We start from the raw sequence: 72,089 nt of genomic DNA, 5'->3' as shown, positions 1-72,089 counted from the left end.
TCTAAGACTGGACTCAAAGGAGCGGTTCAAATCATAGAAAGTTAGAGTGTCAGTCCTCTCGTACTTATGATGGCATTGTGCCTTTTGTATTAAATTATGATGCAATTTCTGTGTTTCATCGTCAATAAGAAGGTCCTAGGTATACAGTAAACCTGAAGTGAAGCATCGGAATCTAAAACTAGACTCACAGGAGAGGTTCAAATCATGGAGAGTTAGAGTGTCACTCCTCTTGTACTTAAGTCGGTAGTGCGACTTTTGTATTAAATTCGGATGCAATTTCTGTGTTTCATCGTCGATAAGTGGGTCCAAGGGATACAGCAAACCTGAAGTGAAGCATCGGAATCTAAAACTGGACTCACATGGCGGTTCAAATCAAAGAAAGTCAGAGTGTCAGTCCTCTTGTACTTAAGTCGTCATTGTGCCTTTTGTATTACATTTGGATGCAATATCTGTGTTTCATGGTCAACTCGTAGGTGCAAGGTATACAGTAAACCTGAAGTGAAGCTGGAATCTAAAACTGGACTCACAGGAGAGGTTCAAATCATAGAAACTTAGAGTGTCAGTCCTCTTGTACGTATGTCGGCATTATGCCTTTTGTATTAAATTCGGATGCAAATTTTGTGTTTCATCGTCAATAAGAAGATCCAAGGGATACAGTAAACCTGAAGTGAAGCATCGGAATCTAAAACTGGACTCACTGGACAGGTTCCAATCATAGAAAGTTAGAGTGTCAATCCTCTTGTACTTAAGTCGGCAATGTGCCTTTTGTATTAAATTCGGATGCAATTTCTGTGTTTCATCGTCAATAAGAAGGTCCAAGGGATACAGTAAACCTGAAGTGAAGCATCGGAATCTAAAACTAGACTCACAGGAGAGGTTCAAATCATGGAGAGTTAGAGTGTCACTCCTCTTGTACTTAAGTCGGTAGTGTGCCTTTTGTATTTAATTCGGATATAATTTCTGTGTTTCATCGTCGATAAGTGGGTCCAAGGGATACAGTAAGCCTGAAGTGAAGCATCGGAAACTAAAACTGGACTCACAGGAGAGGTTCAAGTCATATAAAGATAGAGTGTCGGTCCTCTTGTACTTAAGTCGGCATTGTGCCTTTTGTATTAAATTCGGATGCAAACTCTGTGTTTCATCGTCAATAAGAAGGTCCAAGGGATACAGTAAACCTGAAGTGAAGCATCGGAATCTAAAACTGGACTCACAGGAGAGGTTTAAATCATTGAAAGTTAGAGTGTGAGTCATTTCGTACTTAAGTCGGCATTGTGCCTTTTGTGTTAAATTCGGATGCAATTTATGTGTTTCATCGTCAATACGAAGGTCCAAGGCATACAGTAAATCTGAAGTGAAGCATTGGGATCTAAAACTGGACTCACAGGAGAGGTTCAAATCATAGAAAGTTAGAGTGTCAGTCCCCTTGAACTTAAATCGGCATTGTGAATTTTGTATTAAATTCGGATGCAATCTCTGTGTTTCATCGTCAATAAGAAGGTCCAAGGTATACAGTAAACCTGAAGTGAAGCATCGGAATATAAAGCTGGACTCACAGGAGAGGTTCAAATCATAGAAAGTTAGAGTGTCAGTCGTCTTGTACTTAAGTCGGCATTGTGAATTTTGTATTAAATTACTATACAATTCTGTTTTTCATCGTCAATTGGAAGGTCCAAGGGATACAGTAAACATGAAGTGAAGCATCGGAAACTAAAACTGGACTCACAGGAGAGGTTCAAATCATAGAAAGTTAGAGTGTCAGTCCTCTTGTACTTAAGTCGGCATTGTGCCTTTTGTATTAACTTCGGATGCAATATCTGTGTTTTATCGTCAATTAGAACGTGCAAGGTATGCAGTAAACCTGAAGTAAAGCTTCGGAATCTAAACTGAACTCACAGGAGAGGTTCAAATCATAAAAAGTGAGAATGTCAGTCCTCTTGTACTTAAGTCGGCATTGTGCCTGTTGTATTAAATTTCGGATGCAATTTCTGTGTTTCATTGTCAATAAGAAGGTCCAAGGTATACAGTATACCTGAAGTGAAGCATTGGAATCTAAGACTGGACTCACAGGAGCGGTTCAAATCATAGAAAGTTAGAGTGTCAGTCCTCTCGTACTTATGTCGGCATTGTGCCTTTTGTATTAAATTCGGATGCAATTTCTGTGTTTCATCGTCAATAAGAAGGTCCTAGGGATACTGTAAACCTAAAGTGAAGCATCGGAATCTAAAACTAGACTCACAGGAGAGGTTCAAATCATGGAGAGTTAGAGTGTCACTCCTCTTGTACTTAAGTCGGTAGTGTGCCTTTTGTATTAAATTCCGATGCAATTTCTGTGTTTCATCGTCGATAAGTGGGTCCAAGGGATACAGCAAACCTGAAGTGAAGCATCGGATTTTAAAACTGGACTCACATGGCGGTTCAAATCAAAGAAAGTCAGAGTGTCATTCCTCTTGTACTTAAGTCGTCATTGTGCCTTTTGTATTACATTTGGATGCAATATCTGTGTTTCATGGTCAACACGTAGGTGCAAGGTATACAGTAAACCTGAAGTGAAGCTGGAATCTAAAACTGGACTCACAGGAGAGGTTCAAGTCATATAACGTTAGAGTGTCAGTCCTCTTGTACTTATGTCGGCATTCTGCCTTTTGTATTAATCTCGGATGCAATTTCTGTACTTCATCGTCAATAAGAATGTCCAAAGTATACAGTAAGCCTGCAGTGAAGCATCGGAATCTAAAACTGGACTCACAGGAGAGGTTTAAATCATAGAAAGTTAGAGTGTGAGTCATCTTGTACTTAAGTTGGCATTGTGCCTTTTGTATTAAAGTCGGATGCAATTTCTGTGTTTCATCGTCAATAAGAAGGTCGAAGGTATAGAGTAAACCTGAAGGGAAGCATCGGAATCTAAAACTGGACTCACAGGAGAGGTTCAAATCATAGAAAGTTAGACTGTCAGTCCTCTTGTACTTATGTCAGCATTGTGCCTTTTGCATTAAATTATGATGCAATTTCTGTGTTTCATGGTCAACACGTAGGTGCAAGGTATACAGTAAACCTGAAGTGAAGCTGGAATCTAAAACTGGACTCACAGGAGAGGTTCAAATCATAAAAAGTGAGACTGTCAGTCCTCTCGTACTTATGTCGGCATTGTGCCTTTTGTAATAAATTCGGATGCAATTTCTGTGTTTCATCGTCAATAAGAAGGTCCTAGGTATACAGTAAACATGAAGTGAAGCATCGGAATCTAAAACTGGACTCACATGGCGGTTCAAATCAAAGAAAGTCAGAGTGTCAGTCCTCTTGTACTTAAGTCATCATTGTGCCTTTTGTATTACATTTGGATGCAATATCTGTGTTTCATGGTCAACACGTAGGTGCAAGGTATACAGTAAACCTGAAGTGAAGCTGGAATCTAAAACTGGACTCACAGGAGAGGTTCAAATCATAGAAACTTAGAGTGTCACTCCTCTTGTACTTAAGTCGGTAGTGCGACTTTTGTATTAAATTCGGATGCAATTTCTGTGTTTCATCGTCGATAAGTGGGTCCAAGGGATACAGCAAACCTGAAGTGAAGCATCGGAATCTAAAACTGGACTCACATGGCGGTTCAAATCAAAGAAAGTCAGAGTGTCAGTCCTCTTGTACTTAAGTCATCATTGTGCCTTTTGTATTACATTTGGATGCAATATCTGTGTTTCATGGTCAACACGTAGGTGCAAGGTATACAGTAAACCTGAAGTGAAGCTGGAATCTAAAACTGGACTCACAGGAGAGGTTCAAATCATAGAAACTTAGAGTGTCAGTCCTCTTGTACGTATGTCGGCATTGTGCCTTTTGTATTAAATTCGGATGCAATTTTTGTGTTTCATCGTCAATAAGAAGGTCCAAGGGATACAGTAAACCTGAAGTGAAGCATCGGAATCTAAGACTGGACTCACAGGAGCGGTTCAAATCATAGAAAGTTAGAGTGTCAGTCCTCTCGTACTTATGTCGGCATTGTGCCTTTTGGATTAAATTCGGATGCAATTTCTGTGTTTCATCGTCAATAAGAAGGTCCTAGGTATACAGTAAACCTGACGTGATGCATCGGAATCTAAAACTAGACTCACAGGAGAGGATCAAATCATGGAGAGTTAGAGTGTCACTCCTCTTGTACTTACGTCGGTAGTGCGACTTTTGTATTAAATTCGGATGCAATTTCTGTGTTTCATCGTCGATAAGTGGGTCCAAGGGATACAGCAAACCTGAAGTGAAACATCGGAATCTAAAACTGGACTCACATGGCGGTTCAAATCAAAGAAAGTCAGAGTGTCAGTCCTCTTGTACTTAAGTCGTCATTGTGCCTTTTGTATTACATTTGGATGCAATATCTGTGTTTCATGGTCAACACGTAGGTGCAAGGTATACAGTAAACCTGAAGTGAAGCTGGAATCTAAAACTGGACTCACAGGAGAGGTTCAAGTCATATAACGTTAGAGTGTCAGTCCTCTTGTACTTATGTCGGCATTGTGCCTTTTGTATTAATCTCGGATGCAATGTCTGTGCTTCATCGTCAATAAGAATGTCCAAAGTATACAGTAAGCCTGCAGTGAAGCATCGGAATCTAAAACTGGACTCACAGGAGAGGTTTAAATCATAGAAAGTTTAGGTGTGAGTCCTCTTGTACTTACGCCGGCATTGTGCCTTTTGTGTTAGATTCAGATGCAATTTCTGTGTTTCATCGTCAATAAGAAGGTCCAAGGGATACAGTAAACCTGAAGTGAAGCATCGGAATCTAAAACTGGACTCACAGGAGAGGTTCAAATCATAGAAAGTTAGAGTGTCAGTCCTCTTGTACTTAAGTTGGCATTGATCCATTTGTATTAACTTCGGATGCAATTTCTGTGTTTCATCGTCAATAAGAAGGTCCAAGGGATACAGTAAACCTGAAGTGAAGCATCGGAATCTAAAACTGGACTCACAGGAGAGGTTCAAATGATAGAAAGATAGAGTGTCAGTCCTCTTGTACTTAAGTCGGCATTGTGCCTTTTGTATTAAATTCGGATGCAAAGTCTGTGTTTCATCGACAATAAGAGGGTGCAAGGGATACAGTAAACCTGAAGTGAAGCATCGGAATCTAAAACTGGACTCACTGGAGAGGTTCAAATCATGGAAAGTGAGAGTGTCAGTCCTCTTGTACTTAAGTCGGCATTGTGCCATTTGTATTAAATTATGATGCAATTTCTGTTTTTCATCGTCAATAAGAAGGTCCGAGGGATACAGTAAAAATGAAGTGATGCATTGGAATCCATAACTGGACTCGCAGGACAGGTTCAAGTCATATAAAGTTAGAGTGTCAGTCCTCTTGTACTTAAGTCGGCATTGTGCCTTTTCTATTAACTTCGGATGCAATATCTGTGTTTCATCGTCAATTAGAACGTGCAAGGTATACAGTAAACCTGAAGTAAAGCTTCGGAATCTAAACTGAACTCACAGGAGAGGTTCAAATCACAAAAAGTGAGACTGTCAGTCCTCTTGTACTTAAGTCGGCATTGTGCCTGTTGTATTAAAATTCGGATGCAATTTATGTGTTTCATTGTCAATAAGAAGGTCCAAGGTATACAGTATACCTGAAGTGAAGCATCGGAATCTAAGACTGGACTCACAGGAGCGGTTCAAATCATAGAAAGTTAGAGTGTCAGTCCTCTCGTACTTATGTCGGCATTGTGCCTTTTGTATTAAATTCGGATGCAATTTCTGTGTTTCATCGTCAATAAGAAGGTCCTAGGGATACAGCAAACCTGAAGTGAAGCATCGGAATCTAAAACTGGACTCACATGGCGGTTCAAATCAAAGAAAGTCAGAGTGACAGTGCTCTTGTACTTAAGTCGTCATTGTGCCTTTTGTATTACATTTGGATGCAATATCTGTGTTTCATGGTCAACACGTAGGTGCAAGGTATACAGTAAACCTGAAGTGAAGCTGGAATCTAAAACTGGACTCACAGGAGAGGTTCAAGTCATATAACGTTAGAGTGTCAGTCCTCTTGTACTTATGTCGGCATTGTGCCTTTTGTATTAATCTCGGATGCAATTTCTGTGCTTCATCGTCAATAAGAATGTCCAAAGTATACAGTAAGCCTGCAGTGAAGCATCGGAATCTAAAACTGGACTCACAGGAGAGGTTTAAATCATAGAAAGTTTAGGTGTGAGTCCTCTTGTACTTAAGCCGGCATTGTGCCTTTTGTGTTAAATTCAGATGCAATTTCTGTGTTTCATCGTCAATAAGAAGGTCCAAGGGATACAGTAAACCTGAAGTGAAGCATCGGAATCTAAAACTGGACTCACAGGAGAGGTTCAAATCATAGAAAGTTAGAGTGTCAGTCCTCTTGTACTAATGTCGGCATTGTGCCTTTTGCATTTAATTATGATGCAATTTCTGTTTTTCATCGTCCATGAGAACGTGCAAGGTATACAGTATACCTGAAGTAAAGCTTCGGAATCTAAACTGAACTCACAGGAGAGGTTGAAATCATAAAAAGTGAGACTGTCAGTCCTCTTGTACTTAAGTCGGCATTGTGCCTGTTGTATTAAAATTCGGATGCAATTTCTGTGTTTCATTGTCAATAAGAAGGTCCAAGGTATACAGTATACCTGAAGTGAAGCATCGGAATCTAAGACTGGACTCACAGGTGCGGTTCAAATCATAGAAAGTTAGAGTGTCAGTCCTCTCGTACTTATGTCGGCATTGTGCCTTTTGTATTAAATTCGGATGCAATTTCTGTGTTTCATCGTCAATAAGAAGGTCCTAGGGATACAGTAAACATGAAGTGAAGCATCGGAATCTAAAACTAGACTCACAGGAGAGGTTCAAATCATGGAGAGTTAGAGTGTCACTCCTCTTGTACCTAAGTCGGTAGTGCGCCTTTTGTATTAAAATCGGATGCAATTTCTGTGTTTCATCGTCGATAAGTGGGTCCAAGGGATACAGCAAACCTGAAGTGAAGCATCGGAATCTAAAACTGGACTCACATGGCGGTTCAAATCAAAGAAAGTCAGAGTGTCAGTCCTCTTGTACTTAAGTCGTCATTGTGCCTTTTGTATTACATTTGGATGCAATATCTGTGTTTCATGGTCAACACGTAGGTGCAAGGTATACAGTAAACCTGAAGTGAAGCTGGAATCTAAAACTGGACTCACAGGAGATGTTCAAATCATAGAAAGTAAGAGTGTCAGTCCTCTTGTACTTAAGTTGGCATTGATCCATTTGTATTAACTTCGGATGCAATTTCTGTGTTTCATCGTCAATAAGAAGGTCCAAGGGATACAGTAAACCTGAAGTGAAGCATCGGAATCTAAAACTGGACTCACAGGAGAGGTTCAAATGATAGAAAGATAGAGTGTCAGTCCTCTTGTACTTAAGTCGGAATTGTGCCTTTTGTATTAAATTCAGATGCGATGTCTGTCTTTCATCGACAATAAGAAGGTGCAAGGGATACAGTAAACCTGAAGTGAAGCATCGGAATCGAAAACTGGACTCACTGGAGAGGTTCAAATCATAGAAAGTGAGAGTGTCAGTCCTCTTGTACTTAAGTCGGCATTGTGCCCTTTGTAATTAATTATGATGCAATTTCTGTTTTTCATCGTCAATAAGAAGGTCCAAGGGATACAGTAAATCTGAAGTGATGCATCGGAATCCATAACTGGACTCGCAGGACAGGTTCAAGTCATATAAAGTTAGAGTGTCAGTCCTCTTGTACTTAAGTCGGCATTGTGCCTTTTGTATTAACTTCGGATGCAATATCTGTGTTTCATCGTCAATGAGAACGTGCAAGGTATACAGTAATCCTGAAGTAAAGCTTCGGAATCTAAACTGAACTCACAGGAGAGGTTCAAATCATAAAAAGTGAGACTGTCAGTCCTCCTGTACTTAAGTTGGCATTGTGCCTGTTGTATTAAAATTCGGATGCAATTTCTGTGTTTCATTGTCAATAAGAAGGTCCAAGGTATACAGTATACCTGAAGTGAAGCATCGGAATCTAAGACTGGACTCACAGGAGCGGTTCAAATCATAGAAAGTTAGAGTGTCAGTCCTCTTGTACTTATGTCGGCATTGTGCCTTTTGTATTAAATTCGGATGCAATTTCTGTGCTTCATCGTCAATAAGAATGTACAAGGTATACAGTAAACCTGAAGTGAACCATCGGAATCTAAAACCGGACTCACAGGAGAGGTTCAAATCATAGAAAGTTAGGGTGTGAGTCCTCTTGTACTTAAGTCGGCATTGTCCCTTTTGTATTAAATTCGGATGCAATTTCTGTGGTTCATCGTCAATAAGAAGGTCCAAATGATACAGTAAACCTGACGTGAAGCATCGGAATCTAAAACTGGACTCACTGGAGAGGTTCCAATCATAGAAAGTTACAGTGTCAGTCCTCTTGTACTTAAGTCGGCAATGTGCCTTTTGTATTAAATTCGGATGCAATTTCTGTGTTTCATCGTCAATAAGAAGGTCCAAGGGATACAGTAAACCTGAAGTGAAGCATCGGAATCTAAAACTAGACTCACAGGAGAGGTGAGTATTAAAATTCGGATGCAATATCTGTGTTTCATCGTCAATAAGAAGGTCCAAGGGATACAGTAGACCTGAAGTGAAGCATCGGAATCTAAAACTAGACTCACAGGAGAGGTTCAAATCATGCAGAGTTAGAGTGTCACTCCTCTTGTACTTAAGTCGGTAGTGTGCCTTTAGTATAAAATTCGGATACAATTTCTGTGTTTCATCGTCAATAAGAAGGTCCAAGGGATACAGTAACCCTGAAGTGAAACATCGGAATCTAAAACTGGACTCACAGGAGAGGTTCAAATGATAGAAAGTTAGAGTGTCTGTCCTCTTGTACTTATGTCGGCATTGTGCCTTTGTATTAAATTCGGATGAAATTTCTGTGCCTCATCTTCAATAAGAAGGTCCAAGGTATACAGTAAACCTGAAGTGAAGCATTGGAATCTGAAACTGGACTCACAGGAGAGGTTTAAATAGTAGAAAGTTATGGTGTGAGTCCTCTTGTACTTACGTCGGCATTTTGCCTTTTGTATTAAATTCGGATGCAATTTCTGTGTTTCATCGTCAATAAGAAGGTCCACGGTATAAAGTAAACCTGAAGTGAAGCATCGGAATCTAAAACAGGAATCAAAGGAGAGGTTTAAATCATTGAAAGTTAGAGTGTGAGTCATTTCGTACTTAAGTCGGCATTGTGCCTTTTGTATTAAATTCGGATGCAATTTCTGTGTTTCATCGTCAATACGAAGGTCCAAGGGATACAGTAAACCTGAAGTGAAGCTTCGGGATCTAAAACTGGACTCACAGGAGAGGTTCAAATCATAGAAAGTTAGAGTGTCAGTCCCCTTGAACTTAAGTCGGCATTGTGACTTTTGTATTAAATTCGGATGCAATTTCTGTGCTTCATCGTCAATAAGAACGTGCAAGGTATACAGTAAACCTGAAGTGAAGCATAGGAATTTAAAACTGGACTCACAGGAGAGGTTAAAATCATAGAAAATGAGACTGTCAGTCCTCTTGTACTTAAGTCGGCATTGTGCCTTTTGTATTAAATTCCGCTGCAATTTCTGTGCTTCATCGTCAATAAGAAGGTCCCAGGTATTCAGTAAACCTGAAGTGATGCATCGGAATCTAAAACTGGACTCCCAGGAGAGGTTCAAAACAGAGAAAATTAGAGTGTAAGTCCTCTTGTACTTATGTCGTCATTGTGCTTTTGTATTAAATTCGGAAGGAATTTCTGAGTTTCATCATCAATAATAAGGTCCAAGGTATACTGTACACCTGAATTGAAGCATCGGAATCTAAAACTGGACTCACAGGAGTGGTTTAAATCATAGAAAGTTAGGGTGTGAGTCCTCATGTACTTAAGTCGGCATTGTGCCTTTTGTAATAAATTCGGATGCAATATCTGTGTTTCATCGTCAATATAAAGGTCCAAGGGATACAGTAAACCTGAAGTGAAGCGTCGGAATCTAAATCTAGACTCACAGGAGAGGTTCAAATCATGGAGAGTTAGAGTGTCACTCCTCTTGTACTTAAGTCGGTAGTGTGCCCTTTGTATTAAATTCGGATGCAATTTCTGTGTTTCATCGTCAATAAGAAAGTCCAAGGGATACAGTAAGCCTGATGTGAAGTATCGGAATCTAAAACTGGACTCACAGGAGAGGTTTAAGTCATTTAAAGTTAGAGTGTCAGTCCACTTGTACTTAAGTCCGCATTTTGCCTTTTGTATTAAATTCGGATGAAAGCTCTGTGTTTCGTCGTCAATAAATAGGTCTAAGGGATACAGTAAACCTGAAGTTATGCATCGGAATCTAAAACTGGACTCACAGGAGAGGTTCAAATCATAGATAATTAGAGTGTCAGTCCTCTTGTACTTAATTTGCATTGTGCCTTTTGTATTAAATTCGTATGCAATTTCTGTGTTTCATCGTCAATAAGAAGGTCCAAAGGATACAGTAAACCTGAAGTGAAGCATCGGAATCTAAAACTGGACTCACCGGAGAGGTTCAAATCATAGAGAGTTAGGGTGTAACTCCTCATGTACTTAAGTCGGTACTGTGCTTTTGGTATTAAATTCGGATGCAATTTCTGTGTTTCATCGACAATATGAAGGTCCAAGGGATACAGTAAACCTGAAGTGAAGCTTCGGAATTTAAAACTGAACTCACAGGAGAGGTTCAAATCATAGAAAGTTCGAGTGTCAGTCCTCTTGTACTTAAGTCGGCATTGTGCCTTTTGTATTAAATTCCGGTGCAATTTCTGTCTTTCATCGTCAATAAGAAGGTGCAAGGCATACAGTAAACCTGAAGTGAAGCATTGGAATCTAAAACTGGACTCACACGAAAGGTTCAAATCATAGAAAGTGAGAGTGTCAGTCCTCTTGTACTTAAGGCGGCATTGTGCCATTTGTATTAAATTCGGATGCAATTTCTGTGTTTCATCGTCAATAAGAAGGTCCAAAGTATACAGTAAACCTGAAGTGAAACATCGGAATCTAAAACTGGACTCGCAGGAGAGGTTCAAATCATAGAGAGTTACGGTGTCACTCCTCTTGTACTTAAGTCGGTACTGTGCTTTTTCTATTAAATTCGGATGCAATTTCGGTGTTTCATCGTCAATAAGAAGGTCCAAGGGATACAGTAAACCTGAAGTGAAGCTTCGGAATTTAAAACTGGACTCACAGGAGCGGTTCAAATCATAGAAAGTTAGAGTGTCAGTGCTCTTGTACTTAAGTCGGTATTGTGCCCTTTGTATTAAATTCCAATGCTATTTCTGTCTTTCACCGTCAATAAGAAGGTGCAAGAATACAGTAAACATGAAGTGAAGCATCGGAATCTAAAACTGGACTCACACGAAAGGTTCAAATAATAGAAAGTGAGAGTGTCAGTCCTCTTGTACTTAAGGCGGCATTGTGCCATTTGTATTGAATTCCGATGCAATTTCTGTGTTTCATCGTCAATAAGAAGGTCCAAAGGATACAGTAAACCTGAAGTGAAGCTTCGGAATTTAAAACTGGACTCACAGGTGCGGTTCAAATCATAGAAAGTTAGAGTGTCAGTGCTCTTGTACTTAAGTCGGGATTGTGCCTTTTGTATTAAATTCCAATGCATATTCTGTGATTCATCGTCAATAAGAAGTTCCAAGGGATACAGTAAACCTGAAGTGAAGCATCGGAATATAAAACTGGACACACATGAGCGGTTCATATCATAGAATGTGAGAGTGTCAGTTCTCTTTTACTTAAGACGGCATTGTGCCTTTTGTATTAAATTCCGATGCAATTTCTGTGTTTCATCGTCAATATGAAGGTGGAAGGTATAGAGTAAACCTGAAGTGAAGCATCGGAATCTAAAACTGGACTCACAGGGGAGGTTCAATTCATAGAAAGTGAGAGTGTCAGTCCTCTAGTACGTAAGTCGGCATTGTACCTTTTGTATTAAATTCGGATGCAATTTCTGTGTTTCATCGTCAATAAGAAGGTCCAAGGGATACAGTAACCCTGAAGTGATGCATCGGAATCTACAACTGGACTCACAGGAGAGGTTCAAATCATAGGAAGTTAGAGTGTCAGCCCTCTTGTACTTAAGTCGGCATTGTGCCTTTTGTATTAATTTCGGATGCAAACTCTGTGTTTCATCGTCAATAACAAGGTGCAAGGTATACAGTAAACCTGAAGTGAAGCATCGGAATCTAAAACTGGACTCACAGGAGAGGTCCAAATCATTGAGTGTTAGAGTGTCACTCCTCATGTACTTAAGTTGGTTGTGTGCCTTTTGAAGTAAATTCGGATGCAATATCTGTGTTTCATCGTCAATAAGAAGGTCCATGGGATGCAGTAAACCTGAAGTGAAGCTTTGGAATCTGAAACTGGACTCACAGGAGAGGTTCAAAACATAGAAATGTAGAGTGTCAGTCCTCTTGTACTTAAGTCGGCATTGTGCCTTTTGTATTAAATTCCGATGCAATTTTTGTGTTTCATCGTAAATAAGAAGGTGCGAGGTATACAGTAAACCTGAAGTGAAGCATCGGAATCTAAAACTGGACTCACAGGAGAGGTCCAAATCATAGAAAGTGAGAGTGTCAGTCCTCTAGTACTTAAGCCGGCATTGTACCTTTTGTATTAAATTCGGATGCAATTTCTGTGTTTCATCGTCAATAAGAAGGTCCAAGGGATACAGTAAACCTGAAGTGAAGCAGCGGAATCTAAAACTGGACTCACAGGAGAGGTTGAAATCATAGGAAGTTAGACTGTCAGTCCTCTTGTACTTATTTGGCATTGTGCCTTTTGTATTAAATTCGGATGCAAACTCTGTGTTTCATCGTCAATAACAAGGTGCAAGGTATACAGTAAACCTGAAGTGAAGCATCGGAATCTAAAACTGGACTCACAGGAGAGTTCCAATCATTGAGAGTTAGAGTGTCACTCCTCTTTTACTTAAGTCGGTTGTGTGCCTTTTGTATTAAATTCGGATGCAATTTCTGTGTTTCATCGTCAATAAGAAGGTCCATGGGATGCAGTAAACCTGAAGTGAATCTTCGGAATCTAATACTGGACTCACAGGAGAGGTTCAAAACATAGAAAAGTAGAGTGTCAGTCCTCTTGTACTTAAGTGGGCATTGTGCCTTTTGTATTAAATTCCGATGCAATTTCTGTGTTTCATCGTCAATAAGAAGGTCCAAAGGATACAGTAAACCTGAAGTGAAGCATCGGAATCTAAAACTGGACTCACAGGAGAGGTTCAAATCATAGAGAGTTAGGGTGTCACTCCTCTTGTACTTAAGTCGGTACTGTGCTTTTTGTATTAAATTCTGATGCAATTTCTGTGTTTCATCGTCAATAAGGAGGTCCAAGGGATACACTAAACCTGAAGTGAAGCTTCGGAATTTAAAACTGGACTCACAGGTGCGGTTCAAATCATAGAAAGTTAGAGTGTCAGTCCTCTTGTACTTAAGTCGGCATTGTGCCTTTTGTATTAAATTCCGATGCAATTTCTGTCTTTCATCGTCAGTAAGAAGGTGCAAGGTATACAGTAAACCTGATGTGAAGCATCGGAATCTAAAACTGGACTCACACGAAAGGTTCAAATCATAGAAAGTCCCCTTGTACTTAAGGCGGCATTGTGCCTTTTGTATTAAATTTGGATGCAATTTCTGTGTTTCATCGTCAATAACAAGGTGCAAGGTATACAGTAAACCTGAAGTGAAGCATCGGAATCTGAAACTGGACTCAAAGGAGAGGTTCAAATCATAGAAAGTTAGAGTGTCAGTCCTCTTGTACTTAAGTCGGGATTGTGCCTTTTGTATTAAATTCCAATGCAAATTCTGTGATTCATCGTCAATAAGAAGTTCCAAGGGATACAGTAAACCTGAAGTGAAGCAACGGAATCTAAAACTGGACACACATGAGCGGTTCATATCATAGAATGTGAGTGTGTCAGTTCTCTTGTACTTAAGACGGCATTGTGCCTTTTGTATTAAATTCCGATGCAATTTCTGTGTTTCATCGTCAATATGAAGGTGCAAGGTATAGAGTAAACCTGAAGTGAAGAATCGGAATCTAAAACTGGACTCACAGGGGAGGTTCAAATCATAGAAAGTGAGAGTGTCAGTCCTCTAGTACTTAAGTCGGCATTGTACCTTTTGTATTAAATTCGAATGCAATTTCTGTGTTTCATCGTCAATAAGAAGGTCCAAGGGATACAGTAAACCAGAAGTGAGGCATCGGAATCTACAACTGGACTCACAGGAGAGGTTCAAATCATAGGAAGTTAGAGTGTCAGTCCTCTTGTACTTAAGTCGGCATTGTGCCTTTTGTATTAAATTCGGATGCAAACTATGTGTTTCATCGTCAATAACAAGGTGCAAGGTATACAGTAAACCTGAAGTGAAGCATCGGAATCTAAAACTGGACTCACAGGAGAGGTCCAAATCATTGAGAGTTAGAGTGTCACGCCTCTTGTACTTAAGTCGGTTGTGTGCCTTTCGTATTAAATTCGGATGCAATTTCTGTGTTTCATCGTCAATAAGAAGGTCCATGGGATGCAGTAAACCTGAAGTGAAGCTTCGGAATCTAAAACTGGACTCACAGGAGAGGTTCAAAACATAGAAAGGTAGAGTGTCAGTCCTCTTGTACTTAAGTCTGCATTGTGCCTTTTGTATTAAATTCCGATGCAATTTCTGTGATTCATCGTAAATAAGAAGGTGCGAGGTATACAGTAAACCTGAAGTGAAGCATCGGAATCTAAAACTGGACTCACAGGAGAGGTTCAAATCATAGGAAGTGAGAGTGTCAGTCCACTTGTACTTAAGTCGGCATTGTGCCTTTTGTATTAATTTCGGATGCAAACTCTGTGTTTCATCGTCAATAAGAAGGTCTAAGGGATACAGTAAACCTGAAGTTATGCATCGGAATCTAAAACTGGACACACAGGAGTGGTTCAAATCATAGATAGTTAGAGTATCAGTCCTCTTGTACTTAATTTGCATTGTGCCTTTTGTATTAAATTCGTATGCAATTTCTGTGTTTCATCGTCAATAAGAAGGTCCAAAGGATACAGTAAACCTGAAGTGAAGCATCGGAATCTAAAACTGGACTCACAGGAGAGGTTCAAATCATAGAGAGTTAGGGTGTCACTCCTCTTGTACTTAAGTTGGTACTGTGCTTTTTGTATTAAATTCTGATGCAATTTCTTTGTTTCATCGTCAATAAGAAGGTCCAAGGGATACAGTAAACCTGAAGTGAAGCTTCGGAATTTAAAACTGGACTCACAGGTGCGGTTCAAATCATAGAAAGTTAGAGTGTCAGTCCTCTTGTACTTAAGTCGGCTTTGTGCCTTTTGTATTAAATTCCGATGTAATTTCTGTCTTTCATCGTCAGTAAGAAGGTGCAAGGTATACAGTAAACCTGATGTGAAACATCGGAATCTAAAACTGGACTCACACGAAAGGTTCAAATCATAGAAAGTCCTCTTGTACTTAAGGCGGCATTGTGCCTTTTGTATTAAATTTGGATGCAATTTCTGTGTTTCATCGTCAATAACAAGGTGCAAGGTATACAGTAAACCTGAAGTGAAGCATCGGAATCTGAAACTGGACTCAAAGGAGAGGTTCAAATCATAGAAAGTTAGAGTGTCAGTCCTCTTGAACTTAAGTCGGGATTGTGCCTTTTGTATTATATTCCAATGCAAATTCTGTGATTCATCGTCAATAAGAAGTTCCAAGGGATACAGTAACCCTGAAGTGAAGCATCGGAATATAAAACTGGACACACATGTGCGGTTCATATCATAGAATGTGAGAGTGTCAGTTCTCTTGTACTTAAGACGACATTGTGCCTTTTGTATTAAATTCGGATGCAATTTCTGTGTTTCATCGTCAATATGAAGGTGGAAGGTATAGAGTAAACCTGAAGTGAAGCATCGGAATCTAAAACTGAACTCACAGGGGAGGTTCAAATCATAGAAAGTGAGAGTGTCAGTCCTCTATTACTTAAATCGGCATTGTACCTCTTGTATTAAATTCGGATGCAATTTCTGTGTTTCATCGTCAATAAGAAGGTCCAAGGGATACAGTAACCCTGAAGTGAAGCATCGGAATCTACAACTGGACTCACAGGAGAGGTTCAAATCATAGGAAGTTAGAGTGTCAGTCCTCTTGTACTTAAGTCGGCATTGTGCCTTTTGTATTAATTTCGGATGCAAACTCTGTGTTTCATCGTCAATAACAAGGTGCAAGATATACAGTAAACCTGAAGTGAAGCATCGGAATCTAAAACTGGACTCTCAGGAGAGGTCCAAATCATTGAGAGTTAGAGTGTCACTCCTCTTGTACTTAAGTTGGTTGTGTGCCTTTTGAATTAAATTCGGATGCAATTTCTGTGTTTCATCGTCAAAAAGAAGGTCCATGGGATGCAGTAAACCTGAAGTGAAGCTTTGGAATCTAAAACTGGACTCACAGGAGAGGTTCAAAACATAGAAATGTAGAGTGTCAGTCCTCTTGTACTTAAGTCGGCGTTGTGCCTTTTGTATTAAATTCCGATGCAATTTTTGTGTTTCATCGTAAATAAGAAGGTGCGAGGTATACAGTAAACCTGAAGTGAAGCATCGGAATCTAAAACTGGACTCACACGAAAGGTTCAATTCATAGAAAGTGAGAGTGTCAGTCCTCTTGTACTTAAGGCGGCATTGTGCCTTTTGTATTGAATTCGGATGCAATTTCTGTGTTTCATCGTCAATAAGAAGGTCCAAGGGATACAGTAACCCTGAAGTGAAGCATCGGAATCTACAACTGGACTCACAGGAGAGGTTCAAATCATAGGAAGTTAGAGTGTCAGTCCTCTTGTACTTAAGTCGGCATTGTGCCTTTTGTATTAATTTCGGATGCAAACTCTGTGTTTCATCGTCAATAACATAGTGCAAGATATACAGTAAACCTGAAGTGAAGCATCGGAATCTAAAACTGGACTCACAGGAGAGGTCCAAATCATTGAGAGTTAGAGTGTCACTCATCTTGTACTTAAGTTGGTTGTGTGCCTTTTGAATTAAATTCGGATGCAATTTCTGTGTTTCATCGTCAAAAAGAAGGTCCATGGGATGCAGTAAACCTGAAGTGAAGCTTTGGAATCTAAAACTGGACTCACAGGAGAGGTTCAAAACATAGAAATGTAGAGTGTCAGTCCTCTTGTACTTAAGTCGGCGTTGTGCCTTTTGTATTAAATTCCGATGCAATTTTTGTGTTTCATCGTAAATAAGAAGGTGCGAGGTATACAGTAAACCTGAAGTGAAGCATCGGAATCTAAAACTGGACTCACACGAAAGGTTCAAATCATAGAAGGTGAGAGTGTCAGTCCTCTTGTACTTAAGGCGGCATTGTGCCTTTTGTATTGAATTCGGATGCAATTTCTGTGTTTCATCGTCAATAAGAAGGTCCAAAGGATACAGTAAACCTGAAGTGAAGCTTCGGAATTTAAAACTGGACTCACAGGTGCGGTTCAAATCATAGAAAGTTAGAGTGTCAGTCCTCTTGTACTTAAGTCGGCATTGTGCCTTTTGTATTAAATTCCGATGCAATTTCTGTCTTTCATCGTCAATAAGAAGGTGCAAGAATACAGTAATGCTGAAGTGAAGCATCATAATCTAAAACTGGACTCACAGGAGAGGTTCAAATCATAGAAAGTGAGAGTGTCAGTCCTCTTGTACTTATGTCGGCATTGTGCCTTTTGTATTAAATTCGGATGCAATTTCTGTGTTTCATCGTCAATAAGAAGGTCCAAGAGATGCTATAAACTTGAAGTGATGCATCGGAATCTAAAACTGGACTCACAGGAGAGGTTCAAATCATAGAGAGTTAGAGTAACACTATTCTTGTACTTAAGTCTTTATTGTGCCTTGTGTATTAAATTCGGATGCAATTTCTGTGTTTCATCGTCAATAAGAATGTCCAAGGTATACAGTAAACCTGAAGTGAAGCATTGGAATCTAAAACTGGCCTCACAGGAGAGGTTGAAATCATAGAAAGTTAGAGTGTCAGTCGTCTTGTACTTATGTCGGCATTGTGCCTTTTGTATTAAATTCGGGTGCAAACTCTGTGTTTCATCGTCAATAAGAAGGTCTAAGGGATACAGTAAACCTGAAGTTATGCATCGGAATCTAAAACTGGACTCACAGGAGAGGTTCAAATCATAGATAGTTAGAGTATCAGTCCACTTGTACTTACTTTGCATTGTGCCTTTTGTATTAAATTCGTATGCTATTTCTGTGTTTCATCGTCAATAAGAAGGTCCAAAGGATACAGTAAACCTGAAGTGAAGCATCGGAATCTAAAACTGGACTCACAGGAGAGGACAAATCATAGAGCGTTAGGGTGTCACTCCTCTTGTACTTAAGTCGGTACTGTGCTTTTTGTATTAAATTCGGATGCAATTTCTGTGTTTCATCGTCAATTAGAAGGTCCAAGGGATACAGTAAACCTGAAGTGAAGCTTCGGAATTTAAAACTGGACTTACAGGTGCGGTTCAAATCAAGTATAGTTAGAGTGTCAGTCCTCTTGTACTTAAGTCGGCATTGTGCATTTTGTATTAAATTCCGATGCAATTTCTGTCTTTCATCGTCAATAAGAAGGTGCAAGGTATACAGTAAACCTGATGTGAAGCATCGGAATCCAAAACTGGACTCACACGAAATGTTCAAATCATAGAAGGTCCTCTTGTACTTAAGGCGGCATTGTGCTTTTTGTATTAAATTCGGATGCAATTTCTGTGTTTCATCGTCAATAACAGGGTGCAAGGTATACAGTAAACCTGAAGTGAAGCAACGGAATCTGAAACTGGACTCAAAGGAGAGGTTCAAATCATAGTAAATTAGAGTGTCAGTCGTCTTGTACTTAAGTCGGGATTGTGCCTTTTGTATTAAATTCCAATGCAAATTCTGTGATTCATCGTCAATAAGAAGTTCCAAGGGATACAGTAAACCTGAAGTGAAGCATCGGAATCTAAAACTGGACACACATGAGCGGTTCATATCATAGAATGTGAGTGTGTCAGTTCTCTTGTACTTAAGACGGCATTGTGCCTTTTGTATTAAATTCCGATGCAATTTCTGTGTTTCATCGTCAATATGAAGGTGGAAGGTATAGAGTAAACCTGAAGTGAAGTATCGGAATCTAAACCTGGACTCACAGGGGAGGTTCAAATCATAGAAAGTGAGAGTGTCAGTCCTCTAGTACTTAAGTCGGCATTGTACCTTTTGTATTAAATTCGGATGCAATTTCTGTGTTTCATCGTCAATAAGAAGGTCCAAGGGATACAGTAAACCTGAAGTGAAGCATCGGAATCTACAACTGGACTCACAGGGGAGGTTCAAATCATAGGAACTTAGAGTGTCAGTCCCCTTGTACTTAAGTCGGCATTGTGCCTTTTGTATTAAATTCGGATGCAAACTATGTGTTTCATCGTCAATAACAAGGTGCAAGGTATACAGTAAACCTGAAGTGAAGCATCGGAATCTAAAACTGGACTCACAGGAGAGGTCCAAATCATTGAGAGTTAGAGTGTCACGCCTCTTGTACTTAAGTCGGTTGTGTGCCTTTTGTATTAAATTCGGATGCAATTTCTGTGTTTCATATTCAATAAGAAGGTCCATGGGATGCAGTAAACCTGAAGTGAAGCTTCGGAATCTAAAACTGGACTCACAGGAGAGGTTCAAAACATAGAAAGGTAGAGTGTCAGTCCTCTTGTACTTAAGTCGGCATTGTGCCTTTTGTATCAAATTCCGATGCAATTTCAGTGATTCATCGTAAATAAGAAGGTGCGAGATATACAGTAAACGTGAAGTGAAGCATCGGAATCTAAAACTGGACTCACAGGAGAGGTTCAAATCATAGAAAGTGAGAGTGTCAGTCCTCTTGTACTTAGGTTGGCATTGTGCCTTTTGTATTAAATTCGGATGCAATTTCTGTGTTTCATCGTCAATAAGAAGGGCCAAGGGATACAGTAAACTTGAAGTGATGCATCGGAATCTAAAACTGGACTCACAGGAGAGGTTCAAATCATAGAAAGTTAGAGTGTCAGTCCTCTTGTACTTATGTCGGCATTGTGCCTTTTGTATTAATTTCGGATGCAAACTCTGTGTTTCATCGTCAATAAGAAGGTCAAAGGTATACAGTAAACCTGAAGTGAAGCATCGGAATCTAAAACTGGTCTCACAGGAGAGGTTCAAATCATAGAAAGTTAGTGTGTCAGCCCTCTTGTACAAAAGCCGGCATTGTTCCTTTTGTATTAAATTCGAATGCAATTTCTGTGTTTCATCGTCAATAAGAAGGTCCGAGTTATACAGTAAACCTGAAGTGAAGCATTGGAATCTAAAACTGGACTCACAGGAGCGGTTCAAATCATAGAAAGTGAGAGTGTCAGTTCTCTTGTACTTAAGTCGGCATTGTGCCTTTTGTATTAAGTTCCGATGCAATTTCTGTGTTTCATCGTCAATGCGAAGGTCCAAGGGATACAGTAAACTTGAAGTGAAGTATCGGAATCTAAACCTGGAGTCACAGGAGAGGTTCAAATCATAGGGAGTTGGAGTGTCACTCCTCTTGTACTTAAGTCGGCATTGTGCCTTTTGTATTAAATTCAGATGGAATTTCTGTGTTTCGTCGTCAATAAGAAGGTCCAAGGTATACATTAAACCTGAAGTGAAGCATCGGAAGCTAAAACTGGACTCACAGGAAGGGTTCAAATCATAGAAAGATAGAGTGTCAGTCCTCTTGTACTTAAGGCAGCATTGTGCCTTTGGTATTAAATTCGGATGCAATTTCTGTGTTTCATCGTCAATAACAAGGTGCAAGGTATACAGTAAACCTGAAGTGAAGCATCGGAATCTGAAACTGGACTCAAAGGAGAGGTTCAAATCATAGAAAGTTAGAGTGTCAGTCCTCTTGTACTTAAGTCGGGATTGTGCCTTTTGTATTAAATTCCAATGCAAATTCTGTGATTCATCGTCAATAAGAAGTTAAAAGGGATACAGTAAACCTGAAGTGAAGCATCGGAATCTAAAACTGGACACACATGAGCGGTTCATATCATAGAATGTGAGTTTGTCAGTTCTCTTGTACTTAAGACGGCATTGTGCCTTTTAAATTAAATTCCAATGCAATTTCTGTGTTTCATCGTCAATATGAAGGTGCAAGGTATAGAGTAAACCTGAAGTGAAGCATCGGAATCTAAAACTGGACTCACAGGGGAGGTTCAAATCATAGAAAGTGAGAGTTTCAGTCCTCTAGTACTTAAGTCGGCATTGTACCTTTTGTATTAAATTCGGATGCAATTTCTGTGTTTCATCGTCAATAAGAAGGTCCGAGTTATACAGTAAACCTGAAGTGAAGCATTGGAATCTAAAACTGGACTCACAGGAGCGGTTCAAATCATAGAAAGTGAGAGTGTCAGTTCTCTTGTACTTAAGTCGGCATTGTGCCTTTTGTATTAAGTTCCGATGCAATTTCTGTGTTTCATCGTCAATGCGAAGGTCCAAGGGATACAGTAAACTTGAAGTGAAGTATCGGAATCTAAACCTGGAGTCACAGGAGAGGTTCAAATCATAGGGAGTTGGAGTGTCATTCCTCTTGTACTTAAGTCGGCATTGTGCCTTTTGTATTAAATTCAGATGGAATTTCTGTGTTTCGTCGTCAATAAGAAGGTCCAAGGTATACATTAAACCTGAAGTGAAGCATCGGAAGCTAAAACTGGACTCACAGGAAGGGTTCAAATCATAGAAAGATAGAGTGTCAGTCCTCTTGTACTTAAGGCAGCATTGTGCCTTTGGTATTAAATTCGGATGCAATTTCTGTGTTTCATCGTCAATAACAAGGTGCAAGGTATACAGTAAACCTGAAGTGAAGCATCGGAATCTGAAACTGGACTCAAAGGAGAGGTTCAAATCATAGAAAGTTAGAGTGTCAGTCCTCTTGTACTTAAGTCGGGATTGTGCCTTTTGTATTAAATTCCAATGCAAATTCTGTGATTCATCGTCAATAAGAAGTTCCAAGGGATACAGTAAACCTGAAGTGAAGCATCGGAATCTAAAACTGGACACACATGAGCGGTTCATATCATAGAATGTGAGTGTGTCAGTTCTCTTGTACTTAAGACGGCATTGTGCCTTTTAAATTAAATTCCGATGCAATTTCTGTGTTTCATCGTCAATATGAAGGTGCAAGGTATAGAGTAAACCTGAAGTGAAGCATCGGAATCTAAAACTGGACTCACAGGGGAGGTTCAAATCATAGAAAGTGAGAGTTTCAGTCCTCTAGTACTTAAGTCGGCATTGTACCTTTTGTATTAAATTCGGATGCAATTTCTGTGTTTCATCGTCAATAAGAAGGTCCAAGGGATTCAGTAAACCTGAAGTGAAGCATCGGAATCTACAACTGGACTCACAGGGGAGGTTCAAATCATAGGAAGTTAGACTGTCAGTCCTCTGGTACTTAAGTCGGCATTGTGCCTTTTGTATTAAATTCGGATGCAAACTATGTGTTTCATCGTCAATAACAAGGTGCAAGGTATACAGTAAACCTGAAGTGAAGCATCGGAATCTAAAACTGGACTCACAGGAGAGGTCCAAATCATTGAGAGTTAGAGTGTCACGCCTCTTGTACTTAAGTCGGTTGTGTGCCTTTTGTATTAAATTCGGATGCAATTTCTATGTTTCATCGTCAATAAGAAGGTCCATGGGATGCAGTAAATCTGAAGTGAAGCTTCGGAATCTAAAACTGGACTCACATGAGAGGTTCAAAACATAGAAAGGTAGAGTGTCAGTCCTCTTGTACTTAAGTCGGCATTGTGCCTTTTGTATTTAATTCCGATGCAATTTCAGTGTTTCATCGTAAATAAGAAGGTGCGAGGTATACAGTAAACCTGAAGTGAAGCATCGGAATCTAAAACTGGACTCACAGGAGAGGTTCAAATCATAGAAAGTGAGAGTGTCAGTCCTCTTGTACTTAAGTTGGCATTGTGCCTATTGTATTAAATTCGGATGCAATTTCTGTGTTTCATCGTCAATAAGAAGGTCCAAGGGATACAGTAAACCTGAAGTGATGCATCGGAATCTAAAACTGGACTCACAGGAAAGGTTCAAATCATAGAAAGTTAGAGTGTCAGTCCTCTTGTACTTATGCCGGCATTGTGCCTTTTGTATTAATTTCGGATGCAAACTCTGTGTTTCATCGTCAATAAGAAGGTCAAAGGTATACAGTAAACCTGAAGTGAAGCATCGGAATCTAAAACTGGACTCACAGAAGAGGTTCAAATCATAGAAATTTAGTGTGTCAGCCCTCTTGTACAAAAGCCGGCATTGTGCCTTTTGTATTAAATTCGAATGCAATTTCTGTGTTTCATTGTCAATAAGAAGGTCCGAGTTAAAGAGTAAACCTGAAGTGAAGCATTGGAATCTAAAACTGGACTCACAGGAGCGGTACAAATCATAGAAAGTGAGAGTGTCAATTCTCTTGTACTTAAGTCGGCATTGTGCCTTTTGTATTAAGTTCCGATGCAATTTCTGTGTTTCATCGTCAATAAGAAGGTCCAAGGGATACAGTAAACTTGAAGTGAAGTATCGGAATCTAAACCTGGAGTCACAGGAGAGGTTCAAATCATAGGGAGTTGGAGTGTCACTCCTCTTGTACTTAAGTCGGCATTGTGCCTTTTGTATTAAATTCAGATGGAATTTCTGTGTTTCGTCGTCGATAAGAAGGTCCAAGGTATACATTAAACCTGAAGTGAAGCATCGGAAGCTAAAACTGGACTCACAGGAAGGGTTCAAATCATAGAAAGTTAGAGGGTCAGTCCTCTTGTACTTAAGTCGGCATGTGCCTTTTGTATTTAATGGAGATGGAATTTCTGTGTTTCATCGTCAATAAGAAGGTCGAAGGGATACAGTAAACCTGAAGTAAAGCATCGGAAACTAAAACTGGACTCACAGGAGAGGTTCAAATCATAGAAACTTAGAGTGTGAGTCATCTTGTACTTAAGTCGGCATTGTGCCTTTTGTATTAAATTCGTATGCAACTTCTGTGTTTCATCGTCAATAAAAAGTCCAAGATATACAGTAAACATGAAGTGAAGCATCGGAATCTAAAACTGGACTCACAGGAGAGGTTCAAATCATAGAAAGTGAGAGTGTCAGTCCCCTTGTACTTATGTCTGCATTGTGCCTTTTGTATTAAATTCGGATGCAATTTCTGTGTTTCATCGTCAATAAGAATGTCCAAGAGATGCAATAAACTTGAAGTGATGCATCGGAATCTAAAACTGGACTCACAGGAGAGGTTCAAATCATAGAGAGTTAGAGTAACACTATTCTTGTACTTAACTCTTTATTGTGCCTTGTGTATTAAATTCGGGTGCAAACTCTGTGTTTCATCGTCAATAAGAAGGTCTAAGGGATACAGTAATCCTGAAGTTATGCATCGGAATCTAAAATTGGACTCACAGGAGAGGTTCAAATCATAGATAGTTAGAGTATCAGTCCTCTTGTACATAATTTGCATTGTGCCTTTTGTATTAAATTCGTATGCAATTTCTGTGTTTCATCGTCAATAAGAAAGTCCAAAGGATACAGTAAACCTGAAGTGAAGCATCGGAATCTAAAACTGGACTCACAGGAGAGATTCAAATCATAGAGAGTTAGGGTGTCACTCCTCTTGTACTTAAGTCGGTACTGTGCCTTTTGTATTAAATTCCGATGCAATTTCTGTCTTTCATCGTCAATAAGAAGGTGGAAGGTATACAGTAAACCTGAAGTGAAGCATCGGAATCTGAAACTGGACTCAAAGGAGAGGTTCAAATTATAGAAAGTTAGAGTGTCAGTCCTCTTGTACTTAAGTCGGGATTGTGCCTTTTGTATTAAATTCCAATGCAAATTCTGTGATTCATCGTCAATAAGAAGTTCCAAGGGATACAGTAAACCTGAAGTGAAGCAACGGAATCTAAAACTGGACACACATGAGCGGTTCATATCATAGAATGTGAGTGTGTCAGTTCTCTTGTACTTAAGACGGCATTGTGCTTTTTGTATTAAATTCCGATGCAATTTCTGTGTTTCATCGTCAATATGAAGGTGCAAGGTATAGAGTAAACCTGAAGTGAAGCATCGGAATCTAAAACTGGACTCACAGGGGAGGTTCAAATCATAGAAAGTGAGAGTGTCAGTCCTCTAGTACTTAAGTCGGCATTGTACCTTTTGTATTAAATTCGGATGCAATTTCTGTGTTTCATCGTCAATAAGAAGGTCCAAGGGATACAGTGAACCTGAAGTGAAGCATCGGAATCTACAACTGGACTCACAGGAGAGGTTCAAATCATAGGAAGTTAGAGTGTCAGTCCTCTTGTACTTAAGTCGGCATTGTGACTTTTGTATTAAATTCGGATGCAAACTATGTGTTTCATCGTCAATAACAAGGTGCAAGGTATACAGTAAACCTGAAGTGAAGCATCGGAATCTAAAACTGGACTCACAGGAGAGGTCCAAATCATTGAGAGTTAGAGGGTCACGCCTCTTGTACTTAAGTCGGTTGTGTGCCTTTTGTATTAAATTCGGATGCAATTTCTGTGTTTCATCGTCAATAAGAAGGTCCATGGGATGCAGTAAACCTGAAGTGAAGCTTCGGAATCTAAAACTGGACTCACAGGAGAGGTTCAAAACATAGAAAGGTAGAGTGTCAGTCCTCTTGTACTTAAGTCGGCATTGTGCCTTTTGTATTAAATTCCGATGCAATTTCTGTGATTCATCGTAAATAAGAAGGTGCGAGGTATACAGTAAACCTGAAGTGAAGCATCGGAATCTAAAACTGGACTCACAGGAGAGGTTCAAATCATAGAAAGTGAGAGTGTCAGTCCTGTTGTACTTAAGTCGGCATTGTACCTTTTGTATTAAATTCGGATGCAATTTCTGTGTTTCATCGTCAATAAGAAGGTCCAAGGGATACAGTAAACCTGAAGTGAAGCATCGGAATCTAAAACTGGACTCACAGGAGAGGTTGAAATCATGGGAAGTTAGAGTGTCAGTCCTCTTGTACTTATTCGGCATTGTGCCTTTTGTATTAAATTCGGATGCAAACTCTGTGTTTCATCGTCAATAGCAAGGTGCAAGGTATACAGTAAACCTGAAATGAGGCATCGGAATCTAAAACTGGACTCACAGGAGAGGTTCAAATTATAGAAAGTGAGAGTGTCAGTCCTCCTATACTTATGTCGGCATTGTGCCTTTTGTATTAAATTCGGATGCAATTTCTGTGTTTCATCGTCAATAGGAAGGTCCAAGAGATGCAATTAACTTGAAGTGATGCATCGGAATCTAAAACTGGACTCACAGGAGAGTTTCAAATAATAGAGAGTTAGAGTAACACTATTCTTGTACTTAAGTCTTTATTGTGCCTTGTGTATTAAATTCGGATGCAATTTCTGTGTTTCATCGTCAATAAGAAGGTCCAAGGTATACAGTAAACCTGAAGTGAAGCATTGGAATCTAAAACTGGCCTCACAGGAGAGGTTGAAATCATAGAAAGTTAGAGTGTCAGTCCTCTTGTACTTATGTCGGCATTGTGCCTTTTGTATTAAATTCGGGTGCAAACTCTGTGTTTCATCGCCAATAAGAAGGACTAAGGGATACAGTAAACCTGAAGTTATGCATTGGAATCTAAAACTGGACTCACAGGAGAGGTTCAAATCATAGATAGTTAGAGTATCAGTCCTCGTGTACTTAATTTGCATTGTGCCTTTTGTATTAAATTCGTATGCAATTTCTGTGTTTCATCGTCAATAAGAAGGTCCAAAGGATACAGTAAACCTGAAGTGAAGCATCGGAATCTAAAACTGGACTCACAGGAGAGGTTCAAATCATAGAGAGTTAGGGTGTCACTCCTCTTGTACAAAAGCCTGCATTGTGCCTTTTGTATTAAATTCGAATGCAATTTCTGTGTTTCATCGTCAATAAGAAGGTCCGAGTTATACAGTAAACCTGAAGTGAAGCATTGGAATCTAAAACTGGACTCACGGGAGCGGTTCAAATCATAGAATGTGAGAGTGTCAGTTCTCTTGTACTTAAGCCGGCATTGTGCCTTTTGTATTAAGTTCCGATGCAATTTCTGTGTTTCATCGTCAATAAGAAGGTCCAAGGGATACAGTAAACTTGAAGTGAAGTATCGGAATCTAAACCTGGACTCACAGGAGAGGTTCAAATCATAGGGAGTTGGATTGTCACTCCTCTTGTACTTAAGTCGGCATTGTGCCTTTTGTATTAAATTCAGATGGAATTTCTGTGTTTCGTCGTCAATAAGAAGGTCCAAGGTATACATTAAAACTGTAGTGAAGCATCGGAAGCTAAAACTGGACTCACAGGAAGGGTTCAAATCATAGAAAGTTAGAGTGTCAGTCCTCATGTACTTAAGTCGGCATGTGCCTTTTGAATTTAATTGAGATGGAATTTCTGTGTTTCATCGTCAATAATAAGGTCGAAGGGATACAGTAAACCTGAAGTAAAGCATCGGAAACTAAAACTGGACTCACAGGAGAGGTTCAAATCATAGAAACTTAGAGTGTGAGTCATCTTGTACTTAAGTCGGCATTGTGCCTTTTGTATTAAATTCGTATGCATCTTCTGTGTTTCATCGTCAATAAAAAGTCCAAGGTATACAGTAAACCTGAAGTGAAGCATCGGAATCTAAAACTGGACTCACAGGAGAGATTCAAATCATCGAAAGTTTGAGTGTCAATCCCCTTGTACTTAAGTCGGCATTGTGACTTTTGTATTAAATTCCGATGCAATTCCTTTGGTTCATCGTCAATAAGAAGGTCCAAGGGATACAGTAAACCTGAAGTGAAGCATCGGAATCCAAAACTGGACTCCCCAGAGAGGTTCAAATCATTGAGAGTTAGAGTGTCACTCCTCTTGTACTTAAGTCGGTTGTGTGCCTTTTGTATTAAATTCGGATGCAATTTCTGTGTTTCATCGTCAATAAGAAGGTCCAAGGGATACAGTAAACCTGAAGTGAAGCTTCGGAATCTGAAACTGGACTCACAGGAGAGGTTCAAAACATAGAAAGGTAGAGTGTCAGTCCTCTTGTTCTTAAGTCGGCATTGTGCCTTTTGTACTAAATTCCGATGCAATTTCTGTGTTTCATCGTAAATACGAAGGTGCGAGGTATACAGTAAACCTGAAGTGAAGCATCGGAATCTAAAACTGGACTCACTGGAGAGGTTCAAATCATAGAAAGTTAGAGTGTCAGTCCTCTTGTACTTAAGTCGGGATTGTGCCTTTTGTATTAAATTCCAATGCAACTTCTGTGATTCATCGTCAATAAGAAGTTCCAAGGGATACAGTAAACCTGAAGTGAAGCATCGGAATCTAAAACTCGACACACATGAGCGGTTCATATCATAGAATGTGAGTGTGTCAGTTCTCTTGTACTTAGGACGGCATTGTGCCTTTTGTATTAAATTCGGATGCAATTTCTGTGTTTCATCGTCAATAAGGAGGTCCAAGGTATACAGTAAACCTGAAGTGAAGCATCGGAATCAAAAACTGGACTCACAGGAGAGGTTCAAATCTTAGAAAGTTAGGGTGTCAATCCTCATGTACTTAAGTCGGCATTGTGCCTTTTGTATTAAATTCGGATGCAATTTCTGTGTTTCATTGTCAATAAGAAGGTCCAAGGGATACAGTAAACCTGAAGTGAAGCATCGGAATCTGAAACTGGGCTCACCGGAGAGGTTCAAATCATAGAAAGTTAGAGTTTCTGTCCTCTTGTACTTAAGTCGGAATTGTGCCTTTTGTTTTAAATTCGGATGCAAACTCTGTGTCTCATCGTCAATATGAAGGTGCAAGGTATACAGTAAACCTGAAGTGAAGCATCGGAATCTAAAACTGGACTCACAGGAGAGGTCCAAACTATAGAAAGTTAGAGTGTCAGTCCTCTTTTACTTATGTCGGCATTGTGCCTTTTGTATTAAATTCGGATGCAATTTCTGTGTTTCATCGTCAATAAGAAGGTCCTAGGGATACAGTAAACTTGAAGTGAAGCATCGGAATCTAAAACTGGACTCACCGGAGAGGTTCAAATCATAGAAAGTTGGAGTGTCAGTCCTCTTGTACTTAAGTCGGCATTGTGCCTTTTGTATTATATTCGTATGCAATTCCTATGTTTCATCGACAATAAGAACGTCCAAGGTATACAGTAAACCTGAAGTGAAGCATCGGAATCGAAAACTGGACTCACAGGAGAGGTCCAAATCATAGAAAGTTAGAGTGTCAGTCCTCTTGTACTTAAGTCGGCCTTGTGCCTTTTGTATCAAATTCGGATGCAATTTCTGTGTTTCATCGTCAAGAAGTAGTTCCAAGGTATACAGTAAACCTGAAGTGAAGCATCTGAATCTAAAACTGGACTCACCGGAGGGGTTCAAATCATAGAATGTTAGAGTGTGAGTCCTCTTGTACTTAAGTCGGCATTGTTGCCTTTTCTATTAAATTCGGATGCAATTTCTGTGTTTCACCGTCACTAAGAAGGTCCAAGGGATACAGTAAACCTGAAGTGAAGCATCGGAATCTAAAACTGGACTCACAGGAGAGGGTCAAATCATATAAAGTTAGAGTGTCAGTCCTCTTTTACTTAAGGCGGCATTGTGCCTTTTGTATTAAATTCGGAGGCAATTTCTGTGTTTCATCGTCAATAAGGAGGTCCAAGGTATACAGTAAACCTGAAGTGAAGCATCGGAATCAAAAACTGGACTCAGAGGAGAGGTTCAAATCGTAGAAAATTAGAGTGACAGCCCTCTTGTACCTAAGTCGGCATTGTGCCTTTTGTATTAAATTTGGATGAAATTTCTGTGTTTCATCGTCACTAAGAAGGTCCAAGTGGTACAGTAAACCTGAAGTGCTGCATTGGAAACTAAAACTGGACTCACAGTAAAGGTTCACATCATAGAAAGTTAGAGTGTCAGTCCTCTAGTACTTAAGTCGGCATTGTGCCTTTTTTATTAATTTCGGATGCAATTTCTGTGTTTCATCGTCAATAAGAAGGTACAAGGGATACAGTAAAGCTGGAGTGAAGCACCGGAAACTAAAACTGCACTCACAGGAGGGGTTCAAATCATAGAAAGTTAGAGTGTCAGTCCTCTTGTACTTAAGTCGGCATTGTGCCTTTTGTTTTAAATTCGGATGCAAACTCTGTGTTTCATCGTTAATATGAAGGTGCAAGGTATACAGTAAACCTGAAATGAATAATCGGAATCTAAAACTGGACTCACAGGAGAGGTCGAATTCATAGAAAGTTAGAGTGTCATTCCTCTTGTACTTCAGTCGGCATTGTGCCTTTTGTATTAAATTCGGATGCAATTTCTGTGTTTCATCGTCAATAAGAAGGTCCAAAGGATACAGTAAGCTTGAAGTGAAGCATCGGAATCTAAAACTGGACTCACAGGAGAGGTTCAAACCATAGGGAGTTCGAGTGTCACTTCTCTTGTACTTATGTCGGCATTGTGCCTTTTGTATTAAATTCAGATGGAGTTTCTGTGTTTCATCGTCAATAAGAAGGTTCTTGGTATACAGTAAACCTGAAGTGAAGCATCGAAAGCTAAAACTGGACTCACAGGAAGGGTTCAAATCATATAAAGTTAGAGTGTCAGTCCTCTTGTACTTAAGTCGGCATGTGCCTTTTGTATTTAATTCAGATGGAATTTATGTGTTTCATCGTCAATAAGAAGGTCCAAGGGATACAGTAAACCTGAAGTAAAGCATCGGAATCTAAAACTGGACTCACAGGAGAGGTTCAAATCAAGAGAAATTAGAGTGTGAGTCATCTTGTACTTAAGTCGGCATTGTGCCTTTTGTATTAAATTCGTATGCAATTTCTATGTTTCATCGACAATAAGAAGGTCCAAGGTATACAGTAAACCTGAAGTGAAGCATCGGAATCTAAAACTGGACTTACAGGAAGGGTTCAAATCAAAGAAAGTTAGAGTGTCAGTCCTCTTGTACTTAAGTCGGCATTGTGCCTTCTGTATTAAATTCAGATGGAATTTCTGTGTATCATCGTCAATAAGAAGATCCAAGGGATACAGTAAACCTGAAGTGAAGCATCGGAATCTAAAACTGGACTCACAGGAGAGGTTCAAATCATAGAAAGTTAGAGTGTCAGTCCTCTTGTACTTAAGTCGGCGTTGTGCCCTTTATATGAAATTCAGATGTAATTTCTGTGTTTCATCGTCAGTAAGAAGGTCCAAGGTATATAGTAAACCTGAAGTGAAGCAGCGGAAACTAAAACTGGACTCACAGGAGAGGTTCAATTCATAGAGATTTAGAGTGTCAGTTCTCTTGTACTTAAGTCGGCATTGTGGCTTTTGTATTAAATTCGGATGCAATTTCTCTGTTTCATCGTCAATAACAAGGTCCAAGGGATACAGTAAACCTAAAGTGAAGCATTGGAATCTAAAACTGGGTTCACAGGTGAGGTTCAAATCATAGAACGTTAGAGTGTCAGTCCTCTACTACTTAAGTCGGCATTGTGCCTTTTGTATTAATTTCGGATGTAATTTCTGTGATTCATCGTCAATAAGAGTGTCCAAGGGATATAGTAAACCTGAAGTGAAGCATCGGAATCGAAAACTGGACTCACAGGAGGGGTTCAAATCATAGAAAGTTACAGTGTCAGTCCTGTTGTACTTAAGTCGGCATTGTGCCTTTTGTATCAAATTCGGATGCAATTTCTGTGTTTCATCGTCAAGAAGTAGGTCCAAGGGATACAGTAAACCTGAAGTGAAGCATCGGAATGTAAAGCTGAACTCACAGGAAGGGTTCAAATCATAGAATGTTAGAGTGTCAGTCCTCTTGTACTTAAGTCAGCATTGTGCCTTTTGTTATAAATTCGGATGTAATTTCTGTGTTTCATCGTCAATGAGAAGGTCCAAGGGATACAGTAAACCTGAAGTGAAGCATCGGAATCTGAAACTGGACTCACAGGAGAGGTTCAAATCATAGAATGTTAGAGTGTCAGTCCTCATGCACTTAAGTCGGCATTGTGCCTTTTGTATTAAATTCGGATGCAATATCTGTGTTTCATCGTCAATAAGAAGGTCCAAAGGATACAGTAAACCTGAAGTGAAGCATCGGAATCTGAAACTGGACTCACAGGAGAGGTTCAAATCATAGAGAGTTAGGGTGTCACTCCTCTTGTACTTAAGTCGGTACTGTGCTTTTTGTATTAAATTCGGATGCAATTTCTGTGTTTCATCGTCAATAAGAAGGTCCATGGGAAGAAGTAAACCTGAAGTGAAGCTTCGGAATCTACAACTGGACTCACAGGAGAGGTTCAAAACATAGAAAGGTAGAGTGTCAGTCCTCTTGTACTTAAGTCGGCATTGTGCCTTTTGTATTAAATTCCGATGCAATTTCTGTGATTCATCGTAAATAAGAAGGTGTGAGGTATACAGTAAACCTGAAGTGAAGCATCCGAATCTAAAACTGGACTCACAGGAGAGGTTCAAATCATAGAAAGTTAGTGTGTCAGCCCTCTTGTACAAAAGCCGGCATTGTGCCTTTTGTATTAAATTCGAATGCAATTTCTGTGTTTCATCGTCAATAAGAAGGTCCAAGGGATACAGTAAACTGGAAGTGATGCATCGGAATCTAAAACTGGACTCAAAGGAGAGGTTCAATTCATAGAAAGTTAGAGTGTCAGTCCTCTTGTACTTATGTCGCCATTGTGCCTTTTGTATTAAATTCGGATGCAGACTCTGTGTTTCATCGTCAATAAGAAGGTCAAAGGTATACAGTAAACCTGAAGTGAAGCATCGGAATCTAAAACTGGACTCACAGGAGAGGTTCAAATCATAGGAAGTTAGTGTGTCAGCCCTCTTGTACAAAAGCCTGCATTGTACCTTTTTTTATTAAATTCGAATGCAATTTCTGTGTTTCATCGTCAATAAGAAGGTCCGAGTTATACAGTAAACCCGAAGTGAAGCATTGGAATCTAAAACTGGACTCACGGGAGCGGTTCAAATCATAGAATGTGAGAGTGTCAGTTCTCTTGTACTTAAGCCGGCATTGTGCCTTTTGTATTAAGTTCCGATGCAATTTCTGTGTTTCATCGTCAATAAGAAGGTCCAAGGGATACAGTAAACTTGAAGTGAAGTATCGGAATCTAAACCTGGACTCACAGGAGAGGTTCAAATCATAGGGAGTTGCATTGTCACTCCTCTTGTACTTAAGACGGCATTGTGCCTTTTGTATTAAATTCAGATGGAATTTCTGTGTTTCGTCGTCAATAAGAAGGTCCAAGGTATACATTAAAACTGTAGTGAAGCATCGGAAGCTAAAACTGGACTCACAGGAAGGGTTCAAATCATAGAAAGTTAGAGTGTCAGTCCTCTTGTACTTAAGTCGGCATGTGCCTTTTGTATTTAATTGAGATGGAATTTCTGTGTTTCATCGTCAATAATAAGGTCGAAGGGATACAGTAAACCTGAAGTAAAGCATCGGAAACTAAAACTGGACTCACAGGAGAGGTTCAAATCATAGAAACTTAGAGTGTGAGTCATCTTGTACTTAAGTCGGCATTGTGCCTTTTGTATTAAATTCGTATGCATCTTCTGTGTTTCATCGTCAATAAAAAGTCCAAGGTATACAGTAAACCTGAAGTGAAGCATCGGAATCTAAAACTGGACTCACAGGAGAGATTCAAATCATAGAAAGTTTGAGTGTCAATCCCCTTGTACTTAAGTCGGCATTGTGACTTTTGTATTAAATTCCGATGCAATTCCTTTGGTTCATCGTCAATAAGAAGGTCCAAGGGATACAGTAAACCTGAAGTGAAGCATCGGAATCCAAAACTGGACTCCCCAGAGAGGTTCAAATCATTGAGAGTTAGAGTGTCACTCCTCTTGTACTTAAGTCGGTTGTGTGCCTTTTGTATTAAATTCGGATGCAATTTCTGTGTTTCATCGTCAATAAGAAGGTCCAAGGGATACAGTAAACCTGAAGTGAAGCTTCGGAATCTAAAACTGGACTCACAGGAGAGGTTCAAAACATAGAAAGGTAGAGTGTCAGTCCTCTTGTTCTTAAGTCGGCATTGTGCCTTTTGTACTAAATTCCGATGCAATTTTTGTGTTTCATCGTAAATAAGAAGGTGCGAGGTATACAGTAAACCTGAAGTGAAGCATCGGAATCTAAAACTGGACTCACTGGAGAGGTTCAAATCATAGAAAGTTAGAGTGTCAGTCCTCTTGTACTTAAGTCGGGATTGTGCCTTTTGTATTAAATTCCAATGCAACTTCTGTGATTCATCGTCAATAAGAAGTTCCAAGGGATACAGTAAACCTGAAGTGAAGCATCGGAATCTAAATCTCGACACACATGAGCGGTTCATATCATAGAATGTGAGTGTGTCAGTTCTCTTGTACTTAAGACGGCATTGTGCCTTTTGTATTAAATTCGGATGCAATTTCTGTGTTTCATCGTCAATAAGGAGGTCCAAGGTATACAGTAAACCTGAAGTGAAGCATCGGAATCAAAAACTGGACTCACAGGAGAGGTTCAAATCTTAGAAAGTTAGGGTGTCAATCCTCATGTACTTAAGTCGGCATTGTGCCTTTTGTATTAAATTCGGATGCAATTTCTGTGTTTCATTGTCAATAAGAAGGTCCAAGGGATACAGTAAACCTGAAGTGAAGCATCGGAATCTGAAACTGGGCTCACCGGAGAGGTTCAAATCATAGAAAGTTAGAGTTTCTGTCCTCTTGTACTTAAGTCGGAATTGTGCCTTTTGTTTTAAATTCGGATGCAAACTCTGTGTCTCATCGTCAATATGAAGGTGCAAGGTATACAGTAAACCTGAAGTGAAGCATCGGAATCTAAAACTGGACTCACAGGAGAGGTCCAAACTATAGAAAGTTAGAGTGTCAGTCCTCTTTTACTTATGTCGGCATTGTGCCTTTTGTATTAAATTCGGATGCAATTTCTGTGTTTCATCGTCAATAAGAAGGTCCTAGGGATACAGTAAACTTGAAGTGAAGCATCGGAATCTAAAACTGGACTCACCGGAGAGGTTCAAATCATAGAAAGTTGGAGTGTCAGTCCTCTTGTACTTAAGTCGGCATTGTGCCTTTTGTATTATATTCGTATGCAATTCCTATGTTTCATCGACAATAAGAACGTCCAAGGTATACAGTAAACCTGAAGTGAAGCATCGGAATCGAAAACTGGACTCACAGGAGAGGTCCAAATCATAGAAAGTTAGAGTGTCAGTCCTCTTGTACTTAAGTCGGCCTTGTGCCTTTTGTATCAAATTCGGATGCAATTTCTGTGTTTCATCGTCAAGAAGTAGTTCCAAGGTATACAGTAAACCTGAAGTGAAGCATCTGAATCTAAAACTGGACTCACCGGAGGGGTTCAAATCATAGAATGTTAGAGTGTGAGTCCTCTTGTACTTAAGTCGGCATTGTTGCCTTTTCTATTAAATTCGGATGCAATTTCTGTGTTTCACCGTCACTAAGAAGGTCCAAGGGATACAGTAAACCTGAAGTGAAGCATCGGAATCTAAAACTGGACTCACAGGAGAGGGTCAAATCATATAAAGTTAGAGTGTCAGTCCTCTTTTACTTAAGGCGGCATTGTGCCTTTTGTATTAAATTCGGAGGCAATTTCTGTGTTTCATCGTCAATAAGGAGGTCCAAGGTATACAGTAAACCTGAAGTGAAGCATCGGAATCAAAAACTGGACTCAGAGGAGAGGTTCAAATCGTAGAAAATTAGAGTGACAGCCCTCTTGTACCTAAGTCGGCATTGTGCCTTTTGTATTAAATTTGGATGAAATTTCTGTGTTTCATCGTCACTAAGAAGGTCCAAGTGGTACAGTAAACCTGAAGTGCTGCATTGGAAACTAAAACTGGACTCACAGTAAAGGTTCACATCATAGAAAGTTAGAGTGTCAGTCCTCTAGTACTTAAGTCGGCATTGTGCCTTTTTTATTAATTTCGGATGCAATTTCTGTGTTTCATCGTCAATAAGAAGGTACAAGGGATACAGTAAAGCTGGAGTGAAGCACCGGAAACTAAAACTGCACTCACAGGAGAGGTTCAAATCATAGAAAGTTAGAGTGTCAGTCCTCTTGTACTTAAGTCGGCATTGTGCCTTTTGTTTTAAATTCTGATGCAAACTCTGTGTTTCATCGTTAATATGAAGGTGCAAGGTATACAGTAAACCTGAAATGAATAATCGGAATCTAAAACTGGACTCACAGGAGAGGTCGAATTCATAGAAAGTTAGAGTGTCAGTCCTCTTGTACTTCAGTCGGCATTGTGCCTTTTGTATTAAATTCGGATGCAATTTCTGTGTTTCATCGTCAATAAGAAGGTCCAAAGGATACAGTAAGCTTGAAGTGAAGCATCGGAATCTAAAACTGGACTCACAGGAGAGGTTCAAACCATAGGGAGTTCGAGTGTCACTTCTCTTGTACTTATGTCGGCATTGTGCCTTTTGTATTAAATTCAGATGGAGTTTCTGTGTTTCAACGTCAATAAGAAGGTTCTTGGTATACAGTAAACCTGAAGTGAAGCATCGAAAGCTAAAACTGGACTCACAGGAAGGGTTCAAATCATATAAAGTTAGAGTGTCAGTCCTCTTGTACTTAAGTCGGCATGTGCCTTTTGTATTTAATTCAGATGGAATTTATGTGTTTCATCGTCAATAAGAAGGTCCAAGGGATACAGTAAACCTGAAGTAAAGCATCGGAAACTAAAACTGGACTCACAGGAGAGGTTCAATCAAAAGAAATTAGAGTGTGAGTCATCTTGTACTTAAGTCGGCATTGTGCCTTTTGTATTAAATTCGTATGCAATTTCTATGTTTCATCGACAATAAGAAGGTCCAAGGTATACAGTAAACCTGAAGTGAAGCATCGGAATCTAAAACTGCACTTACAGGAAGGGTTCAAATCAAAGGAAGTTAGAGTGTCAGTCCTCTTGTACTTAAGTCGGCATTGTGCCTTCTGTATTAAATTCAGATGGAATTTCTGTGTATCATCGTCAATAAGAAGATCCAAGGGATACAGTAAACCTGAAGTGAAGCATCGGAATCTAAAACTGGACTCACAGGAGAGGTTCAAATCATAGAAAGTTAGAGTGTCAGTCCTCTTGTACTTAAGTCGGCGTTGTGCCCTTTATATGAAATTCAGATGTAATTTCTGTGTTTCATCGTCAGTAAGAAGGTCCAAGGTATATAGTAAACCTGAAGTGAAGCAGCGGAAACTAAAACTGGACTCACAGGAGAGGTTCAATTCATAGAGATTTAGAGTGTCAGTCCTCTTGTACTTAAGTCGGCATTGTGGCTTTTGTATTAAATTCGGATGCAATTTCTGTGTTTCATCGTCAATAACAAGGTCCAAGGGATACAGTAAACCTAAAGTGAAGCATTGGAATCTAAAACTGGGTTCACAGGTGAGGTTCAAATCATAGAACGTTAGAGTGTCAGTCCTCTACTACTTAAGTCGGCATTGTGCCTTTTGTATTAATTTCGGATGTAATTTCTGTGATTCATCGTCAATAAGAGTGTCCAAGGGATATAGTAAACCTGAAGTGAAGCATCGGAATCGAAAACTGGACTCACAGGAGGGGTTCAAATCATAGAAAGTTACAGTGTCAGTCCTGTTGTACTTAAGTCGGCATTGTGCCTTTTGTATCAAATTCGGATGCAATTTCTGTGTTTCATCGTCAAGAAGTAGGTCCAAGGGATACAGTAAACCTGAAGTGAAGCATCGGAAACTAAAACTGGACTCACAGTAGAGGTTCACATCATAGGTAGTTAGAGTGTCAGTCCTCTTCTACTTAGGACGGCATTGTGCCTTTTGTATTTAATTCGGATGCAATTTCTGTGTTTAATCGTCAATAAGAAGGTCCTAGGTATACAGTAAACCTGAAGTGAAGCATCGGAATGTAAAGCTGAACTCACAGGAAGGGTTCAAATCATAGAATGTTAGAGTGTCAGTCCTCTTGTACTTAAGTCGGCATTGTGCCTTTTGTTATAAATTCGGATGTAATTTCTGTGTTTCATCGTCAATGAGAAGGTCCAAGGGATACAGTAAACCTGAAGTGAAGCATCGGAATCTGAAACTGGACTCACAGGAGAGGTTCAAATCATAGAATGTTAGAGTGTCAGTCCTCATGCACTTAAGTCGGCATTGTGCCTTTTGTATGAAATTCGGATGCAATATCTGTGTTTCATCGTCAATAAGAAGGTCCAAGGTATACAGTAAACCTGAAGTGAAGCATCGGAATCTAAAACTGGACTCACAGGAGAGGGTCAAATCATATAAAGTTAGAGCGTCAGTCCTCTTTTACTTAAGTCGGCATTGTGCCTTTTGTATTAAATTCGGATGCAATTTATTTGTTTCATCGTCAATAAGGAGGTCCAAGGTATACAGTAAACCTGAAGTGAAGCATCGGAATCTAAAACTGGACTCAGAGGAGAGGTTCAAATCGGAGATAGTTAGAGTGTCAGCCCTCTTGTCCCTAAGTCGGCATTGTGCCTTTTGTATTAAATTTGGATGAAATTTCTGTGTTTCATCGTCACTAAGAAGGTCCAAGGGATACAGTAAACCTGAAGTGCAGCATTGGAAACCAAAACAGGACTCACATTAGAGTTTCACATCATAGAAAGTTAGAGTGTCTGTCCTCTAGTACTTAAGTCGGCGTTGTGCTTTTTGTATTAATTTCGGATGCAATTTCTGTGTTTCATCGTCAATAAGAAGGTACAAGGGATACAGTAAAGCTGAAGTGAAACATCGGAAACTAAAACTGCACTCACAGGAGAGGTTCAAATCATAGAAAGTTAGAGTGTCAGTCCTCTTGTACTTAAGTCGGCATTGTGCCTTTTGTATTAAATTCGGATGCAATTTCTGTGTTTCATCGTCAATAAGAAGGTCCAAGGGATACAGTAAACCTGAAGTGAAGCATCGGAATCTAAAACTGGACTCACAGGAGAGGTCCAAATCATAGAAAGTTAGAGTGTCAGTCCTCTTGTACTTAAGTCGGCATTGTGCCTTTTGTATTAAATTCGGATGCAATTTCTGTGTTTCATCGTCAATAAGAAGGTCCAAGGGATACAGTAAGCTTGAAGTGAAGCATCGGAATCAAAAACTGGACTGTCAGGAGATGTTAAAAGCATAGGGAGTTGGAGTGTCACTTCTCTTGTACTTAAGTCGGCATTGTGCCTTTTGTATTAAATTCAGAAGGAATTTCTGTGTTTCATCGTCAATAAGAAGGTTCTTGGTATACAGTAAACCTGAAGTGAAGCATCGGAAGCTAAAACTGGACACACAGGAAGGGTTCAAATCATAGAAAGTTAGAGTGTCAGTCCTCTTGTACTTAAGTCGGCATGTGCCTTTTGTATTTAATTGAGATGGAATTTCTGTGTTTCATCGTCAATAAGAGGGTCCAAGGGATACAGTAAACCTGATGTAAAGCATCGGAAACTAAAACTGGACTCACAGGAGAGGTTCAAATCATAGAAAATTAGAGTGTGAGTCATCTTGTACTTAAGTCGGCATTGTGCCTTTTGTATTAAATTCGTATGCAATTTCTATGTTTCATCGACAATAAGAAGGTCCAAGGTATACAGTAAACCTGAAGTGAAGCATCGGAATCTAAAACTGGACTCACAGGAAGGGTTTAAATCAAAGAAAGTTAGAGTGTCAGTCCTCTGGTACTTAAGTCGGCATTGTGCCTTTTGTATTAAATTTGGATGCAATTTCTGTGTTTCATCGTCAATAACAAGGTCCAAGGGATACAGTAAACCTAAAGTGAAGCATTGGAATCTTAAACTGGACTCGCAGGTGAGGTTCAAATCATAGAACGTTTGAGTGTCAGTCCTCTACTACTTAAGTCGGCATTGTGCCTTTTGTATTAAATTCGGATATAATTTCTGTGATTCATCGTCAATAAGAGTGTCCAAGGGATATAGTAAACCTGAAGTGAAGCATCGGAATCTAAAACTGGACTCACAGGAGGTGTTCAAATCATAGAAAGTTACAGTGTCAGTCCTCTTGTACTTAAGTCGGCATTGTGCCATTTGTATCAAATTCGGATGCAATTTCTGTGTTTCATCGTCAAGAAGTAGTTCCAAGGTATACAGTAAACCTGAAGTGAAACATCTGAATCTAAAACTCGACTCACCGGAGGGGTTCAAATCATAGAATGTTACAGTGTGAGTCCTCTTGTACTTAAGTCGGCATTGTTGCCTTTTGTATTAAATTAGGATGCAATTTCTGTGTTTCATCGTCACTAAGAATGTCCAAGGGATACAGTAAACCTGAAGTGAAGCATCGGAAACTAAAACTGGACTGACAGTAGAGGTTCACATCATAGGTAGTTAGAGTGTCAGTCCTCTTCTACTTAGGTCGGCATTGTGCCTTTTGTATTTAATTCGGATGCAATTTCTGTGTTTAATCGTCAATAAGAAGGTCCTAGGTATACAGTAAACCTGAAGTGAAGCAATGGAATGTAAAGCTGAACTCACAGGAAGGGTTCAAATCGTAGAATGTTAGAGTGTCAGTCCTCTTGTACTTAAGTCGGCATTGTGCCTTTTGTATTAAATTCGGATGTAATTTCTGTGTTTCATCGTCAATGAGAAGGTCCAAGGGATACTGTAATCCTGAAGTGAAGCATCGGAATCTGAAACTGGACTCACAGGAGAGGTTCATATCATAGAATGTTAGAGTGTCAGTCCTCATGCACTTAAGTCGGCATTGTGCCTTTTGTATTAAATTCGGATGCAATATCTGTGTTTCATCGTCAATAAGAAGGTCCAAGGGATACAGTAAACCTGAAGTGAAGCATCGGAATCTAAAACTGGACTCACAGGAGAGGGTCAAATCATATAAAGTTAGAGCGTCAGTCCTCTTTTACTTAAGACGGCATTGTGCCTTTTGTATTAAATTCGGAGGCAATTTCTGTGTTTCATCGTCAATAAGGAGGTCCAAGGTATACAGTAAACCTGAAGTGAAGCATCGGAATCAAATCTGGACTCAGAGGAGAGGTTCAAATCGTAGAAAGTTAGAGTGTCAGCCCTCTTGTACCTAAGTCGGCATTGTGCCTTTTGTATTAAATTTGGATGAAATTTCTGCGTTTCATCGTCACTAAGAAGGTCCAAGGGGTACAGTAAACCTGAAGTGCTGCATTGGAAACTAAAACTGGACTCACAGTAGAGGTTCACATCATAGAAAGTTAGAGTGTCAGTCCTCTAGTACTTAAGTCGCCATTATGCCTTTTGTATTAATTTCGGATGCAATTTCTGTGTTTCATCGTCAATAAGAAGGTACAAGGGATACAGTAAAGCTGGAGTGAAGCATCGGGACCTTAAACTGCACTCTCAGGAGAGGTCCAAATCACAGAAAGTTAGAGTGTCAGTCCTCTTGTACTTAAGTCGGCATTGTGCCTTTTGTATTAAATTCGGATGCAATTTCTGTGTTTCATCGTCAATAAGAAGGTCCAAGGGATACAGTAAACCTGAAGTGAAGCATCGGAATCTAAAACTGGACTCACCGGAGAGGTTCAAATCATAGAAAGTTAGAGTGTCAGTCCTCTTGTACTTAAGTCGGAATTGTGCATTTTGTTTTAAATTCGGATGCAAACTCTGTGTTTCATCGTCAATATGAAGGTGCAAGGTATACAGTAAACCTGAAATGAATAATCGGAATCTAAAACTGGACTCACAGGAGAGGTCGAAATCATAGAAAGTTAGAGTGTCAGTCCTCTTGTACTTAAGTCGGCATTGTGCCTTTTGTATTAAATTCGGATGCAATTTCTGTGTTTCATCGTCAATAAGAAGGTCCAAGGGATACAGTAAGCTTGAAGTGAAGCATCGGAATCTAAAACTGGACGCACAGGAGAGGTTCAAACCATAGGGATTTCGAGTGTCACTTCTCTTGTACTTATGTCGGCATTGTGCCTTTTGTATTAAATTCAGATGGAATTTCTGTGTTTCATCGTCAATAAGAAAGTTCTTGGTATACAGTAAACCTGAAGTGAAGCATCGGAAGCTAAAACTGGACTCACAGGAGAGGTTCAAATCATAGAAAGTTAGAGTGTCAGTCCTCTTGTACTTAAGTCGGCATGTGCCTTTTGTATTTAATTCAGATGGAATTTCTGTGTTCCATCGTCAATAAGAAGGTCCAAGGGATACAGTAAACCTGAAGTAAAGCATCGGAAACTAAAACTGGACTCACAGGAGAGGTTCAAATCATAGAAAATTAGAGTGTGAGTCATCTTGTACTTAAGTCGGCATTGTGCCTTTTGTATTAAATTCGTATGCAATTTCTATGTTTCATCGACAATAAGAAGGTCCAAGGTATACAGTAAACCTGAAGTGAAGCATCGGAATCTAAAACCGGACTTACAGGAAGGGTTCAAATCAAAGAAAGTTAGAGTGTCAGTCCTCTGGTACTTAAGTCGGCATTGTGCCTTCTGTATTAAATTCTGATGGAATTTCTGTGTTTCATCGTCAATAAGAAGATCCAAGGGATACAGTAAACCTGAAGTGAAGCATCGGAATCTAAAACTGGACTCACAGGAGAGGTTCAAATCATAGAAAGTTAGAGTGTCAGTCCTCTTGTACTTAAGTCGGCGTTGTGCCCTTTATATGAAATTCGGATGTAATTTCTGTGTTTCATCGTCAGTAAGAAGGTCCAAGGTATACAGTAAACATGAAGTGAAGCAGCGGAAACTAAAACTGACCTCACAGGAGAGGTTCAATTCATAGAGATTTAGAGTGTCAGTTCTCTTGTACTTAAGTCGGCATTGTGGCTTTTGTATTAAATTCGGATGAAATTTCTGTGTTTCATCGTCAATAACAAGGTCCAAGGGATACAGTAAACCTAAAGTGAAGCATTGGAATCTAAAACTGGACTCACAGGTGAGGTTCAAATCATAGAACGTTTGAGTGTCAGTCCTCTACTACTTAAGTCGGCATTGTGCCTTTTGTATTAAATTCGGATGTAATTTCTGTGATTCATCGTCAATAAGGGTGTCCAAGGGATATAGTAAACCTGAAGTGAAGCATCGGAATCTAAAACTGGACTCACAGGAGGGGTTCAATTCATAGAAAGTTACAGTGTCAGTCCTCTTGTACTTAAGTCGGCATTGTGCCTTTTGTAATAAATTCGGATGTAATTTCTGTGTTTCATCGTCAATGAGAAGGTCCAAGGGATACAGTAAACCTGAAGTGAAGCATCGGAATCTGAAACTGGACTCACAGGAGAGGTTCAAATCATAGAATGTTAGAGTGTCAGTCCTCATGCACTTAAGTCGGCATTGTGCCTTTTGTATTAAATTCGGATGCAATATCTGTGTTTCATCGTCAATAAGAAGGTCCAAGGTATACAGTAAACCTGAAGTGAAGCATCGGAATATAAAACTGGACTCACAGGAGAGGGTCAAATCATATAAAGTTAGAGCGTCAGTCCTCTTTTACTTAAGTCGGCATTGTGCCTTTTGTATTAAATTCGGATGCAATTTCTGTGTTTCATCGTCAGTAAGGAGGTCCAAGGTATACAGTAAACCTGAAGTGAAGCATCGGAATCTAAAACTGGACTCAGAGGAGAGGTTCAAATCATAGAAAGTTAGAGTGTAGGCCCTCTTGTACCTAAGTCGGCATTGCGCCTTTTGTATTAAATTCGGATGCAATTTCTGTGTTTCATCGTCAAAAACAAGGTCTAAGCGATACAGTAAACCTGAAGTTAGCATCGGAAACTAAAACTGGGCTCACAGGAGAGGTTCAAATCATAGAGAGTTAGAGTGTCACTCCTCTTGTACTTAATTCCCTATTGTGCCTTTTGTATTAAATTCGGATGCAATCTCTGTGTTTCATCGTCAATAAGAAGGTCCAAGGGATACAGTAAACCTGAAGTGAAGCATCGGTATCTAAAACTGGACTCACAGGAGAGGTTCAAATCATAGAAAGTTAGAGTGTCAGGCCTCCTTACTTATGTCGGCATTGGACCATTTGTATTAAATTAAGATGTAATTTCTGTGTTTCATCGTCAACAAGAGGGTCCAAGGTATACAGTAAACCTGATGTGAAGCATCGGAGTCTAAAACAGGGCTCACGGGAGAGGTTCAAATCATAGAAAGTTAGAGTGTCAGTCCTCTTGTACTTAAGTCGGCATTGTGCCGTTTGTATTAAATTCGGATGCAATATCTGTGTTTCATCGTCAATAAGAAAGTCCAAGGGATACAGTAAACCTGAAGTGAAGAATCGGAATCAAAAACTGGACCCACAGGAGAAGTTCAAATCATAGAAAGTTAGAGTACCACTCCTCTTGTTCTTAAGTCGGCATTGTGCCTTTTGTATTAAATTCGGATGCAATTTCTGTGTTTCATCGTCAATAAGAAGGTCCAAGGGATACAGTAAACTTGAAGTGAAGCATAGGAACCTAAAACTGGACTCACAGGAGAGGTTCAAATCATAGAGAGTTAGAGTGTCACTCCTCTTGTACATAAGTCGGTATTGGGCCTATTGTATGAAATTCGGATGCAATTTCTGTGTTTCATCGTCAATAAGAAGGTCCAAGGAATACATTAAACCTGAAGTGAAGCATCGGAAGCTCAAACTGGACTCACATGAGAGGTTCAAATCATAGAAAGTTAGAGTGTAAGTCCTCTTGTAGTTAAGTCGGCATTCCGCCTTTTGTATTAAACTCGGATGCAATTTCTGTGTTTCATCGTCAAAAACAAGGTCTAAGCGATACAGTAAACCTGAAGTGAAGCAGCGGAATCTAAAACTGGGCTCACAGGAGAGGTTCAAATCATAGAGAGTTCGAGTGTCACTCCTCTTGTACTTAAGTCGGTATTGTGCCTCTTGTAGTAAATTCGGATGCAATTTCTGTGTTTCATAGTCAATAAGAAGGTCCGAGGGATACAGTAAACCTGAAGTGAATCATCGGAATCTAAAACTGGACTCACAGGAGAGGTTCAAATCATAGAAATTTAAGAGTGTCAGTCCTCTTGTACTTAAGTTGGCATTGTGCCTTTTGTATTAAATTCGGACGCAATATCTGTTTTTCATCGTCAAAAACAAGGTCCAAGGGACACAGTAAACCTGAAGTGAGGCATCGGAATTTAAAACTGGACTCACAGGAGAGGTTCAAATCATAGAAAGTTAGGGTGTCAGTTCACTTGTACTTAAGTCGGCATTGTGCATTTTGTATTAAATTCGGATACAATTTCTGTGTTTCATCGTCAATAAGAAGGTCCGAGATATACAGTAAACCTGAAGTGAAGCATCGGAATCTAAAACTGGACTCAAATGAGAGGTTCAAATTATAGAAAGTTAGAGTGTCAGTCCTCTTGTAAATAAGTTGGCATTGTGCCTTTTGTATTAAATTCGGATGCAATTTCTGTGTTTCATCGTCAATATGAAGGTCCAAGGTATACAGTAAACCTGAAGTGAAGCAGCGGAATCTAAAACTGGACTCACAGGAGAGGTTCAAATCATAGAAAGATAGAGTGTCAGACCTCTTGTACTTATGTCGGCATTGTGCCTTTTGTATTAAATTCGGATGCAATTTCTGTGCTTCATCGTCAATAAGAAGGTCCAAGGTATGCAGTAAACCTGAAGTGAAGCATCGGAATCTAAAACTGGACTCACAGGAGAGGTTCAAATTATATAAAGAGAGAGTGTGAGTCCTCTTGTACTTAAGTCGGCATTGTGCCTTTTGAATTAAATTCGGATGCATTTACTGTATTTCATCGTCAATAAGAAGGTGCAAGGAATACATTAAACCTGAAGTGAAGCATCGGAATCTAAAACTGGACTCAGAGGAGACGTTCAAATCATAGAAAGTTGGAGGGTCAGTCCTCTTGTACTTAAGTCGGCATTGTGCCTTTTGTATTAAATTCGAATGCAAACTCGTTACTTCATCGTCAATAAGAAGGTCCAAGGGATAGAGTAAACCTGAAGTGAAGCATTGGAATCTAAAACTGGACTCACCGGAGAAGTTCACATCATAGAAAGTTAGAGTGTCAGTCCTCATATACTTAAGTCGGCATTGTGCCTTTTGTATTAAATTCGGATGCAATTTCTGTGTTTCATCGTCAATAAGAAGGTCCAAGGGATACAGTAAACCTGAAGTGAAGCATCGGAATCTAAAACTGGACTCACAGGAGAGATTCAAATCATAGAGGGTTAGAGTGTCACTCCTCTTGTACATAAGTCGGTATTGTGCCTATTGTATGAAATTCGGATGCAATTTCTGTGTTTCATTGTCAATAAGAAGGTCCAAGGGATACAGTAAACCTGAAGTGAAGCATCGGAAGCTAAAACTGGACTCACAGGACAGGTTCAAATCATAGAAAGTTAGAGTGTAAGCCCTCGTGTACTTAAGTCGGCATTGCGCCTTTTGTATTAAATTCGGATGCAATTTCTGTGTTTCATCGTCAAAAACAAGGTCTAAGCGATACAGTAAACCTGAAGTTAGCATCGGAATCTAAAACTGGGCTCACAGGAGAGGTTCAAATCATAGAGAGTTAGAGTGTCACTCCTCTTTTACTTAATTCGGTATTGTGCCTTTTGTATTAAATTCGGATGCAATCTCTGTGTTTCATCGTCAATAAGAAGGTCCAAGGGATACAGTAAACCTGAAGTGAAGCATCGGTATCTAAAACTGGACTCACAGGAGAGGTTCAAATCATAGAAAGTTAGAGTGTCAGTCCTCTTGCACTTAAGTCGGCATTGTGCCGTTTGTATTAAATTCTAATGCAATTTCTGTGTTTCATCGTCAATAAGAAGGTCGAAGGGATACAGTAAACCTGAAGTGAAACATCGGAATCACATCTGGACTCACAGGAGAGGTTCAAAACATAGAGAATTAGAGCGTCAGTCTTCTTGTACTTAAGTCGGCATTGTGCCTTTTGAATTTAATTCCGATGCAATTTCTGTTTTCCATCGTCAATAAGAAGGTCCAAGGTAGACAGTAAACCTTAGGTGAGGCATCGAAATCTGAAACTGGACTCACAGGAGAGGTTCTAATCATAGAAAGTTAGAGTGTCAGTCCTCTTGTACTTAAGTCGGCATTGTGCCATTTGATTTTAATTCCGATGCAATTTCTGTGCTTCATCGTCATTAAAAAGGTCCAAGGCACACAGTAAAGCTGAAGAGATTCAACGGAATCCAAAATTGGACTCACAGGAGAGGATCAAATCATAGAATGTTAGAGTGTCAGTCCTCTTGTACTTAAGTCGGCATTGTGACTTTCGAATTTAATACCAATGCAATTTGTGTGTTTCATCGTCAATAAGAAGGTCCAAAGTATACAGTGAACCTGAAGTGAAACATCGGAATCCAAAGCTCGACTCACAGGAGAGGTTCAAATCATAGAAAGTGAGAGCGTCAGTCCTCTTGTACTTAAGTCGGCAATGTGCCTTTTGTATTAAATTCGGATGCAATTTCTGTGTTTCATCGTCAATAAGAAGGTGCAAGGGATACAGTAAACCTGAAGTGAAGCATCGGAATCTAAAACTGGACTCACAGGAGAGTTTCAAATCATAGAAAGTGAGACTGTCAGTCCTCTTGTACTTAAGACGGTATTGTGACTTTTGTATTAAATTCGGATGCAATTTCTATGTTTCATCGTCAATAGGAAGGTCCAAGGGATACAGTAAACCTGAAGTGGATCATCGGGATCTAAATCTGGACTCACAGGAGAGGTTTAAATCATAGAAAGTTAGAGTGTCAGTCCTCTTGTACTTAGGTCGGCATTGTTCCTTTTGTATTAAATTCGGATGCAATTTCTGTGTTTCATCGTCAATAAGAAGGTGCAAGGAATACAGTAAACCTGAACTGAAGCATCGGAATCTAAAACTGGACTCACAGGAGAGGTTCAAATCACAGAAAGTGAGACTGTCAGTCCTCTTGTACTTAAGTCGGCATTGTGCCTTTTGTATTAAATCCGAATGCAATTTCTGTGTTTCATTATCAATAAGAAGGTCCAAGGTATACAGGAAACCTGAAGTGAAGCATCGGAATCTAAAACTGGACTCACAGGAAAGGATTCAAATCATAGAAAGAGAGAGTGTCAGTCCTCTTGTACTTAAGTCGGCATTGTGCCTTTTGTATTAAATTAGGATGCAATATCTGTGTTTCATCGTCAATAAGAAGGTCCAAAGGATACAGTAAACATAAAGTGAAGCATCGGAATCTAAAACTGGAATGACAGGAGAGGTTCAAATCATAGAAAGTGAGGGTGTCAGTCCTCTTGTACTTAAGTCGGCATGTAGCTTTTGTATTAATTTCGGATGCAATTTCTGTGTTTCATCGTCAATAAGATGGTCCAAGGTATACAGTAAACCTGAAGTGAAACATCGGAATCTAAAACTGGACTCACAGGAGAGGTTGAAATCTAAAAATGTTAGAGTGTCGGTCCTCTTGTACTTCGGTCGGCATTGTGCCTTTTGTATTAAATGCGGATCCAATTTCTGTGTTTCATCGTCAATAAGAAGGTCGAAGGGATACAGTAAACCTGAAGTGAAGCATCGGAATCTAAAACTGGACTCACAGGAGAGGTTCAAAACATAGAAAATTAGAGCGTCAGTCTTCTTGGACTTAAGTCGGCATTGTGCCTTTTGAATTTAATTCCGATGCAATTTCTGTTTTCCATCGTCAATAAGAAGGTCCAAGGTATACAGTAAACCTTAGGTGAGGCATCGGAATCTGAAACTGGACTCACAGGAGCTGTTCAAATCATAGAAAGTGAGAGTGTCAGTCCTCTTGTACTTAAGTCGGCATTGTGCCTTTTGTATTAAATTCGGATGCAATTTCTGTGTTTCATCGTCAATAAGAAGGTGCCAGGGATACAGTAAACCTGAAGTGAAGCATCGGAATCTAAAACTGGACCCACAGGATGGGTTCAAATCATAGAAAGTGAGACTGTCGGTCCTCTTGTACTTAAGTCGGCATTGTGACTTTTGAATTTAATTCCGATGCAATTTCTGTGTTTCATCGTCAATAAGAAGGTCCAAGGTACACTGTAAACCTGAAGTGAAACATCGGAATCTAAAACTGGACTCACAGGAGAGGTTCAAATCATAGAATGTTAGAGTGTAGGTCCTCTTGTACTTAGGTCGGCATTGTGCCTTTTGTATTAAATTCGGATTGAATTTCTGTGTTTCATCGTCAATAAGAAGGTCCAAGGGATACAGTAAACCTGAAGTGAAGCATAGGAATCTAAAACTGGACTCACAGGAGAGGTACAAATCATAGAAAGTTAGAGTGTCAGTCCTCTTGTACTTAACTCGTCATTGTTCCTTTTGAATTTAATTCCGATGCAGAGCTTAAATATCATAGAGTGTGAGAGTGTCAGTCCTCTTGTACTTAAGTCGACATTGTGCCTTTTGTATTAAATTCGGATGCAATTTCTGTGTTTCATCGTCAATAAGAATGTCCAAGGGATACAGTAAACCTGAAGTGAAGCATCGGAATCTAAAACTGGACTCACAGGAGAGGTTCTAATCATAGAAAGTTAGAGTGTGAGTCCTCTTGTACTTAAGTCGGCATTGTGACTTTTGAATTTAATTCCGATGCAATTTCTGTGTTTCATCGTCAATAAGAAGGTCCAAGGTATACAGTAAACCTGAAGTGAAACATCGGAATCTAAAACTGGACTCACAGGAGAGGTTCTATTCATAGAAAGTGAGAGTGTCAGTCCTCTTGTACTTAAGTCGGCATTGTGCTCTTTGTATTAAATTCGGATGCAATTTATATGTTTCATCAACAATAAGAAGATCCAAGGGATACAGTAAACCTGAAGTGAAGCATCGGAATCTAAAACTGGACTCACAGGAGAGGTTCAAATCATAGAAAGTTAGAGTGTCAGTCTTCTTATACTTAAGTCGGCATTGTGCCTTTTGAATTTAATTCCGATGCTATTTTTGTGTTCCATCGTCAATAAGAAGGTCCAAGGTATACAGTAAACCTGAAGTGAAACATCGGAATCTAAAACTGGACTCACAGGAGAGGTTCTATTCATAGAAAGTGAGATTGTCAGTCCTCTTGTACTTAAGTCGGCATTGTGCCTTTTGTATTAAATCCGAATGCAATTTCTGTGTTTCATCGTCAATAAGAAGGTCCAAGGTATACAGGAAACCTGAAGTGAAGCATCGGAATCTAAAACTGGACTCACAGGAAAGGGTTCAAATCATAGAAAGAGAGAGTGTCAGTCCTCTTGTACTTAAGTCGGCATTGTGAATTTTGTATTAAATTCGGATGCAATATCTGTGTTTCATCGTCAATAAGAAGGTCCAAAGGATACAGTAAACATAAAGTGAAGCATCGGAATCTAAAACTGGAATGACAGGAGAGGTTCAAATCATAGAGAGTGAGGGTGTCAGTCCTCTTGTACTTAAGTCGGCATGTAGCTTTTGTATTAATGTCGGATGTAATTTCTGTGTTTCATCGTCAATAAGATGGTCCAAGGTATACAGTAAACCTGAAGTGAACATCGGAATCTAAAACTGGACTCACAGGTGAGGTTGAAATCAAAAAATGTTAGAGTGTCGGTCCTCTTGTACTTCGGTCGGCATTGTGCATTTTGTATTAAATGCGGATCCAAGTTCTGTGTTTCATCGTCAATAAGAAGGTCGAAGGGATACAGTAAACCTGAAGTGAAGCATCGGAATCTAAAACTGGACTCACAGGAGAGGTTCAAATCATAGAAAGTTAGAGTGTCAGTCTTCTTATACTTAAGTCGGCATTGAGCCTTTTGAATTTAATTCCGATGCTATTTTTGTGTTCCATCGTCAATTAGGCGGTCCAAGGTATACAGTATACCTTAGGTGAAGCATCGGAATCAGAAACTGGACTCATAGGAGAGGTTCAAATCATAGAAAGCGAGAGCGTCAGTCCTCTTGTACTTAAGTCGGCATTGTGCCTTTTGTATTAAATTCGGATGCAATTTCTGTGATTCATCGTCAATAAGTAGGTCCAAGGGATATAGTAAACCTGGAGTGAAGCATCGGAATCTAAAACTGTACTCACAGGAGAGGTTCAAATCATAGAAAGTTAGAGTGTCGGCCCACTTGTACTTAAGTCGGCATTGTGATTTTTGTATTACATTCGGATGCAATTTCTGTGTTTCATCGTCAATAAGAAGGTCCAAGGCATACAGTAAACCTGAAGTGAAGGATCGGAATCCAAAACTGGACTCACAGAAGAGGTTCAAATCATAGAAAGTGAGAGTGTCAGTCCTCCTGTACTTATGCCGGCATTGTGATTTTTGTATTAAATTCGGATGCAATTTCTATGTTTCATCAACAATAAGAAGGTCCAAGGGATACAGTAAACCTGAAGTGAAGCATCGGAATCTAAAACTGGACTCACAGGACAGGTTCTAATCATAGAAAGTGAGAGTGTCAGTCCTCTTGTACTTAAGTCGGCATTGTGCTCTTTGTATTAAATTCGGATGCAATTTATATGTTTCATCAACAATAAGAAGGTGCAAGGGATACAGTAAACCTGAAGTGATTCATCGGAATCTAAAACTGGACTCACAGGAGAGGTTCTAATCATAGTAAGTGAGAGTGTCAGTCCTCTTGTACTTAAGTCGGCATTGTGCTCTTTGTATTAAATTCGGATGCAATTTATATGTTTCATCAACAATAAGAAGGTCCAAGGGATACAGTAAACCTGAAGTGTAGCATCGGAATCTAAAACTGGACTCACAGGAGAGGTACAAATCATAGAAAGTTAGAGTGTCAGTCTTCTTATACTTAAGTCGGCATTGTGCATTTTGAATTTAATTCCGATGCTATTTTTGTGTTCCATCGTCAATTAGACGGTCCAAGGTATACAGTAAACCTTAGGTGAAGCATCGTAATCAGAAACTGGACTCATAGGAGAGGTGCAAATCATAGAAAGCGAGAGCGTCAGTCCTCTTGTACTTAAGTCGGCATTGTGCCTTTTGTATTAAATTCGGATGCAATTTCTGTGATTCATCGTCAATAAGAAGGTCCAAGGGATATAGTAATCCTGGAGTGAAGCATCGGAATCTAAAACTGTACTCACAGGAGAGGTTCAAATCATAGAAAGTTAGAGTGTCGGCCCACTTGTACTTAAGTCGGCATTGTGATTTTTGTATTACATTCGGATGCAATATCTGTGTTTCATCGTCAATAAGAAGGTCCAAGGGATACAGTAAACCTGAAGTGAAGGATCGGAATCCAAAACTGGACTCACAGAAGAGGTTCAAATCATAGAAAGTGAGAGTGTCAGTCCTCTTGTACTGAAGTCGGTATTGTGCTCTTTGTATTAAATTCGGATGCAATTTATATGTTTCATCAACAATAAGAAGGTGCAAGGGATACAGTAAACCTGAAGTGATTCATCGGAATCTAAAACTGGACTCACAGGAGAGGTTCTAATCATAGTAAGTTGGAGTGTCAGTCCTCTAGTACTTAAGTCGGCATTGTGCCTCTTGTATTAAATTCGGATGCCATTTCTGTGTTTCATCGTCAATAAGAAAGTGCAAGGGATACAGTAAACCTGAAGTGAAGAATCGGAATCTAAAACTGGACTCACAGGAGAGGTTCAAATCATAGAAAGTGAGACTGTCAGACCTCTTGTACTTAGGCGGCATTGTGACTTTTGAATTTAATTCCTATGCAATTTCTGTGTTCCATCGTCAATAAGAAGGTCCTAGGTATACAGTAAACCTGAAGTGAAGCATCGATATCTGAAACTAGACTCACAGGAGAGCTTAAATATCATAGAATGTGAGAGTGTCAGTCCTCCTGTACCTAAGTTGGCATTGTGCCTTTTGTATTAAATTCGGATGCAATTTCTGTGTTTCATCGTCAATAAGTAGGTCCAAGGGATACAGTAAACCTGATGTGAAGGATCGGAATCCTAAACTGGACTCACAGAAGAGGTTCAAATCATAGAATGTTAGAGTGTCAGTCCTCTTGTACTTAAGTCGGCATTGTGCCATTTGTTTTAAATTTGGATGCAATTTCTGTGTTTCATCGTCAACAAGAAGGTCCAAGGGATACAGTAAACCTGATGTGAAGGATCGGAATCCTAAACTGGACTCACAGAAGGGGTTAAAATCATAGAAAGTTAGAGTGTCAGTCCTCTTGTACTTAAGACGGCATTGTGGCTTTTGTATTAAATTCGGATGCAATTTCTGTGTTTCATCGTCAATAAGAAGGTCCGCCCCCCCATGAACCATGGACCTTGCCGTTGGTGGGGAGGCTTGCGTGCCTCAGCGATACAGATAGCCGTACCGTAGGTGCAACCACAACGGAGGGGTATCTGTTGAGAGGCCAGACAAACGTGTGGTTCCTGAAGAGGGGCAGCAGCCTTTTCAGTAGTTGCAAGGGCAACAGTCTGGATGATTGACTGATCTGGCCTTGTAACAATAACCAAAACGGCCTTGCTGTGCTGGTACTGCGAACGGCTGAAAGCAAGGGGAAACTACAGCCGTAATTTTTCCCGAGGGCATGCAGCTTTACTGTATGATTACATGATGATGGCGTCCTCTTGGGTAAAATATTCCGGAGGTAAAATAGTCCCCCATTCGGATCTCCGGGCGGGGACTACTCAAGAGGATGTCGTTATCAGGAGAAAGAAAACTGGCGTTCTACGGATCGGAGCGTGGAATGTCAGATCCCTTAATCGGGCAGGTAGGTTAGAAAATTTAAAAAGGGAAATGGATAGGTTGAAGTTAGATATAGTGGGAATTAGTGAAGTTCGGTGGCAGGAGGAACAAGACTTCTGGTCAGGTGACTACAGGGTTAAAAACACAAAATCAAATGGGGGGAATGCAGGAGTAGGTTTAATAATGAATAGGAAAATAGGAATGCGGGTAAGCTACTACAAACAGCATAGTGAACGCATTATTGTGGCCAAGATAGATACGAAGCCCACACCTACTACAGTAGTACAAGTTTATATGCCAACTAGCTCTGCAGATGATGAAGAAATTGAAGAAATGTATGATGAAATAAAAGAAATTATTCACATTGTGAAGGGAGACGAAAATTTAATAGTCATGGGTGACTGGAATTCGAGTGTAGGAAAAGGGAGAGAAGGAAACATAGTAGGTGAATATGGATTGGGGGACAGAAATGAAAGAGGAAGCTGCCTGGTAGAATTTTGCACAGAGCACAACATAATCATAACTAACACTTGGTTTAAGAATCATGAAAGAAGGTTGTATACATGGAAGAACCCTGGAGATACTAAAAGGTATCAGATAGATTATATAATGGTAAGACAGAGATTTAGGAACCAGGTTTTAAATTGTAAGACATTTCCAGGGGCAGATGTGGACTCTGACCACAATCTCTTGGTTATGACCTGTAGATTAAAACTGAAGAAACTGCAAAAAGGTGGGAATTTAAGGAGATGGGACCTGGATAAACTAAAAGAACCAGAGGTTGTACAGAGGTTCAGGGAGAGCATAAGGGAGCAATTGACAGGAATGGGGGAAATAAATACAGTAGAAGAAGAATGGGTAGCTTTGAGGGATGAAGTAGTGAAGGCAGCAGAAGATCAAGTAGGTAAAAAGACGAGGGCTAGTAGAAATCCTTGGGTAACAGAAGAAATATTGAATTTAATTGATGAAAGGAGAAAATATAAAAATGCAGTAAGTGAAACAGGCAAAAAGGAATACAAACGTCTCAAAAATGAGATCGATAGGAAGTGCAAAATGGCTAAGCAAGGATGGCTAGAGGACAAATGTAAGGATGTAGAGGCCTATCTCACTAGGGGTAAGATAGATACTGCCTACAGGAAAATTAAAGAGACCTTTGGAGATAAGAGAACGACTTGTATGAATATCAAGAGCTCAGATGGAAACCCAGTTCTAAGCAAAGAAGGGAAAGCAGAAAGGTGGAAGGAGTATATAGAGGGTCTATACAAGGGCGATGTACTTGAGGACAATATTATGGAAATGGAAGAGGATGTAGATGAAGATGAAATGGGAGATACGATACTGCGTGAAGAGTTTGACAGAGCACTGAAAGACCTGAGTCGAAACAGGGCCCCCGGAGTAGACAATATTCCATTGGAACTACTGACGGCCGTGGGAGAGCCAGTCCTGACAAAACTGTACCATCTGGTGAGCAAGATGTATGAAACAGGCGAAATACCCTCAGACTTCAAGAAGAATATAATAATTCCAATCCCAAAGAAAGCAGGTGTTGACAGATGTGAAAATTACCGAACTATCAGCTTAATAAGTCACAGCTGCTAAATACTAACACGAATTCTTTACAGACGAATGGAAAAACTAGTAGAAGCCAACCTCGGGGAGGATCAGTTTGGATTCCGTAGAAACACTGGAACACGTGAGGCAATACTGACCTTACGACTTATCTTAGAAGAAAGATTAAGGAAAGGCAAACCTACGTTTCTAGCGTTTGTAGTCTTGGAGAAAGCTTTTGACAATGTTGACTGGAATACTCTCTTTCAAATTCTAAAGGTGGCAGGGGTAAAATACAGGGAGCGAAAGGCTATTTACAATTTGTACAGAAACCAGATGGCAGTTATAAGAGTCGAGGGACATGAAAGGGAAGCAGTGGTTGGAAAGGGAGTAAGACAGGGTTGTAGCCTCTCCCCGATGTTGTTCAATCTGTATATTGAGCAAGCAGTAAAGGAAACAAAAGAAAAATTCGGAGTAGGTATTAAAATTCATGGAGAAGAAATAAAAACTTTGAGGTTCGCCGATGACATTGTAATTCTGTCAGAGACAGCAAAGGACTTGGAAGAGCAGTTGAATGGAATGGACAGTGTCTTGAAAGGAGGATATAAGATGAACATCAACAAAAGCAAAACAAGGATAATGGAATGTAGTCTAATTAAGTCGGGTGATGCTGAGGGAATTAGATTAGGAAATGAGGCAGTTAAAGTAGTTAAGGAGTTTTGCTATTTGGGGAGCAAAATAACTGATGATGGTCGAAGTAGAGAGGATATAAAATGTAGGCTGGCAATGGCAAGGAAAGCGTTTCTGAAGAAGAGAAATTTGTTAACATCCAGTATTGATTTAAGTGTCAGGAAGTCATTTCTGAAAGTATTCGTATGGAGTGTAGCCATGTAAGGAAGTGAAACATGGACGATAAATAGTTTGGACAAGAAGAGAATAGAAGCTTTCGAAATGTGGTGCTACAGAAGAATGCTGAAGATTAGATGGGTAGATCACGGACTAATGAGGAAGTATTGAATAGGATTGGGGAGAAGAGAAGTTTGTGGCACAACTTGACCAGAAGAAGGGACCGGTTGGTAGGACATGTTCTGAGGCATCAAGGGATCACCAATTTAGTATTGGAGGGCAGCGTGGAGGGTAAAAATCGTAGAGGGAGACCAAGAGATGAATACAGTAAGCAGATTCAGAAGGATGTAGGTTGCAGTAGGTACTGGGAGATGAAGAAGCTTGCACAGGATAGAGTAGCATGGAGAGCTGCATCAAACCAGTCTCAGGACTGAAGACCACAACAACAACAAACAACAACAAAGAAGGTCCGAGGTATACAGTAAACCTGAAGTGGAGCATCAGAATCTAAAACTGGACTCACAGGAGGGATTCAAATCATAGAAAGTTAGAGTGTCAGCCCTCTTGTACTTAAGTCGGCATTGTGCCTTTTGTATTAAATTCGGATGCAATTTCTGTGTTTTATCGTCAATAAGAAGGTCCAAGGGATACAGTAAACCAGAAGTGAAGGATCGGAATCCAAAACTAGACTCACAGAAGAGGTTCAAATCATAGAAAGTGAGAGTGTCAGTCCTCTTTTACTTAAGTCGGCATTGTGCTTTTTGCATTAAATTCGGATGCAATTTCTATGTTTCATCAACAATAAGAAGGTCCAAGGGATACAGTAAACCTGAAGTGAAGCATCGGAATCTAAAACTGGACTCTTAGGAGAGGTTCTAATCATAGAAAGTTAGAGTGTCAGTCCTCTTGTACTTAAGTCGGCATTGTGCCTTTTGAATTTAATTCCGATGCAATTTCTGTGCTTCATCGTCATTAAGAAGGTCCAAGGCAAACAGTAACCATGAAGAGAGGCATCGGAATCCAAAATTGGGCTCACAGGAGAGGATCAAATCATAGAAAGTTAGAGTGTCAGTCCTCTTGTACTTAAGTCGGCATTGTGACTTTTGAATTTAATTCCGATGCAATTTCTGTGTTTCATCGTCAATAAGAAGGGCCAAGGTATACAGTAAACCTGAAGTGAAACATCGTAATCTGAAACTGGACTCACAGGAGAGCTTCAAATCAAAATATGTTAGAGTGTCGGTTCTCTTGTACTTCCATCGGCATTGTGCCCTTTGTATTAAATTCGGATGCAATTTCTGTGTTTCATCGTCAATAAGAGGGTACAAGGGATACAGTAAACCTGAAGTGAAGCATCGGAATCTAAAACTGGACTCACAGGAGAGGTTCAAATCATAGAAAGTTAGAGTGTCAGTCTTCTTGTACTTAAGTCGGCATTGTGCCTTTTGAATTTAATTCCGATGCAATTTCTGTGTTCCATCGTCAATAAGAAGGTCCAAGGTATACAGTAAACCTTAGGTGAAGCATCGGAATCAGAAACTGGACTCACAGGAGAGGTTCAAATCATAGAAAGCGAGAGCGTCAGTCCTCTTGTACTTAAGTCGGCATTGTGCCTTTTGTATTAAATTCGGATGCAATTTCTGTGATTCATCGTCAATAAGAAGGTGCAAGGGATACAGTAAACCTGAAGTGAAGCATCGGAATCTGAAACTGGACTCACAGGAGAGGTACAAATCATAGAAAGTGTGACTGTCAATCCTCTTGTACTTAAGTCGGCATTGTGACTTTTGAATTTAATTCCGATGCAATTTCTGTGTTTCATCGTCATTAAGAAGGTCCAAGGTATACAGTAAACCTGAAGTGAAGGATCGGAATCCAAAACTGGACTCACAGAGGAGGTTCAAATCATAGAAAGTGAGAGTGTCAGTCCTCTTGTACTTATGCCGGCATTGTGTTTTTTTTGTATTACATTCGGATGCAATTTCTATGTTTCATCAACAATAAGAAGGTCCAAGGGATACAGTAAACCTGAAGTGAATCATCGGAATCTAAAACTGGACTCACAGGAGAGGTTCTATTCATAGAAAGTGAGGGTGTCAGTCCTCTTGTACTTAAGTCGGCATTGTGCTCTTTGTATTAAATTCGGATGCAATTTATATGTTTCATCAACAATAAGAAGGTCCAAGGGATACAGTAAACCAGAAGTGAAGCATCGGAATCTAAAACTGGACTCACAGGAGAGGTTCGAATCATAGAAAGTTAGAGTGTCAGTCTTCTTATACTTAAGTCGGCATTGTGCCTTTTGAATTTAATTCCGATGCTATTTTTGTGTTCCATCGTCAATTAGACTGTCCAAGGTATACAGTAAACTTTAGGTGAAGTATCGGAATCAGAAACTGGACTCACAGGAGAGGTTCATATCATAGAAAGCGAGAGCGTCAGGCCTCTTGTACTTAAGTCGGCATTGTGCCTTTTGTATTAAATTCGGATGCAATTTCTGTGATTCATCGTCAATAAGAAGGTCCAAGGGATATAGTAATCCTGGAGTGAAGCATCGGAATCTAAAACTGTACTCACAGGAGAGGTTCAAATCATAGAAAGTTAGAGTGTCGGCCCACTTGTACTTAAGTCGGCATTGTGATTTTTGTATTACATTCGGATGCAATTTCTGTGTTTCATCGTCAATAAGAAGGTCCAAGGGATACAGTAAACCTGAAGTGAAGGATCGGAATCCAAAACTGGACTCACAGAAGAGGTTCAAATCATAGAAAGTGAGAGTGTCAGTCCTCTTGTACTGAAGTCGGTATTGTGCTCTTTGTATTAAATTCGGATGCAATTTATATGTTTCATCAACAATAAGAAGGGGCAAGGGATACAGTAAACCTGAAGTGATTCATCGGAATCTAAAACTGGACTCACAGGAGAGGTTCTAATCATAGTAAGTTGGAGTGTCAGTCCTCTAGTACTTAAGTCGGCATTGTGCCTCTTGTATTAAATTCGGATGCAATTTCTGTGTTTCATCGTCAATAAGAAAGTGCAAGGGATACAGTAAACCTGAAGTGAAGAATCGGAATCTAAAACTGGACTCACAGGAGAGGTTCAAATCATAGAAAGTGAGACTGTCAGACCTCTTGTACTTAGGCGGCATTGTGACTTTTGAATTTAATTCCTATGCAATTTCTGTGTTCCATCGTCAATAAGAAGGTCCTAGGTATACAGTAAACCTGAAGTGAAGCATCGATATCTGAAACTAGACTCACAGGAGAGCTTAAATATCATAGAATGTGAGAGTGTCAGTCCTCCTGTACCTAAGTTGGCATTGTGCCTTTTGTATTAAATTCGGATGCAATTTCTGTGTTTCATCGTCAATAAGTAGGTCCAAGGGATACAGTAAACCTGATGTGAAGGATCGGAATCCTAAACTGGACTCACAGAAGAGGTTCAAATCATAGAATGTTAGAGTGTCAGTCCTCTTGTACTTAAGTCGGCATTGTGCCATTTGTTTTAAATTTGGATGCAATTTCTGTGTTTCATCGTCAACAAGAAGGTCCAAGGGATACAGTAAACCTGATGTGAAGGATCGGAATCCTAAACTGGACTCACAGAAGGGGTTAAAATCATAGAAAGTTAGAGTGTCAGTCCTCTTGTACTTAAGACGGCATTGTGGCTTTTGTATTAAATTCGGATGCAATTTCTGTGTTTCATCGTCAATAAGAAGGTCCGCCCCCCCATGAACCATGGACCTTGCCGTTGGTGGGGAGGCTTGCGTGCCTCAGCGATACAGATAGCCGTACCGTAGGTGCAACCACAACGGAGGGGTATCTGTTGAGAGGCCAGACAAACGTGTGGTTCCTGAAGAGGGGCAGCAGCCTTTTCAGTAGTTGCAAGGGCAACAGTCTGGATGATTGACTGATCTGGCCTTGTAACAATAACCAAAACGGCCTTGCTGTGCTGGTACTGCGAACGGCTGAAAGCAAGGGGAAACTACAGCCGTAATTTTTCCCGAGGGCATGCAGCTTTACTGTATGATTACATGATGATGGCGTCCTCTTGGGTAAAATATTCCGGAGGTAAAATAGTCCCCCATTCCGATCTCCGGGCGGGGACTACTCAAGAGGATGTCGTTATCAGGAGAAAGAAAACTGGCGTTCTACGGATCGGAGCGTGGAATGTCAGATCCCTTAATCGGGCAGGTAGGTTAGAAAATTTAAAAAGGGAAATGGATAGGTTGAAATTAGATATAGTGGGAATTAGTGAAGTTCGGTGGCAGGAGGAACAAGACTTCTGGTCAGGTGACTACAGGGTTATAAACACAAAATCAAATAGGGGGAATGCAGGAGTAGGTTCAATAATGAATAGGAAAATAGGAATGCGGGTAAGCTACTACAAACAGCATAGTGAACGCATTATTGTGGCCAAGATAGATACGAAGCCCACACCTACTACAGTAGTACAAGTTTATATGCCAACTAGCTCTGCAGATGATGAAGAAATTGAAGAAATGTATGATGAAATAAAAGAAATTATTCACATTGTGAAGGGAGACGAAAATTTAATAGTCATGGGTGACTGGAATTCGAGTGTAGGAAAAGGGAGAGAAGGAAACATAGTAGGTGAATATGGATTGGGGGACAGAAATGAAAGAGGAAGCCGCCTGGTAGAATTTTGCACAGAGCACAACATAATCATAACTAACACTTGGTTTAAGAATCATGAAAGAAGGTTGTATACATGGAAGAACCCTGGAGATACTAAAAGGTATCAGATAGATTATATAATGGTAAGACAGAGATTTAGGAACCAGGTTTTAAATTGTAAGACATTTCCAGGGGCAGATGTGGACTCTGACCACAATCTCTTGGTTATGACCTGTAGATTAAAACTGAAGAAACTGCAAAAAGGTGGGAATTTAAGGAGATGGGACCTGGATAAACTAAAAGAACCAGAGGTTGTACAGAGGTTCAGGGAGAGCATAAGGGAGCAATTGACAGGAATGGGGGAAATAAATACAGTAGAAGAAGAATGGGTAGCTTTGAGGGATGAAGTAGTGAAGGCAGCAGAGGATCAAGTAGGTAAAAAGACGAGGGCTAGTAGAAATCCTTGGGTAACAGAAGAAATATTGAATTTAATTGATGAAAGGAGAAAATATAAAAATGCAGTAAGTGAAACAGGCAAAAAGGAATACAAACGTCTCAAAAATGAGATCGATAGGAAGTGCAAAATGGCTAAGCAGGGATGGCTAGAGGACAAATGTAAGGATGTAGAGGCCTATCTCACTAGGGGTAAGATAGATACTGCCTACAGGAAAATTAAAGAGACCTTTGGAGATAAGAGAACGACTTGTATGAATATCAAGAGCTCAGATGGAAACCCAGTTCTAAGCAAAGAAGGGAAAGCAGAAAGGTGGAAGGAGTATATAGAGGGTCTATACAAGGGCGATGTACTTGAGGACAATATTATGGAAATGGAAGAGGATGTAGATGAAGATGAAATGGGAGATACGATACTGCGTGAAGAGTTTGACAGAGCACTGAAAGACCTGAGTCGAAACAGGGCCCCCGGAGTAGACAATATTCCATTGGAACTACTGACGGCCGTGGGAGAGCCAGTCCTGACAAAACTCTACCATCTGGTGAGCAAGATGTATGAAACAGGCGAAATACCCTCAGACTTCAAGAAGAATATAATAATTCCAATCCCAAAGAAAGCAGGTGTTGACAGATGTGAAAATTACCGAACTATCAGCTTAATAAGTCACAGCTGCTAAATACTAACACGAATTCTTTACAGACGAATGGAAAAACTAGTAGAAGCCAACCTCGGGGAGGATCAGTTTGGATTCCGTAGAAACACTGGAACACGTGAGGCAATACTGACCTTACGACTTATCTTAGAAGAAAGATTAAGGAAAGGCAAACCTACGTTTCTAGCGTTTGTAGACTTGGAGAAAGCTTTTGACAATGTTGACTGGAATACTCTCTTTCAAATTCTAAAGGTGGCAGGGGTAAAATACAGGGAGCGAAAGGCTATTTACAATTTGTACAGAAACCAGATGGCAGTTATAAGAGTCGAGGGACATGAAAGGGAAGCAGTGGTTGGAAAGGGAGTAAGACAGGGTTGTAGCCTCTCCCCGATGTTGTTCAATCTGTATATTGAGCAAGCAGTAAAGGAAACAAAAGAAAAATTCGGAGTAGGTATTAAAATTCATGGAGAAGAAATAAAAACTTTGAGGTTCGCCGATGACATTGTAATTCTGTCAGAGACAGCAAAGGACTTGGAAGAGCAGTTGAATGGAATGGACAGTGTCTTGAAAGGAGGATATAAGATGAACATCAACAAAAGCAAAACAAGGATAATGGAATGTAGTCTAATTAAGTCGGGTGATGCTGAGGGAATTAGATTAGGAAATGAGGCAGTTAAAGTAGTTAAGGAGTTTTGCTATTTGGGGAGCAAAATAACTGATGATGGTCGAAGTAGAGAGGATATAAAATGTAGGCTGGCAATGGCAAGGAAAGCGTTTCTGAAGAAGAGAAATTTGTTAACATCCAGTATTGATTTAAGTGTCAGGAAGTCATTTCTGAAAGTATTCGTATGGAGTGTAGCCATGTAAGGAAGTGAAACATGGACGATAAATAGTTTGGACAAGAAGAGAATAGAAGCTTTCGAAATGTGGTGCTACAGAAGAATGCTGAAGATTAGATGGGTAGATCACGTAACTAATGAGGAAGTATTGAATAGGATTGGGGAGAAGAGAAGTTTGTGGCACAACTTGACCAGAAGAAGGGACCGGTTGGTAGGACATGTTCTGAGGCATCAAGGGATCACCAATTTAGTATTGGAGGGCAGCGTGGAGGGTAAAAATCGTAGAGGGAGACCAAGAGATGAATACAGTAAGCAGATTCAGAAGGATGTAGGTTGCAGTAGGTACTGGGAGATGAAGAAGCTTGCACAGGATAGAGTAGCATGGAGAGCTGCATCAAACCAGTCTCAGGACTGAAGACCACAACAACAACAAACAACAACAAAGAAGGTCCGAGGTATACAGTAAACCTGAAGTGGAGCATCAGAATCTAAAACTGGACTCACAGGAGGGATTCAAATCATAGAAAGTTAGAGTGTCAGCCCTCTTGTACTTAAGTCGGCATTGTGCCTTTTGTATTAAATTCGGATGCAATTTCTGTGATTCATCGTCAATAAGATGGTCCAAGGGATACACTAAACCTTGAGTGAAGCATCGGAATCTAAAACTCGACTCACAGGAGAGGTTCAAATCATAGAAAGTTAGAGTGTCGGCCCACTTGTACTTAAGTCGGCATTGTGATTTTTGTATTACATTCGGATGCAATTTCCGTGTTTCATCGTCAATAAGAAGGTCCAAGGGATACACTAAACCTGAAGTGAAGCATCGGAATCTAAAACTGGACTCTCAGGATAGGTTCAAATCATAAAATGTTAGAGTGTCAGTCCTCTTGTACTTAAGTCGGCATTGTGCCATTTGTTTTAAATTTGGATGCAATTTCTGTGTTTCATCGTCAACAAGAAGGTCCAAGGGATACAGTAAACCTGATGTGAAGGATCGGAATCCTAAACTGGACTCACAGAAGAGGTTCAAATCATAGAAAGTTAGAGTGTCAGTCCTCTTGTACTTAAGTCGGCATTGTGGCTTTTGTATTGAATTCGGATGCAATTTCTGTGTTTCATCGTCAATAAGAAGGTCCGAGGTATACAGTAAACCTGAAGTGAAGCATCAGAATCTAAAACTGGACTCACAGGAGAAATTCAAATCATTGAAAGTTAGAGTGTCAGCCCTCTTGTACTTAAGTCGGCATTGTGATTTTTGTATTAATTTCGGATGCAATTTCTGTGTTTTATAGTCAATAGGAAGGACCGAGGTATACAGTAAACCTGAAGAGAAGCATCGGAATCTAAACTGGACTCACAGGAGAGGTTTAAATCATAGAAAGTAAGAGTGTCAGTCCTCTTCTACTTAAGTCGGCATTGTGCCTTTTGTATTCAATTCGGATGCAATTTCTGTGTCTCATCGTCAATAAGAAGGTCCAAGGGATACAGTAAACCTGAAGTGAAGCATCGGAATCTAAAACTAGACTCATAGCACAGGTTCTAATCATAGAAAGTTAGAGTGTGAGTCCTCTTGTACTTAAGTCGGCATTGTGCCTTTTGTATTAAATTCGGATGCAATTTCTGTGTATCATCGTCAATAAGAAGCTCCAAGGGATACTGTAAACCTGAAGTGAAGCATAGGAATCTAAAACTGGACTCACAGGAGAGGTTCAAATCATAGAAAGTTATAGTGTCAGTACTCTTGTACTTAAGTCGGCATTCTGCCTTTTGAATTTAATTCCGATGCAATTTCTGTGTTCCATCGTCAATAAGAAGGTCCAAGGTATACAGTAAACTTGAAGTGAAGCATCGGAATCTGATACTGGACTCACAGGAGAGGTTAAATATCATAGAAAGTGAGAGTGTCAGTCCACTTGTACTTAACTCGGCATTGTGCCTTTTGTATTACATTCGGATGCAATTTCTGTGTTTCATCGTAAATAAGAAGGTCCAAGGGATACAGTAAACCTGAAGTGAAGCATCGGAATCTAAAACTGGACTCACAGGAGAGGTTCAAATCATAGAAAGTTTGAGTATCGGCCCTCTTGTACTGAAGTCGGCATTGTGATTTTTGTATTAAATTCGGATGCAATTTCTGTGTTTCATCGTCAATAAGAAGGTCCAAGGGATACAGTAAACCTGAAGTGAAGGATCGGAATCCAATACTGGACTCACAGAAGAGGTTCAAATCATAGAAAGTGAGAGTGTCAGTCCTCTTTTACTTAAGTTGGCATTGTGCTTTTTGTATTAAATTCGGATGCAATTTCTATGTTTCATCAACAATAAGAAGGTCCAACGGATACAGTAAACCTGAAGTGAAGCATCGGAATCTAAAACTGGACTCACAAGAGAGGTTCTAATCATAGAGAGTTAGAGTGTCAGTCCTCTTGTACTTAAGTCGGCATTGTGCCTTTTGAATTTAATTCCGATGCAATTTCTGTGCTTCATCGTCATTAAGAAGGTCCAAGGCAAACAGTAAACATGAAGAGACGCATCGGAAACCAAAATTGGGCTCACAGGTAGAGGATCAAATCATAGAAAGTTAGAGTGTCAGTCCTCTTGTACTTAAGTCGGCATTGTGACTTTTGAATTTAATTCCGATGAAATTTCTGTGTTTCATCGTCAATAAGAAGGGCCAAGGAATACAGTAAACCTGAAGTTAAACATCGTAATCTGATACTGGACTCACAGGAGAGGTTCAAATCAAAAAATATTAGAGTGTCGGTCCACTTGTACTTCGGTCGGCATTGTGCCTTTTGTATTAAATTCCGATGCAATTTCTGTGTTTCATTGTCAATAAGAAGGTCCAAGGGATACAGTAAACCTGAAGTGAAGCATCGGAATCTAAAACTGGACTCACAGGAGAGGTTCAAATCATAGAAAGTTAGAGTGTCAGCCTTCTTGTACTTAAGTCGGCATTGTGCATTTTGAATTTAATTTCGATGCAATTTCTGTGTTCCATCGTCAATAAGAAGGTCCAAGGTATACAGTAAACCTTAGGTGAAGCATCGGAATCTCAAACTGGACTCACAGGACAGGTTGAAATCATAGAAAGTGAGAGCGTCAGTCGTCTTGTACTTAAGTCGGCATTGTGACTTTTGTATTAAATTCGGATGCAATTTCTGTGTTTCATCGTCAATAAGAAGGTGCAAGGGATACAGTAAAACTGAAGTGAATCATCGGAATCTAAAACTGGACTCACAGGAGAGGTTCAAATCATAGAAAGTGAGACTGTCAGTCCTCTTGTACTTTAGTCGGCATTGTGACTTTTGAATTTAATTCCGATGCAATTTCTGTGTTTCATCGTCAAAAAGAAGGTCCAACGAATACAGTAAACCTGAAGTGAAACATCGTAATCTAAAACTGGACTCACAGGAGAGGTTCAAAACATAGAAAGTTAGAGTGTCGGTCCTCTTGTACTTAGGTAGGCATTGTGCCATATGTATTAAATTCGGATGCAATTTCTGTATTTCGTCGTCAATACGAAGGTCCAAGGGATATAGTAAACCTGAAGTGAAGCATTGGAATGTAAAACTGGACCCATAGGAGAGGTTCAAATCATAGAAAGATAGAGTGTCAGTCCTCTTGTACTTAAGTCGGCATTGTGCCTTTTGAATTTAATTCCGATGCAATTTCTGTGTTCCATCGTCAATAAGAAGGTCCAAGGTATACAGTAAACCTGAAGTGAAGCACCGGAATCTGAAACTGGACTCACAGGAGAGGTTAAATATCAGAGAAAGTGAGAGTGTCAGTACTCTTGTACTTAAGTCGGCAATGTGCCTTTTGAATTAAATTCGGATTCAATTTCTGTGTTTCATCGTCAATAAGAAGGTCCAAGAGATACAGTAAACCTGAAGTGAAGCATCGGAATCAAAAACTGGACTCACATTAGAGGTTCAAATCATAGAAAGTGAGAGTGTAAGCCCCCTTGTACTTAGGTCGGCATCGAGATTTTTGTATTAAATTCGGATGCAATTTCTGTGTTTCATCGTCAATAAGAAGGTCCGAGGTATACAGTAAACCTGAAGTGAAGCATCGGAATCTAAAACTGGACTCTCAGGAGAGGTTCAAATCATAGAATGTTAGTGTGTCAGTCCTCTTGTACTTAAGTCGGCATTGGGCCATTTGTATTAAATTCGAATGCAATTTCTGTGTTTCATCGTCAATAAGAAGGTCCAAGGTATACAGTAGCCCTTAGGTGAAGCATCGGAATCTGAAACTGGACTCACAGGAGAGGTTCAAATCATAGAAAGTGAGAGCGTCAGTCCTCTTGTACTTAAGTCGGCATTGTGCCTTTTGTATTAAATTCGGATGCAATTTCTGTGTTTCATCGTCAATAAGAAGGTGCAAGGGATACAGTAAACCTGAAGTAAAGCATCGGAATGTAAAACTGGACTCACAGGAGAGGTTCAAATCATAGAATGTTAGAGTGTCGGTCCTCTTGTACTTAGGTCGGCATTGTGCGTTTTGAATTTAATTCCGATGCAATTTCTGTGTTCCATCGTCAATAAGAAGGTCCAAGGTATACAGTAAACCTGAAGTGAAGCATCGGAATCTGAAACTGGGCTCACAGGAGAGGTTAAATATCAGAGAGAGTGAGAGTGTCAGTCCTCTTGTATTTAAGTCGGCATAATGCCTTTTGTATTAAACTCGGATGCGATTTCTGTGCTTCATCGTCAATAAGAATGTCCAAAGTATACAGTAAGCCTGCAGTGAAGCATCGGAATCTAAAACTGGACTCACAGGAGAGGTTTAAGTCATAGAAAGTTTAGGTGTGAGTCCTCTTGTACTTAAGTTGGCATTGTGCCTTTTGTGTTAAATTCGGATGCAATTTCTGTGTTTCATCGTCAATAAGAAGGTCCAAGGGATACAGTAAAGCGGAAGTGAAGCATCGGAATCTAAAACTGGACTACAGGAGAGGTTCAAATTATAGAAAGTTAGAGTGTCAGTCCTCTTGTACTTAAGTTGGCATTGATCCATTTGTATTAACTTCGGATGCAATTTCTGTGTTTCATCGTCAATAAGAAGGTCCAAGAGATACAGTAATCCTGAAGTGAAGCATCGGAATCTAAAACTGGACTCACAGGAGAGGTTCAAATGATAGAAAGATAGAGTGTCAGTCCACTTGTACTTAAGTCGGCATTGTGCCTTTTGTATTAAATTCGGATGCAATTTCTGTGTTTCATCGTCAATAAGAAGGTGCAATGTATATAGTAAACCTGAAGTGATGCATCGAAATCCATAACTGGACTCGCAGGACAGGTTCAAGTAATATAAAGTTAGAGTGTCAGTCCTCTTGTACCTAAGTTGGCATAGTGCCTTTCGTATTAAATTCGGATGCAATTTCTTTGTCTCATCGTCAATAAGAAGGTCCAAAGGATACAGAAAAGCTAAAGTGAAGCATCGGAATCTAAAACTGGACTCACAGGAGAGATTCAAATCATAGAGAGTTAGGGTGTCAATCCTCTTGTACTTAAGTCGGTATTGTGCCTTTTGTATTAAATTCGGATGCAATTTCTGTGTTTCTTCGTCAATAAGAAGGTCCAAGGGATACATTAAACCTGAAGGGAAGCATCGGAATCTAAAACTGGACTCACAGGGAGCTTCAAATCAAAGAAAGTTAGAGTGTCAGTCCTCTTGTACTTAAGTCGGCATTGTGGCTTTTGTATTAAATTCGGATGCAATTTCTGTGGTTCATCGTCAATAAGAAGGCCCAAGGTATACAGTAAACCTGAAGTGAAGCATCGGAATCTAAAACTGGACTCACAGGAGAGGTTCAAATCATAGAAAGTTAGATTGTCAGTCCTCTTGTACTTTAGTCGGCATTGTGCCTTTTGTATTACATTCGGATGCAATTTCTGTGCTATATCGTCAATAAGAAGGTCCAAGGTATAAAGTATACCGGAAGTGAAGCATCGCAATCTAAAACTGGACTCACAGGAGAGGTTTAAATCATAGAAAGTTAGAGTGTGAGTCATCTTGTACTTAAGTTGGCATTGTGCCTTTTGTATTAAAGTCGGATGCAATTTCTGTGTTTCATCGTCAATAACAAGGTCCAAGGTATAGAGTAAAGCTGAAGTGAAGCATCGGAATCTAAAACTGGACTCACAGGAGAGGTTCAAATCATAGAAACTTAGAGTGTCAGTCCTCTTGTACGTATGTCGGCATTTTGCATTTTGTATTAAATTCGGATGCAATTTTTGTGTTTCATCGTCAATAAGAAGGTCCAAGGGATACAGTAAACCTGAAGTGAAGCATCGGAATCTAAAACTGGACTCACTGGAGAGGTTCCAATCATAGAAAGTTAGTGTGTCAGTCCTCTTGTACTTAAGTCGGCAATGTGCCTTTTTTTAAAAATCGGATGCTATTTCTGTGCCTCATCGTCAATAAGAGGGTCCAAGGTATACAGTAAACCTGAAGTGAAGCATCGGAAACTAAAACTGGACTCACAGGAGAGGTTCAAGTCATATAAAGATAGAGTGTCAGTCCTCTTGTACTTAAGTCGGCATTGTGCCTTTTGTATTAAATTCGGATGCAAACTCTGTGTTTCATCGTCAATAAGAAGGTCCAAGGGATACAGTACACCTGAAGTGAAGCATCGGAATCTAAAACTGGACTCACAGGAGAGGTTCAAAGCATAGAAAGTGTGAGTGTGCGTCCTCTAGTACTTAAGTCGGCATTGTGCCTTTTGTTTTAAATTCGGATGCAATTTCTGTGCCTCATCGTCAATAAGAGGGTCCAAGGTATACAGTAAACCTGAAGTGAAGCATTGGAATCTAAAACTGGACTCACAAGAGAGGTTTAAATAATAGAAAGTTATGGTGTGAGTCCTCTTGTACTTACGTCGGCATTTTGCATTTTGTATTAAATTCGGATGCAATTTCTGTGTTTCATCGTCAATAAGAAGGTCCAAGGTATAAAGTAAACCTGAAGTGAAGCATTGGAATCTAAAACTGGACTCACAGTAGAGGTTTAAATCATAGAAAGTTAGAGTGTGAGTCATTTCGTACTTAAGTCGGCATTGTGCCTTTTGTGTTAAATTCGGATGCAATTTATGTGTTTCATCGTCAATACGAAGGTCCACGGGATACAGTAAATCTGAAGTGAAGCATCGGGATCAAACACTGGACTCACAGGAGAGGTTCAAATCATAGAAAGTTAGAGTGTCAGTCCCCTTGAACTTAAGTGGCATTGTGACTTTTGTATTAAATTCGGATGCAATCTCTGTGTTTCATCGTCAATAACAAGGTCCAAGGTATACAGTAAACCTGAAGTGAAGCATCGGAATATAAAGCTGGACTCACGGGAGAGGTTCAAATCATAGAAAGTTAGAGTGTCAGTCGTCTTGTACTTAAGTCGGCATTGTGAATTTTGTATTAAATTATGATACAATTTCTGTTTTTCATCGTCAATAAGAAGGTCCAAGGGTTACAGTAAACATGAAGTGAAGCATCGGAAACCTAAACTGGACTCACAGGAGAGGTTCAAATCATAGAAAGTTAGAGTGTCAGTCCTCTTGTACTTAAGTCGGCATTGTGCCTTTTGCATTAACTTCGGATGCAATATCTGTGTTTTATCGTCAATTTGAACGTGCAAGGTATACAGTAAACCTGAAGTAAAGCTTCGGAATCTAAACTGAACTCACAGGAGAGGTTCAAATCATAAAAAGTGAGAATGTCAGTCCTCTTGTACTTAAGTCGGCATTGTGCCTGTTGTATTAAAATCCGGATGCAATTTCTGTGTTTCATTGTCAATAAGAAGGTCCAAGGTATACAGTATACCTGAAGTGAAGCATCGGAATCTAAGACTGGACCCACAGGAGCGGTTCAAATCATAGAAAGTTAGAGTGTCAGTCCTCTCGTACTTATGTCGGCATTGTGCCTTTAGTATTAAATTCGGATGCAATTTCTGTGTTTCATCGTCAATAAGAAGGTCCTAGGGATACAGTAAACCTGAAGTGAAGCATCGGAATCTAAAACTAGACTCACAGGAGAGGTTCAAATCATGGAGAGTTAGAGTGTCACTCCTCTTGTACTTAAGTCGGTAGTGTGCCTTTTGTATTAAATTCGGATGCAATTTCTGTGTTTCATCGTCGATAAGTGGGTCCAAGAGATACAGCAAACCTGAAGTGAAGCATCGGAATCTAAAACTGGACTCACATGGCGGTTCAAATCAAAGAAAGTCAGAGTGTCAGTCCTCTTGTACTTAAGTCGTCATTGTGCCTTTTGTATTACATTTGGATGCAATATCTGTGTTTCATGGTCAACACGTAGGTGCAAGGTATACAGTAAACCTGAAGTGAAGCTGGAATCTAAAACTGGACTCACAGGAGAGGATCAAGTCATATAACATTAGAGTGTCAGTCCTCTTGTACTTATGTCGGCATTCTGCCTTTTGTATTAATCTCGGATGCAATTTCTGTGCTTCATCGTCAATAAGAATGTCAAAAGTATACAGTAAGCCTGCAGTGAAGCATCGGAATCTAAAACTGGCCTCACAGGAGAGGTTTAAATCATAGAAAGTTTAGGTGTGAGTCCTCTTGTACTTAAGCCGGCATTGTGCCTTTTGTGTTAAAATCAGATGCAATTTCTGTGTTTCATCGTCAATAAGAAGGTCCAAGGGATACAGTAAACCTGAAGTGAAGCATCGGAATCTAAAACTGGACTCACAGGAGAGGTTCAAATCATAGAAAGTTAGAGTGTCAGTCCTCTTGTACTTAAGTTGGCATTGATCCATTTGTATTAACTTCGGATGCAATTTCTGTGTTTCATCGTCAATAAGAAGGTCCAAGGGATACAGTAAACCTGAAGTGAAGCATCGGAATCTAAAACTGCACTCACTGGAGAGGTTCAAATCATAGAAAGTGAGAGTGTCAGTCCTCTTGTACTTAAGTCGGCATTGTGGCTTTTGTATTAAATTCGGATACAATTTCTGTGTTTCATCGTCAATAAGAAGGCCCAAGGTATACAGTAAACCTGAAGTGAAGCATCGGAATCTAAAACTGGACTCACAGGAGAGGTTCAAATCATAGGAAGTTAGATTGTCAGTCCTCTTGTACTTAAGTCGGCATTGTGCCTTTTGTATTACATTCGGATGCAATTTCTGTGCTATATCGTCAATAAGAAGGTCCAAGGTATAAAGTATACCGGAAGTGAAGCATCGCAATCTAAAACTGGACTCACAGGAGAGGTTTAAATCATAGTAAGTTTGAGTGTGAGTCATCTTGTACTTAAGTTGGCATTGTGCCTTTTGTATTAAAGTCGGATGCAATTTCTGTGTTTCATCGTCAATAAGATGGTCCAAGGTATAGAGTAAACCTGAAGTGAAGCATCGGAATCTAAAACTGGACTCACAGGAGAGGTTCAAATC

This window comes from Schistocerca serialis, chromosome 1 (assembly GCF_023864345.2).
Source record: "Schistocerca serialis cubense isolate TAMUIC-IGC-003099 chromosome 1, iqSchSeri2.2, whole genome shotgun sequence".
Taxonomy (NCBI): Eukaryota; Metazoa; Arthropoda; class Insecta; order Orthoptera; family Acrididae; genus Schistocerca; species Schistocerca serialis.
Note: the sequence above shows the minus strand (reverse complement) of the source record.